The sequence below is a fragment of the Zea mays genome, chromosome 1 (assembly GCF_902167145.1).
Source record: "Zea mays cultivar B73 chromosome 1, Zm-B73-REFERENCE-NAM-5.0, whole genome shotgun sequence".
Lineage (NCBI taxonomy): Eukaryota > Viridiplantae > Streptophyta > Magnoliopsida > Poales > Poaceae > Zea > Zea mays.
Window position 1 is genome coordinate 62,331,962 of NC_050096.1, and position 72,089 is coordinate 62,404,050.

At 44.0% G+C, this 72,089-nt stretch overlaps 2 protein-coding genes and 1 pseudogene across 4 annotated transcripts; all 3 read right to left on the bottom strand.

Moving 5' to 3' along the window:
- Positions 1–3,664: 3,664 nt before the first annotated feature.
- On the bottom strand, positions 3,665–26,505 carry LOC103644660 (uncharacterized; annotated as a pseudogene).
- Positions 26,506–28,886: 2,381 nt separating this feature from the next.
- LOC100303791 (AAA ATPase containing von Willebrand factor type A) lies at positions 28,887–29,942 on the bottom strand. Its single transcript, NM_001165425.1, has one exon. The coding sequence runs from the start codon at positions 29,914–29,916 to the stop codon at positions 29,152–29,154; it is 765 nt and encodes a 254-aa protein (NP_001158897.1). The 5' UTR covers positions 29,917–29,942; the 3' UTR covers positions 28,887–29,151.
- Positions 29,943–30,746: 804 nt separating this feature from the next.
- LOC103644661 (protein HUA2-LIKE 2) lies at positions 30,747–47,546 on the bottom strand. Of its 3 annotated transcripts, XM_020546383.2 has the most exons (13): positions 46,961–47,503; positions 42,815–42,891; positions 39,627–40,180; positions 38,105–39,503; positions 35,788–36,232; positions 35,045–35,153; positions 34,856–34,968; positions 34,586–34,767; positions 33,231–33,702; positions 32,529–33,147; positions 32,177–32,356; positions 31,471–31,516; positions 30,747–31,399 (listed from the first exon to the last, which is right to left on the bottom strand). In XM_020546383.2, the coding sequence occupies exons 1-12, from the start codon at positions 47,084–47,086 to the stop codon at positions 31,491–31,493; spliced, it is 4,302 nt and encodes a 1,433-aa protein (XP_020401972.1). In that variant the 5' UTR covers positions 47,087–47,503; the 3' UTR covers positions 30,747–31,399; positions 31,471–31,490. The 3 variants fall into 3 exon arrangements, 2 of the variants coding, with proteins under 2 accessions (XP_020401972.1, XP_020401971.1); XR_004854642.1 differs by having other exon boundaries at positions 32,177–32,366; positions 38,105–40,180; positions 46,961–47,499; XM_020546382.1 differs by having other exon boundaries at positions 38,105–40,180; positions 46,961–47,546.
- Between the last annotated feature and the right edge of the window lie 24,543 nt (positions 47,547–72,089).

A 72,089-nucleotide genomic window follows, 5' to 3' on the forward strand; every position in this document is an offset into this window, starting at 1 on the left:
AGGTGTTAAGTACCGCCAGACGGTTCATTATAGTGTTTGGTGACAAATGGTCATCATAGAGGTGACTCATCAGTGCTTTAAAGATCTTCAACTTTATTCGACACTACATCATCTAAAGGTGTTAAGTACCGCCAGACGGTTCATTATAGTGTTTGGTGACAAAAATACATCAACGACAAGCGTGTCATGCTTAATAATGTCATATGAAAACATGAAGACAAGCGTGTCATGCTTAATAAAGAGATAGATTGCTATTGTGAAACTGACTTTTTTAGAAGAATCTTCATTATTGGGATCAATAATATCTACAGCCATACTGTTAGCGCACAGTGATAGATATTATTGGAATGTATATGGTGCAGACTTATTAGCCCGTCATGGTTGATCGGATTACAACGGGCTCGCTCCGGCGCGCTCGCGCTCAAGTCACATCAATAAATTAAATGCACGCGCTGCAAACGAGCCTGCATCCGTACCAGGTATAGATGGGCGTGCATGTATAGATAGAGATGACAATTGGGTATTTAAAATCGGATATCCCATTGCTAAAAACTCTATTAGGATATAACGAATTTTAATATATATCTATGCCGGTGAAGCCAGCCAATAACATTGCCGGTGTCATCACTATTACATGATAGAATCATCTACACTATAAATCATTACATTTTATTGTTTCTTTATTGGTTTTCTAAGATCCATCAATGTCAGTTGACACCTACAAATGGCTCTAGCTCTGGTCCTGATCTATGGATATTTTTATTGGATTATTTGTTATACCCATCGGATATGGTGGGCACGGGTACGCTCTCTCTTGCCACATACTCGATATGCGATGGAAAACCCGCTAGCATGTAACATGTGGGTTTGGATTAAGGGGCTTCTTCTCTCTCATGCACGGGCTTCTATGATGTTGTCATTTAATGTTGAATATTGTTGACCATGTGATAATTTTATGTTGGGTTCAATAAATATGTCATGCTGGCACAAAGACAACATGTTATTTTAACATCTTTCAATATTGATAAGGTATGGGTTCCAACATTTTGTATTTGCTACTTACTCTTTTGCGATTCAAATGATCATGTCTATTGTAACGTTAGTGGGTATGGGTACCCGATGGGTACCGGCTACATCTGGTGGTATAGGTATGACGTAATTTTGTACCATAAAAGTTATTGAGTATAGATATGAGATATTTTTTCTCTAGTAGGTATAGGTATGGATTTATGTACCAATTAGATATCTTACCCACCATCCCTAGATATAGATGGATGTGGATCCTTATCATGCTATCGGCCAACCGGCTTTTATTCGGCATTGGTGTAAACGCCTCGTATATCTATCTAATATAACGCTCGTAATTAACGTCGCGGCTAAAGTGCTGATGATTAGTGATCGGTTGCCGGTCATATAAGATCGATGTGGGCTGAGATAAAGAGAGTCAGAGTAATAATCTCCTACATACGTACTCCCTCCGTTTCTTTTTATTAGTCGTTGGATAGTTCAATTTTGTACTATCTAACGACTAATAAAAAGAAACGGAGGGAGTAAGTACGAAGCAAGATAAGACTCGTGAGACTTCTGACGGATTTGGGTGCTGAGCCGCTTCTCCGCCGCCGTTGAAAACCAGAAAATCGGCTCAAGATCTACTCCAAGTGTTTGGACACCAAAAGCCGCTTATAGCGGCCAGAATCAGGTGAAAAGTCGAACCAAACACGGCATGATTTCTGAATAGGGTTGTGGCGGCCAGATTCTTATTGGCTTTATGTCTCAACAAGCCTATATTATGCTGGGTCGGGCCACTTATTCATAAGCAATTTTATTCTATCAAATAGTACTTTGATCTTTTTCTCATTATTTTTATTATTTTTCTTTTTTTTCTTATCTGTTTGGACCATACTACCCTTGCTTTCGTCTCGCCTCCTCCAGCCAAGTCCATCTGTCGTTTCACCTCTGCGGCTATAAAGTTGCTGCGGCTGCCATGCTCCGTACATACACACGATGAAGCGAACAGGCAGGAGCAAAGCAGTAACCATCGATATGGATTAGCATCCGCCCCATTACTAGCTCCAGAATGGAGCATGCACACGTCATGAAAATGGGGGAGGTAAGACGACAGATGGACTCGGCTGGAGGAGGCGAGACGGCAGATGCAAGAGCAAGGGCAGTATGCTCCGGTAAACAGATAAGGAAAAAAAGAAAAATAATAGAAGCACTATTTGGAAGAATAAAATTTCTTATGAATACTATTACAGAGAAGATAATGTTGTAAGTACTAGAAGAGAGAAGCCCAGCAAAACGAATAGCAGTAATGTAAATAAAAGTACTAGTCTCGTTCGTATACTTAGGCTGTCCGCACTCAGCGCCTGTATGCTCTACGCTATCATGGAGTAGCGTTGAAATCTGGTGCAGCGGCGGACTGGATACCTCACGCTATTGTCCAGTAGAGCAGCTGAAACGCTGAACCAAGCGTTGTACGATCTCAACCCTATCTGCTATCGCACGTCCTTACATGCTCAAATAAAAGAACAACACACGGTAGTTGAAGACGGTTGATAAAAATAAATAATAGAATATGTGGTAGTTGGTATAGAGTAGAGATTTAAGGTGAATATGAGTGCGGAAGATTGTAGGATAGAGTAGAGAATCTCGCTGACCAGGATGAAATATTCTTTTTAGGGTAAAAATTTAGAGTTGCATGAGTGCGGATAGCCTTATTCTCTCTATTCCTATAATCTATTCTATTTGTCTCTACGTTACACCAATATACCATAAGAGAAGCTACTAAGCAAGTGGGAATGGCCATTCAAGGTCGTTGCTGCATCACCCCCACGGAGTCGCCATGCTGCAAAGCGACGAAGACATATTAGAATTTCTTGAAATTATTTAAATTTTCACAACCTACTTAAATTTTCCTCCTAAAATTCATGTTTGCGTATTTTTTGGGCTATAAAAAAACCTCCTTAGAGCATCTCCAAGAGCACGTGTAGTTTCGTTCGGCTCAGTAAAAAGAAAAAAAGAAATGGCCGGAAAAATTCGCATCCAACAGAGAACAGACTCGCTAATTTCTTTGTCTCTGCTATATCTCGCTCGGCATCTGCTCCGCTTCGCTAGGCATCTTGCTGCAATATGCTTTTTCTCTGCCTTTATCCATACCTTTGTTCTCACTGAGTTACTATGATGATTAACCAAATTCTCAACAAGATTGTGTGCGGCACCAAAAAGTATATCATTCTTATCATCCAAAGAGAAGAGATCAATCACTTCGTTCATTACGAATTGATTGGATTCTTCATTTGACTCCAAACCGTCGCGGGTGGCACCGTACAAGTGATGTCTATGTGGTGTCCTTCACCTTCCGGGCTTTAAATCTCGACAACACTGTTCTGCGCCGAGAAATTTAGAATTTTGTCATTATGAAAACTGGACTTCACTAGATTACCATTAAATTTGTGGGTTTAGTTCAAGTGTCATTATCAACCAAGACACATACGCTGAAATACCTTTTGGCTATTTAACAAAAAGAAAAACCAATTTAATTGGGTTAGAGAGGGCGCACGGACTCATTTGTCCTTTTCTTCTCCGCTTCGCCGCTCCGCTCAGCCATCCGGTACTTGGCCGGCGTGGAGGGGCGCAGGAGTGCCATAGCGCGGTGCCGGATCTAGGCGAGCTTATTGAGGAGCGCGGTGGCCATAGTGGAGAGCTGGTCGAACTCGCGGTTGGCGGCGGCAATCCGGTACTTGGCCGGCGCGGAGCCCGTGAGCGTGGCATCGCACCTGATCCCGGCCTGACCCGTGAACGGCAGCAGCGCGCGCCGCCGCGTAGCCGCGCATGAGGCGCAGCGCGAGCACGGACGTCGCGCCGTACAGGATGCTGCACGCCTCCAGCGCGTCCCGCGCGACCGGGTCCCCGCCCTCGCCGTTGCGTCGCGCCATCCCCGCCGCGGCGTCATGCGCCGAGGCCCTGCTCGCGGCCGCCAGGTCCGTCGCCATCAGAAGGTGGCCATGCTGGTCCACGGAGGCGGCGCCCGGCACGGACCCCAGTCACGACGCACAGAAGGCCACATTCACGAAGTCGCGGATCGCGTCGCATGAGCCGGGCAAGTACCGGATGACTGAGCGGAGCGGCGAAACGGAGAAGAGAAGGGCAAATGAGTCTGTGCGCCCTCTCTGACCCAATTAAATTGGTTTTTCTTTTTATTAAATAGCCAAAAGGCATTTCAACGTATGTGTCTTGGTTGATAATGGCACTTGAACAAAACCTACAAATTTAATGGCAATCCAGCGAAGTCCAGTTTTCATAATGACAAAATTCCAAATTTCTCGTCCTACGCCTGGCTGACGAGCACGTGATTGCCGAAGACGACGTTGCGACAGCCTTCAATACTTGCGGACGCACCCAAGTCAGGCGCGGTACCGTACGCCACCTGCTGCTCGGCTCGTGGTCATACGTATTGGTTTCCTGCCACAATCAATGGCGACATGGGGAGCCTGTAATAGCAGCGTCCAGAGGTCAACGATGCGTAAAATTTGGTGAGTCCGTTGGTCTACCCCACACTCCAATCAGCCGCTATTTTAAAAGTATTTTACAAAACTCTATATTTAGCTAAGATTTTATATAAGCTCTTGGAGATGCTCTAAGCCTTAGAGAACCCATGGAGACTTGTATCAGTCGAGGTCCAGTCTAGGGCACACATGGGCCATCGCCTGACCTATTAGGTCGATGCCCCCTATTGCAAACATGCGCAATCTCTCGTCACTATTATATCTCGTCCCCTGTTGTTCTCAACCCGAGAAGCCTTGAAATTTTTGGCGGCCAATATTTTCTAACAAAGGGTTTTTTCCTTCATTGAAACCCTATCATCCTCCCTTCTTCTCCACTAAACCTTCAACCTCACCTCTAGACCCAAAAAACACTACATGCATCAAGGGCAACGACTCTAACCAGCCCACCCAATATCACTAGGTCTTTCTCCTTGCTAGAGCCATCATTAACAAAACAAAAGGGATCACCCCACTGGATGTCACACCTCTGGCATTCGCCCTGCTACAGAGGAACTCAAGAGGGAGAAACCTGGAATCGCCCGATGCCAGTGGCCATCAGCTAGTGGTAGTGAAAAGCCCCCTCGACACCTGTTCGGCTAGCTAGTCCCCCTTACAAAGGGATTTTCTAGGTGTTGAGCACCATTTGTGACACTTAGGGATGGCCAGGTTGTCCGCCCATGTGGCCCCAATGGTCCGTGCCCTGGATGGTCTGTGGGTATAGCTCGGATGGTCCCCAAACAGATTAACATATATATATATATATATATATATATATATATATATATATATATATATATATATATATATATATATATATATATATATATATATATATATATATATATATATATATATATATATATAGAGAGAGAGAGAGAGAGGCTATTGGAAGCCCTGGGCTTACATAGGGTACAGGAAGCCTCAGTCACCCCCTGCACCACCGAACCAGCCTAGCCACTAGTCCACTCTCGCTGCGTCCCGTTTCTTATGTGCGCGCATTTTTTTCCATTTGCATGAGCGAGAAATTAGAAAGCTTATCTGTTAACTGTTGCATGCATGGATGGAAACAAAAAAAATCTGATTTGAATGATTTATTCCTTTCATAAATATAGGATCTCTATAGCAGCCATGCAGATAGCCTCGTTAGAAACATTTTATGATATATATATATGCTACATGGTGTAGGTATTTATGCAATACGGTACGGTGCGCAAAAAATCAGTTTTCTGCTGCATGTGCACAAATTTAGGATGCCAAGAATGTGCGTTGAGAGGAAAAGGATTGACATGCATGGAAACAAAAAAATCTGATTTAAATGCTTTATTTCCTCCGTAAATATAAGATCCTCCAATAGCAATGCAGTTAGACTCGTTGGAACCAGTTTATGACATATACTAGTACTAAGTATGCTACTCGGTGTAGATATTTATGCATTGTGCTACACCGCGTAAAAAATTGTTTCCTACTACATGCACACAAATTTAGGATGACAAGAATGTGCATTGAAAGAAAATGGATTGGCATGCATGGAAACAAAAAATCTGATTTAAATGCTTTATTTCGTCCATAAAAGTAGGATCTCTACAACAACCATGTAGCTCGGATTGTTGGAATCAATTTACGACATATACTGATACTAATTATGTTACACGACACATATATTTATGCAATGTGGCACATCGTCTAGAAAATCAGTTTCCTACTGCGTGCGTACAAATTTTGGATGGCAAGAATGTGCGTTGAAAGGAAGTGGATAGGCATACATGGAAACAAAAAATCTGATTAAAATGCTTAACTTGCTCCATAAATATAGGATCTCTTCAACAACCATACATCTAAGCTTGTTAGTGAAAGGGAAATAGGGTTATCCTATTCCCACAATTAATTTTGCTGGTTGAATGTCCAACACAAATATATGGACTAACTAGTTTGCTCTAGAATACATGTTCTACATGTACATAAAGGTTCAACACAGACCAATAAATATTCAAGTTAGGGATCCAATTTGAAGGAGCAAAAGAAACTTGAGTGTGCTGAGGAACGACGCACCGAACTATCCGGTGCACCAAGACCGTACAGCTCAAATCAGCCACTCTCGGGTTTCCGCAGACGCGCTCCTCTATAATTCACCGGACTATCTGGTGAGTCAGCGGCCAACGACTATCTGCGCGCAACGGTTGACTGCAAAAGTACCTGACGCGTGAACAGTGCAGCGGCAGAGTCAGAGCGCAGAGTCAGAGGCGCACCGGACAGTGTCCAGTGTGGCACCGGACTGTCCGGTGCCACAAAAAGACAACGACGCCAACGATCGACTGCTCCAGAACCCTAACGGGTGGGTGACGTGGCGGCGCACCGAACAGTGAATAGCACCTGTCCGGTGCGCCCATCGACAGCAGCCTTCCCCAACGGCCATTTGGTGGTTGAGGGCTATAAATACCCCCCCAACCACCACAACTCCAAGTATCCAAGTTTTTTGAAGTTCTCATTTAATACAAGAGCTAGTGCATTCAATCCTAGACATAATTCAAAAGATCAAAGTCTCTCCAAGTCCCAAATTCATTCCAACCACCTAGTGACTTGAGAGAGAGTGTGTTCGTGTTCATTTGCGCTCTTGTTGCTTGGATCGCTTTCTTCCTTCCTCATTCTTGTTTCAAAGTGACTTGTAATCAAAGCAAGAGACACCTAAGTGTGTGGTGGTCCTTACGGGGTCTAAGTGACCCGTTTGATTACGGAGAAAGCTCACTCGGTCTAAGTGACCGTTTGAGAGACGGAAAGGGTTGAAAGAGACCCGGTCTTTGTGACCACCTCAACGGGGATTAGGTTCTTTGGAACCGAACCTCGGTAAAACAAATCACCGTGTTCATTCGCTTGATTTCCATTTGATTTGTTTTCCCCTCTCTCCCGGACTCGATTTAAGTTCTAACGCTAACCTTGGCTTGTAGTGTGTGTTTAAAGTTGTAAATTTCAGATTACGCCTATTCACCCCCCCTCTAGGCGACTTTCAATTGGTATTAGAGCCCGGTGCTTCATTAGAGTCTAACAACTCGAAGTGATGTCGGGAGATCACGCCAAAAGGGAGATCAAAACCGGCGACAAGCCCACAAGCCTTGGGAAGGCTCCATCAAGGGAGTCCGGCAATAAAGCCAAGGAGGGATCCCCTCCCTCCATCAAGTCGCATCAGTGTGGCAACAAGAAAAAGAAGATGAAGAAGGTGGTCTACTACGAGACTGACTCATCGTCGCCCTCCACATCAAGCTCTGAGGCATCCGTCGCTTCTAAGCGCCATGAGCGCAAGAAGTATAGTAAGATGCCCCTTCGCTATCCCCGTATTTCTAAGCGCGCTCCTTTACTTTCTGTTCCCTTAGGCAAACCACCATATTTTGATGGTGAGGATTATTGTATGTGGAGTGATAAAATGAGGCATCACCTAACCTCACTCCACGCAAGCATTTGGGACATTGTTGAGTTTGGAGCACATGTACCTAAGGTGGGGGACGAAGGCTACGACTCGGATGAGGTCGCCCAAATTAGGCACTTTAACTCCCAAGCCACAACTATACTCCTCGCCTCCTTGTGTCTAGAGGAGTATAATAAGGTGCAAGGGTTAAAGAGTGCCAAAGAGATTTGGGATGTTCTCAAGACGGCGCACGAAGGGGACGAGGTGACCAAGATCACCAAGCGCGAAACGATCGAGGGAGAACTCGATCGATTCGTCCACAACAAGGGAGAGGAGCCACAAGCAATGTACAACCGGCTCAAGACCTTGGTGAACCAAGTGCGCAACATCGGGAGCACAAAATGGGATGAGCATGAAATGGTCAAGGTTATTCTACGATCCCTTGTATTTCGTAATCCCACTCAAGTTCAATTAATACGTGGGGATCCTAGATATAGGCTAATGTCTCCCGAGGAGGTAATTGGCAAGTTTGTGAGCTTTGAACTTATGATCAAAGACTCCAAACATATTGTCAACTTGGAGCAAGGCGCCACCTCAACACCCGAGGTGCAACCCGTCGCATTCAAGGCGACGGAAGAAGAGAAAAGGGAGTCTACACCAAGTAGGCTTCCAATCGACGCATCCAAGCTCGACAACGAGGAAATGGCGCTCATCATCAAGAGTTTTCGCCAAATCCTCAAACAACGGAGGGGGAAAGACTACAAGCCCCGCTCCAAGAGGGTGTGCTACAAATGTGGTAAGCCCAACCATTTTATTGCTAAATGTCCAAATTCAAGTGATAGTGATAGGGGCGACGATAAGAAGGGAAAGAAGAAGGAAAAGAAGAGGTATTACAAGAAGGGTGGCGATGCCGACGTGTGTCGGGAATGGGACTCCGACGAGAGCTCCACCGACTCCTCCTCTGACGAGGATGCCGCCAACATCACCGTCAACAAGGGACTCCTCTTCCCCAACGTCGGCCACAAGTGTTTCATGGCTAAGGACGGCAAAAAGAAGAAGGTACAATCTAGAACCACCCCCAAGTATACTACATCTAGTGATGAGAGTAGTTCTAGTGATAGTGAAGATGATTTAATGTCCATTTTTGCCAACCTTAACATGGAACAAAAAAAATTAAATGAACTAATTGAGACCATTAATGAGAGGGATGATCTGTTGTAAAGCCAAGAGGACTTCCTTATTAAATAAAACAAGAAACATGTTAAAGTAAAGAATGCTTATGCTTAGGAAGTAGAAAAGTGTGAAAACTTTACTAAGGAGCTTAGCATTTGCAATGATTCAATTATCAGTCTTAGAAATGAAAATGCTAGTCTAAATGCTAAGATTGATAAATTAAATGTTTGCAATGATACAATTTCTAGTCTTAGAACTGAAAATGATAATTTGATTTCTAAGATTAAAGAATTGAGTGTTTGCAATGATTCTATTTCCTGTCTTAGAAATGAGAATGCCATTTTACATGCTAAGATAGAAAAAATAAATGCTTGCAAACCCTCTACATCTATTGTCGAGCATGTTTCCATTTGCACTAGATGTAGAGATATTAATGTTGAGGCTATTGATGATCACCTTGCCATAATTAAACAACAAAATGATCACATAGCTAAATTAACTGCTAAAATTAATGAGCATGAACTTGAAAATGAAAAGTTTAAATTTGCTAGAAGCATGCTCTATAATGGGAGACACCCTGGTATTAAGAATGGCATTGGTTTTCAACAGGGAAGCAATGTCAAGCTTAATGCCCCTAAAAGATTGTCTAATTTTGTTAAGCGCAAAGCTCCCATGGTTCAGGATAATGAGGGCTATATTTTATATCCTGCTAATTATCCTGAGCACAAGATTAGGAGAATTCATGCTAGGAAACCTCATAATGTTTCTCACCATGCTTTTATGTATAAAAGTGAGGCATCTAGCTCTAGGCATTCTACTGGTGTTAAAATGCCTAAAAAAACTCCTGCTGCATTAAATGAGCCTAACATTTCATTTAAGACTTTTGATGCATCATATATGCTTACTAACAAATCAGGCAAAGTAGTTGCCAAATATGTTGGGGTGAAAGTCGCCTAGAGGGGGTGAATAGGCAAATCTGAAATTTATAAACTTTAAGCACAACTACAAGCCGGGGTTAGCGTTAGAAATATAACCGAGTCCGAAGGAGAGGGCGAACACAAATCAACCAAAGAAATAGAGCGGATGACACGGTGATTTGTTTTACCGAGGTTCGGTTCTTGCAAACCTACTCCCCGTTGAGGTGGTCACAAAGACCGGGTCTCTTTCAACCCTTTATCTCTCTCAAACAGTCACCTAGACCGAGTGAGCTTTTCTCCTTAATCAAATGGGTCACTTAGACCCCGCATAGACCACCACACAATTGGTGTCTCTTGTTTTGATTACAAGTTGCTTGAGAACAAGCATGGGAAGAAGAAAAACGATCCAAGCGACAAGAACTCAAATGAACACGAAAATCTCTCTCTCACAAGTCACTAAGTGTTTGGAGTGGTTTTGGACTTTGGAGAGGATTTTGATCTCTTGTTTGTGTCTTGGAGTGAAGCCTAGAGCTCTTGTATTGAATGCACTAGCTGAAAACTTGGATGCCTTGAATGGTGTGGTTGGAGGGTATTTATAGCCCCAACCACCAAAACAGTCGTTGGGGAGGGTTGCTGTCGATGGGCGCACCGGACACTGTCCGGTGCGTCAGCCACGTCACCCAACTGTTAGGGTTCTGATGGTTTTGACCGTTGGAGCTCTGACATCTTGGGGCACCGGACAGTCCGGTGCCGCACCGGACAGTCACTGTTCACTGTCCGGTGCGTCTTCTGGCGCTGCTCTGACTCTGCGCGAACTGTCCGCGCACTGTTCACGTTGCAGACGACCGTTGGAGTCGACTGTTGCGCTTCTTAGTCGTTGCTCCGCTGGCCCACCGGACACTCCGGTGAATTATAGCGGAGCGGCTGTCCAGAAACCCGAAGGTGAAGAGTTGGAGTCGATCGACCCTGGTGCACCGGACACTGTCCGGTGCGCCAGACCAGGGTTCTCTTTGGTTTCTTTTGCTCCTTTCTTTTGAACCCTAACTTTAATCTTTTTATTGGTTTGTGCTGAACCTTTGGCACCTGTAGAACATATAATCTAGAGCAAACTAGTTAGTCCAATTATTTGTGTTGGGCATTTCAACCACCAAAATCATTTAGGAAAAGGTTTGAACCTATTTCCCTTTCAATCTCCCCCTTTTTGGTGATTGATGCCAACACAAACCAAAGCAAATATATAAGTGCAGAATTGAACTAGTTTGCATAAGGTAAGTGCAAAGGTTGCTTGGAGTTAAACCAATTTATACTTTAATTAGATATGCATGGATTGCTTTCTTCCTTTTAACATTTTGGACCACGCTTGCACCACTTGTTTTGTTTTTGCAAAATCTTTTGGAAAATCTTTTCAAAGTACTTTTGCAAATAGTCAAAGGTGTATGAATAAGATTGCAAGAAGCATTTTCTAGATTTAAAATTTTCTCCCCCGATTTCAAATGCTTTTCCTTTGACTTAAACAAAACTCCCCCTGAATGAAATTCTCCTCTTAGTGCTTAAGAGGGTTTTACCAATTGAAAGAAGATTTTATACCAATTTGAAAAATGCTAACCACTTGAAAAATCCTCCTTTAAATATTTCATCATAAGATACCAATTGAAAACTTCATTTTAAACTTTGAAATTGGTGGTGGTGCGGTCCTTTTGCTTTGGGCTATATTCTCTCCCCCTTTGGCATTAATCGCCAAAAACGGAGTCGTTTGAGAGACCTTTTTACTTTCTCCCCAATGGTACAAGTAAATATGAGTGAAGATTATACCAAAGTGGAGAGCGGTGCTGAGTGACGGCGAAGGGTAAATAATACTGATAGAGTGGAGTGGAAGCCTTGTCTGCGCCGAAGACTCCATTTCCCTTTCAATCTACGACTTAGCATAGGAATACACTTGAAAATACATTTGTCGTAGTGAAAGGGAAATAGGCTTACACCTTTTCCTAATTGATTTTGGTGGATGAATTGCCCAACACAAATAATTGGACTAACTAGTTTACTCTAGATTATAAGTTTTACAGGTGCCAAAGGTTCACAACAAACTAATAAAAAGACCAAGAAAGGGTTCAAATAAAAAGAGCAAAAGACAACCGAAGTGTGCCCTGGTCTGGCGCACCGGACTGTCCAGTGTGCCACCGGACAGTGTCCGGTGCACCATGGAATTCCAGTCTGAACTTGCCACCTTCGGGAGTTCTGGGAGCCGCTCCGCTATAATTCATCGGACTGTCCGGTGTAGCACCGGACTGTCCGGTGAGTCAGCAGAGCAATGGCTACTTCGCGCCAACGGTCGTCTGCAGAGAGCAGTTAATGCGCTACAGTGCACGCAGAAGTCAGAGCAGAGCCAGAAGGCGCACCAGACAGGGAACAGTGATTGTCCGGTGCTCCACCGGACTGTCCGGTGGCCCATATGTCAGAAGCTCCAACGGTCAGAACCCAACGGCCGGGTGACGTGGCTAGCGCACCGGACAGTGTCCGGTGGCGCACCGGACTGTCCGGTGCGCCATGCGACAGCAGCCTCCACCAACGGCTCCTTTGGTGGTTGGGGCTATAAATACCCCTAACCACCCACCATTCATGGCATCCAAGTTTTCAGCCTTCACACCTCATACAAGAGCTATAGCATTCAATACAAGGCACAAACAAGAGATCAAATCCTCTCCCAAGTCCAAAGACAATTCCAATCAAATAGTGACTAGTGAGAGAGAGATACTTGTGTTCATTTGAGCTCTTGCGCTTGGATTGCTTTTCTTCTTCCTTCTTTCTTGTGTTCAACTCAATTGTAACCAAGGCAAGAGACATCAATTGTGTGGTGGTCCTTGTGGGGACTTAGTGTCCCGTTTGATTGAGAAGAGAAGCGCACTCGGTCTAAGTGACCGTTTGAGAGAGGGAAAGGGTTGAAAGAGACCCGGTCTTTGTGACCACCTCAACGGGGAGTAGGTTTGCAAGAACCGAACCTCGGTAAAACAAATCACCGTGTCATCCTCCTTATTTGCTTGTGATTTGTTTTCGCCCTCTCTTTCGGACTCGTTATATTTCTAACGCTAACCCCAGCTTGTAGTTGTGCTTAAAGTTTGTAAATTTCAGATTCGCCCTATTCACCCCCCCCCTCTAGGCGACTTTCACGTAGTCATAAAAGAGATGTGATCAAAGGTATATGAATGAGCTATGTGTGCAAAGTATCAATCAAAGTTCCGAGAATCAAGAATGTTTAGCTCATTCCTAAGTTTGGTAAAGGTTTTCTCATCTAGTGGTTTGGTAAAGATATCGACTAATTGTTCTTTGGTGCTAACATAAGCAATCTCGATATCCCCCTTTGTTGGTGATCCCTCAAAAAGTGATACCGAATGTCTATGTGCTTAGTGCGGATGTGTTCAATGGGATTATCCGCCATACGGATTGCACTCTCATTGTCACATAGGAGAGGAACTTTGCTCAATTTGTAGCCATAGTCCCTAAGGGTTTGCCTCATCCAAAGTAATTGCGCGCAACAATGGCCTGCGGCAATTTACTCGGCTTCGGCGGTAGAAAGAGCTACTGGATTTTGTTTCTTTGAAGCCCAAGACACGAGGGATCTTCCCAAGAACTGACAAGTCCCTGATGTGCTCTTTCTATCAATTTTACACCCTGCCCAATCAGCATCTGAATAACCTATTAAATCAAAGGTGGATCCCTTGGGGTACCAAAGACCAAACTTAGGAGTATGAACTAAATATCTCAAGATTATTTTCACGACCCTAAGGTGAACTTCCTTAGGATGGGCTTGGAATCTTGCACACATGCATACGGAAAGCATAATATCCTGTCGAGATGCACATAAATAGAGTAAAGATCCTATCATCGACCGGTATACCTTTTGATCTATGGATTTACCTCTCGTGTCGAGGTCGAGATGCCCATTTGTTACCATGGGTGTCTTCATGGGCTTGGCATCCTTCATCCCAAACTTGGTAAGTATATCTTGAATGTACTTGGTTTGGCTGATGAAGGTGCCCTCTTGGAGTTGCTTCACTTGAAATCCTAGGAAATACTTCAACTCCCCCATTATTGACATCTCATATTTTTGAATCATTATCCTACTAAACTCTTCACAAGTAGATTTGTTAGTATACCCAAATATGATATCATCAACATAAATTTGGCATACAAACAAATCATTTGCAATGGTTTTAGTAAAGAGTGTAAGATCGGCTTTACCGACTTTGAAGCCATTAGTGATAAGGAAATATCTTAGGCATTCATACCATGCTCTTGGGGCTTGCTTGAGCCCATAAAGCGCCTTTGAGATTTTATACACATGGTTAGGGTACTCACTATCTTCAAAGTCGGGAGGTTGCTCAACATAGACCTCTTCCTTGATTGGTCCATTGAGGAAGGCACTTTTCACGTCCATTTGGTAAAGCTTAAAGCCATGGTAAGTAGCATAGGCAAGTAATATACAAATTGATTCAAGCCTAGCTACGGGTGCATAGGTTTCACCGAAATCCAAACCTTCGACTTGTGAATATCCCTTGGCCACAAGTCGGGCTTTGTTCCTTGTCATCACACCGTGCTCATCTTGCTTGTTGCGAAAAACTCACTTGGTTCCTACAACATTTTGGTTAGGACGTGGAACTAAATGCCATACCTCATTCCTTGTGAAGTTGTTGAGTTCTTCTTGCATTGCCAACACACAATCCGAATATTTTTATGCATCTTCCACCTTGTATGGTTCAATAGAAGACACAAAAGAGTAATGTTCACAAAAATGAGTGGCACGAGATCGAGTTGTTACCCCCTTATGAATATCGCCGAGGATAGAGTTCATGGGGTGATCTCTTTGAATCGCTTGGTGGACTCTTGGGTGTGGCGGTCTTTGACCCTGTTCTTCTTGATCATCTTCCTTGTCTTTGTCATGGTCATCTCCCCCTTGATCAATGCCCTCCTCTTGAGGTGGCTCACCTTCTTGATCATCTTCTTCATTGTCTTGATCATGATCCTCATCTTGAGTTGGTGGAGATGCTTGATTTGAAGATGATGGTTGATCTTGTACTTGTGGAGGCTCTTCGGATTCCTTTGGACACACATCCCCAATGGACATGTTCCTTAGCGCGACGCATGGAGCCTCTTCATCATCTAGCTCATCAAGATCAACTTGCTCTACTTGAGAGCCGTTAGTCTCATCAAACACAATGTCACAAGAAACTTCAACTAATCAAGTGGATTTGTTGAAGACTCTATATGCCCTTGTGTTTGAGTCATAACCAAGTAAAAAACCTTCTACAGCCTTAGGAGCAAATTTAGATTTTCTACCTCTTTTAACAAGAATAAAACATTTGCTACCAAAGACTCTAAAATATAAAACATTGGGCTTTTTACTGGTTAGGAGTTCATATGATGTCTTCTTGAGGATTCGGTGAAGGTAGAGCCGGTTGATGGAGTAGCAAGCAGCGTTGATTGCTTCCACCCAAAACCGGTCCGAAGTCTTGTACTCATCAAGCATGGTCGTTGCCATGTCAAGTAGAGTTCTATTCTTCCTCTCTACTACACCATTTTGTTGAGGTGTGTAGGGAGAAGAGAACTCATGCTTGATGCCCTCGTCCTCAAGAAAGCCTTCTATTTGTGAGTTCTTGAACTCCGTCCCGTTATCGCTTCTTATCTTCTTGATTCTCAATCCGAACTCATTTTGAGCCCGTCTCAAGAATCCCTTTAAGGTCTCTTGGGTTTGTGATTTTTCCTGCAAAAAGAACATCCAAGTGAAGCGAGAATAATCATCCACAATTATAAGACAATACTTACTCTCGCCAATGCTTATGTAAGCTATCGGGCCGAATAGATCCATGTGGAGTAGCTCAAGCGGCCTGTCGGTCGTCATGATGTTCTTGTGTGGGTGGTGGGCACCAACTTGCTTCCCTATTTGACATGCGCTACAAACCCTGTCTTTCTCAAAATGAATATTGGTTAGTCCCAAAATGTGTTCTCCCTTTAGAAGCTTGTGAAGATTCTTCATCCCAACATGGGCTAGTCGGTGATGCCAGAGCCAACCCGTATTAGTCTTAGCAATTAAGCAAGTATCAAGTTCAGCTCTATTAAAATCAACTAAGTATAGCTGACCCTCTAATACCCCCTTAAATGCTACTGAATCATCACTTCTTCTAAAGACAGTAACACCTATAATTGTAAAAAGACAGTTGTAACCCATTTTGCATAATTGAGAAACTGAAAGCAAGTTATAGTCTAAAGAATCTACAAGAAAACATTGGAAATGGAGTGGTCAGGAGATATAGCAATTTTACCAAGTCCTTTGGCCAAACCTTGATTTCCATCCCCGAATGTGATAGCTCTTTGGGGATCTTCGTTTTTCTCGTAGGAGGAGAACATCCTTTTCTCCCCTGTCATGTGGTTTGTGCACCCGCTATCAATGATCCAACTTGAGCCCTCGGATGCATAAACCTACAAAACAAGTTTAGGCCTTGTTCTTAGGTACCCAAACGGTCTTGGGTCCTTTCACATTAGAAACAAGCACCTTGGGTACACAAACATAAGTTTTGGAGCCCTTGTGTTTGTCCCCAACATATTTGGCAACTACTTTGCCTGATTTGCTAGTAAGCACAAAGATGCATCAAAAGTCTTAAATGAAACATTGGGTTCATTTGATGCAATAGGAGATTTCTTTTTAGGCAATTTAACATGGGTTGATTGCCTAGAGCTAGAAACCTCATTTTTATACATAAAAGCATGGTGTGAAATATTATGAGGTTTCCTAGCATGAATTCTTCTAATCTTGTGCTCGGGATAACCAACAGGATATAAAATATAGCCCTCGTTATCCTGAGCCATGGGAGCCTTACCCTTAACAAAATTAGACAATTTTTTGGGGGCATTAAGCTTGACATTGTCTCTCTGTTGGAAGCCAATGCCATCCTTAATGCCAGGGTGTCTCCCATTATAAAGCATGCTACGAGCAAATTTAAACTTTTCATTTTCTAATTCATGCTCGGCAATTTTAGCATCTAGTTTAGCTATATGATCATTTTGTTGTTTAATCATAGCAATGTGATCATGGATAGCATCAACATTAATGTCTCTACATCTAGTACAAATAGTAACATGATCAACACTAGATGTAGAGGGTTTGCAAGCATTTAAATCATCAATCTTAGCATGCAACATTGCATTTTCATTTCTAAGATTGGAAATAGAAACATTGCAAACATTTAAATCTTTAGCCTTAGAAATTAATTTATCATTCTCAATCTTAAGGCAAGAAAGTGATTCATTCAACTTGTCAATCTTAGCAATCAAACTAGCATTATCATTTTTAAGGTTGACAAGAGAATCATCACAAACATTTAATTTCTCAACCTTAGCAATTAATTTGGCATTTTCAATTCTAAGGTTAGAGATGGTGTCATGGCAAATGCTAAGCTCACTAGTTAATTTTTCACACTTCTCTAATTCCTGAGCATAAGCATTTTTTTACTTTAACATGCTTTTTGTTTTCCTTAATAAGGAAGTCCTCTTGGCTATCCAAGAGTTCATCCTTCCCATTAATAGCACCTATCAATTCATTTAATTTTTCCTTTTGTTGCATGTTTAGATTGGCAAAAAGAGCAAGCAAATTATCTTCATCATCGCTAGAGCTATCCTCATCACTAGATGTTGCATATTTAGTGGAGGCTCTAGATTTAACCTTCTTCTTTTTGTCGTCCTTTGCCATGAGGCACTTGTGGTCGACGTTGGGGAAGAGGAGGCCTTTGTTGACGGCGATATTGGCGGCGTCCTCGTCGGAGGAGGAGTCGGTGGTGCTTTCGTCGGAATCCCATTCCCGACACACGTGGGCATCGCCGCCATTCTTCTTGTAGTACTTCTTCTTTTCCTTCCTCTTTCCCTTCTTGTTGTCGCCCCTTTCACTATCACTTGATAATGGACATTTAGCAATGAAATGACCGGGCTTACCACACTTGTAGCAAACTTTCTTGGAGCGAGTCTTGTAATCCTTCCCCCTCCTTTGCTTGAGGATTTGGCGGAAGCTCTTGATGACGAGCGCCATTTCCTTGTTGTCGAGCTTGGAGGCGTCGATGGGGAGCCTACTTGACGTAGACTCTTCTTTCTTCTCCTCCATCGCTTTGAACGCGACGGGTTGCACCTCGGGTGTGGAGGTGGCGCCTAGCTCGATGATTTGTTTGGAGCCTTTGATCATAAATTCAAAGCTCACAAACTTTCCTATAACCTCCTCGGGAGACATTAGCTTGTATCTAGGATCACCACAAATTAATTGAACTTGTGTAGGATTAAGAAAAACAAGTGATCTTAGAATAACCTTAATCATTTCATGGTCATCCCATTTTGTGCTCCGGAGGTTGCGCACTTGATTCACCAAGGTCTTGAGCCGATTTTACATGGCTTGTGGCTCCTCCCCTTGGTTGAGGACGAACCGACCGAGCTCCCCCTCGATCGTCTCCGGCTTGGTGATCTTTGTCACCTCATCCCCTTCGTGCGCGGTCTTGAGCACGTCCTAGATCTCTTTGGCACTCTTCAACCTTTGCAACTTATTATACTCCTCTCGACTTAGAGAGGCGAGGAGTATAGTAGTGGCTTGGGAGTTGAAGTGCCGGATTTGGGCAACTTCGTTCGAATCATATCCTTTATCCCCTACGGATGGTACCTGTGCTCCAAACTCAATAACGTCCCAAATGCTAGAGTGGAGTGAGGTTAGATGATGCCTCATTTTATCACTCCACATACAATAATCTTCACCGTCAAAAACCGGTGGTTTGCCTAATGGGACGGAAAGTAAAGGAGTGTGTTTGGAAATGTGAGGATAGCGTAAGGGGATCTTACTAAACTTCTTGTGCTCATGGCGCTTAGAAGTGACGGACGGAGTGTCGGAGCCGGAGGTGGATGGCGACGAGGAATCGGTCTCGTAGTAGACCACCTTCTTCATCTTCTTTTTCTTGTCGCCACTCCGATGCGACTTGGTATGTGAAAGGGCTCCCTTCATTTTGTTGCCGAACTCCCCTGATGGAGCCTTCACGTGGCTTGTAGACTTGTCACCGCCGGTCACGATCTCCTTCTTTGCGTGTTCTCCCGACATCACTTCGAGTGGTTAAACTCTAATGAAGTACCGGGCACCGATACTAATTGAAAGTCGCCTAGAGGGGGGTGAATAGGCAAATCTGAAATTTATAAATTTAAGCACAACTACAAGCCGGGGTTAGCGTTAGAAATATAACCGAGTCCGAAGGAGAGGGCAAAAACAAATCAACCACAGAAATAGAGCGGATGACACGGTGATTTGTTTTACCGAGGTTCAGTTCTTGCAAACCTACTCCCTGTTGAGGTGTTCACAAAGACCGGGTCTCTTTCAACCCTTTCCCTCTCTCAAACGGACACCTAGACCGAGTGAGCTTTTCTCCTTAATCAAATGGGTCACTTAGACCCCGCAAGGACCACCACACAATTGGTGTCTCTTGCTTTGATTACAAGTTGCTTGAGAACAAGAATGGGAAGAAGAAAAGCGATCCAAGCGACAAGAACTCAAATGAACACGAAAATCTCTCTCTCACAAGTCACTAAGTGTTTGGAGTGGTTTTGGACTTTGGAGAGGATTTTGATCTCTTGTTTGTGTCTTGGAGTGAAGCCTAGAGCTCCTGTATTGAATGCACTAGCTGAAAACTTGGATGCCTTGAATGGTGGTGGTTGGGGGGGTATTTATAGCCCCAACCACCAAAACAGCCGTTGGGGAGGGCTGCTGTCGATGGGCGCACCAGACAGTCTGGTGCGCCACCGGACACTGTCCGGTGCGCCAGCCATGTCACCCAACCGTTAGGGTTCTGACGGTTTTGACCGTTGGAGCACTAACATCTTAGGGCACCGGACAGCCCGGTGCCGCACCGGACAGTCACTGTTCACTGTCCGGTGCGCCTTCTGGCGCTGCTCTGACTCTGCGCGAACTGTCTGCGCACTGTTCACGTTGCAGGCGACCGTTGGAGTCGACCGTTGCGCTTCTTAGCCGTTGCTCTACTGGCACACCGGACAGTCCGGTGAATTATAGCGGAGCGGCTGTCTAGAAACCCGAAGGTGAAGAGTTGGAGTCGATCGACCCTGGGGCACCGGACAGTCCGGTGCGCTAGACCAGGGTTCTCTTCGGTTTCTTTTTCTCCTTTCTTTTGAACCCTAACTTTAATCTTTTTATTGGTTTGTGTTGAACCTTTGGCACCTGTAGAACATATAATCTAGAGCGAACTAGTTAGTCCAATTATTTGTGTTGGGCATTTCAACCACCAAAATCATTTAGGAAAAGGTTTGACCCTATTTCCCTTTTAGGGGGCAAACACAAGGGTTCAAAGACTTGTGTTTGGGTACCCATGGTGCTTGTTTCTAACGTGAAATGACCCAAGACTGTTTGGGTACCTAAGAACAAGGTGTAAATTTGTTTTGTAGGTTTATGCATCTGATGGTTCTAGTTGGATAATCGATAGCGGGTGCACAAACCACATGACAGGGGAGAAGAGGATGTTCTCCTCCTATGAGAAAAACGAAGATCCCCAACGAGCTATCACATTCGGAGATGGAAATCAAGGTTTGGTCAAAGGTTTGGGTAAAATTGCTATATCCCCTGACCATTCTATTTCCAATGTTTTTCTTGTAGATTCTTTAGATTACAATTTGCTTTCCGTTTCTCAATTATGCAAAATGGGCTACAACTGTCTATTTACAGATGTAGGTGTTCCTATCTTTAGAAGAAGTGACGATTCAATAGCATTTAAAGGAGTGTTAGAGGGTCAGCTATATTTAGTTGATTTTAATGAAAACACAGGTGAACTCAACACTTGTCTAATTGCTAAGACTAATATGGGTTGGCTCTGGCATCGCCGACTAGCCCATGTTGGAATGAAGAATCTTCACAAGCTTATAAAGGGAGAACACATTTTGGGACTAACGAATGTTCATTTTGAGAAAGACAGGGTTTGTAGCGCATGCCAAGCAGGAAAGCAAGTTGGCGCCCATCATCCACACAAGAACATCATGACGACTGATAGGCCACTCGAGCTACTTCAATAGATTTATTCGGCCCGATAGCTTACATAAGCAATGGCGGGAGTAAGTACTGTCTAGTTATTATGGATTATTATTCTCGCTTCACTTGGGTGTTCTTTTTGCAGGAAAAATCACAGACCCAAGATACCTTAAAAGGATTTTTGAGATGGGCTCAAAATGAGTTTGGATTAAGGATCAAAAAGATAAGAAGCGATAATGGGACGAAGTTCAAGAATTCTCAAATTGAAGGTTTTCTTGAGGACGAGGGCATCAAGCATGAGTTCTCTTCTCCCTACACACCTCAACAAAATGGTGTAGTGGAGAGGAAGAATATAAATCTACTAGACATGGCAAGGACCATGCTTGATGAGTACAAGACACCGGACCGGTTTTGGGCTGAGGCCATTAACACCGCCTGCTACTCCATCAACAGACTATATCTTCACCGAATCCTCAAGAAGACATCATACGAACTCCTTACCGGTAAAAAGCCCAATGTTTCATATTTTAGTCTTTGGGAGTAAATGTTTTATTCTTATTAAAAGAGGTAGAAAATCTAAATTTTCTCCTAAGGTTGTAGAAGTCTTCAACAAATCCACTGGATTAGTTGAGGTTTCTTGTGACATTGTGTTTGATGAGACTAATGGCTCCCAAGTGGAGCAGGATGATCTTGATGAATTAGATGATGAAGAGGCTCCATGTGTCACGCTAAGGAACATGTCCATTGGTGATGTGTGTCCTAAGGAATCCGAAGAGCCTCCACAAGCACAAGATCAACCGTCATCTTCCAACCAAGCATCTCCACCTACCCAAGATGAGGAACAGGCTCAAGATGATGAGGTTGAAAATCAAGAAGATGAGCCACCTCAAGAGGAGGACAATGATCAAGGGGGAGATGAAGTTGATAAAGACAAGGAAGATGATCAAGAAAATCAGGGTCAAAGACCGCCACACCCAAGAGTCCACCAAGCAATTCAATGAGATCACCCTATCAACTCCATCCTTGGTGACATTCATAAGGGGGTAACCACTAGATCTCGAGTTGCTCATTTCTGTGAACATTACTCTTTTGTGTCCTCTATTGAGCCATACAGGGTGGAGGATGCACTAAGAGATCCAGATTGGGTGCTGGCAATGCAAGAGTAACTCAACAACTTCACGAGGAATGAGGTATGGCATTTAGTTCCACGTCCTAACCAAAATGTTGTAGGTACCAAATGGGTATTGCGCAACAAGCAAGATGAGCATGGTGTGGTGACAAGAAACAAAGTCCGACTTGTGGCCAAAGGTTATTAACAAGTCAAAGGTTTGGACTTTGATGAAACTTATGCACCCGTAGCTAAGCTTGAGTCGATTCGTATATTACTTGTCTATGCTACTTACCATGGCTTTAAGCTTTACCAAATGGACGTGAAAAGTGCCTTCCTCAATGGACCAATCAAGGAAGAGGTCTATGTTGAGCAACCTCCCGGCTTTGAAGATAGTGAGTATCCTAACCATGTTTACAAACTCTCAAAGGCGCTTTATGGGCTCAAGCAAGCCCCAAGAGCTTGGTATAAATGCCTATGAGATTTTCTTATCACTAATGGCTTCAAAGTCAGAAAAGTCGATCCCACTCTCTTCACTAAAATTGTTGCAAAAGATTTGTTTGTATGCCAAGTTTATGTTGATGATATTATATTTGGGTCTACTAACAAATCAACTTGTGAAGAGTTTAGTAGGATCATGATACAGAAATTCGAGATGTCTATGATGGGGAAGTTGAAATTTTACCTTGGATTTCAAATCAATCAACTCCAAGAGGGCACCTTCATCAGCCAAACAAAGTACATTCAAGACATTCTTAAGAAGTTTGGAATGAGGGATGGCAAACCCATCAAGACACCCATGGGAACCAATGGGCATCTCGACCTCAACACGAGAGGTAAATCCGTAGATCAAAAGGTATATAGGTCGATGATAGGATCTTTACTCTATTTATGTGCATCTCGACCGGATATTATGCTTTCTGTATGCATGTGTGCAAGGTTCCAGACCGATCCTAAGGAAGTTCACCTTAGGGCCATGAAGAGAATCATGAGGTATTTAGTTTACACTCCTAAGTTTGGGCTTTGGTACCCCAAGGGATCCACTTTTGATTTAATAGGATATTCCGATGCCGATTGGGCAGGATGTAAAATTGATAGGAAGAGCACATCAGGGACTTGTCAGTTTCTGGGGAGATCCCTAGTGTCATGGGCTTCAAAGAAACAAAACTCAGTAGCTCTTTCCACCGCCGAAGCCGAGTATATTGACGCAGGTCATTGTTGTGCGCAATTACTTTGGATGAGGCAAACCCTAAGGGACTATGGCTACAAATTGAGCAAAGTCCCTCTCCTATGTGACAATGAGAGTGCCATCGCATGGCGAATAATCCCGTTGAACACAACCGCACTAAGCACATAGACATTCGGTATCACTTTTTGAGGGATCACCAATAAAGGGGGATATCAAAATAGCTTATGTAAACACCAAGAATCAGTTAGCTGATATCTTTACCAAGCCATTAGATGAGAAAACCTTTAGCAAACTTAGAAATGAGGTAAATATTCTTGATTCTCGAAATTTTGATTGAAACATTGCACACATAGCTCATTTATATGCCTTTGGTCATATCTTTTTCCTTTGGTACAAATGCATATTTCTTATTACTTATGTACCAAGGCTACGACTAATGTGCTTTCAAGTGTATTTCTATACTAAGTCGTAGATTGAAAGAGAAATGGAGTATGTGACGAAAACAAGGCTCCACTCCACTCTAACGGTACCATTTATTCTTCGTCGCTACTCTGCTCATTCCAAATTGGTATAATCCTTCACTCTTATTTACTTGTACCAATGGGGAGAAAATATTGGAGGGCTCTCAACGTCTCCGTTTTTGGCAATTAATGCCAAAGGGGGAGAAAATATTAAGACCAAAGCAAAAGGACCAAACCACCCATTTCAAAATTTTCAAAATGAAGCTTTAATTGATATTTTTCATTGGTATCTACGTCATGACAATATATCAATTGATATCCTTATCTTGAGAAAGCAAAATCTCAATTGGTATTGTTTTAAACTTCAATTGGTATCCTATAATGACGATCTCTTAAATTGGTATATATAAAGGTAGATTTTCAAAATTGTTATCTATTTTAAAACCCTCTTGAAAGCTAAGAGGAGAATTTCATTCAGGGGGAGATTTGCTTAGTCAAAGGAAAAGCATTTGAAACAGGGGGAGAAATTTCAAATCTTGAAAATGCTTTCTGCAATCTTATTCATACACCTTTGACTATTTGCAAAAAGACTTTGAAAAGATTTTTCCAAAAGAATTTGCAAAAACAAAACAAGTGGTGCAAATGTGGTCCGAAATGTTAAATAAAAGAAAGCAATCCATTCATATCTAGTAAGATTATCAATTGGTTTAATTCTAAGTAACCTTTGCACTTTCCTTATGCAAACTAGTTCATTTCTGCACTTTATATATTTGCTTTGGTTTGTGTTGGCATCAATCACCAAAAAGGGGGAGATTGAAAGGGAAATAGGGTTAACCTTTTCCCACAATTAATTTTGGTGGTTGAATGCCCAACACAAATATATGGACTAACTAGTTTGCTCTAGAATACATGTTCTACAAGTGCATAAAGGTTCAACACAGACCAATAAATATTCAAGTTAGGGTTCCAATTTGAAGGAGCAAAAGAAACTTGAGTGTGCTGAGGAACGGCACACCGGACTGTCCGGTGTGCCACCGGACAGTGTCCGGTGCACCAGGACCGTACAGCTCAAACTAGCGACTCTCGGGTTTCCACAGGCACGCTCCGCTATAATTCACCGGATTGTCCGGTGTGCCACCGGATTGTCCGGTGTGCCACCGGATTGTCCGGTGAGTCAGCGGGCAACGGCTATCTGCGCGCAACGATCGACTGCAAAAGTACCTGACGCGTGAACAGTGCAGCGGCAGAGTCAGAGCGCAGAGTCAGAGGCGCACTGGACAGTGTCCGGTGTGGCACCGGACTGTCCGGTGCCACAAAAAGACAACGGCGACAACGGTCGACTGCTCCAGAACCCTAATGGTTGGGTGACGTGGCGGCGCACCGGACAGTGAACACTACCTGTCCGGTGGCGCACCGGACTGTCCGGTGCGCCCATCGACAGCATCCTTCCCCAACGGCCATTTGGTGGTTGAGGGCTATAAATACCCCCCAACCACCACAACTCCAAGTATCCAAGTTTTTTGAAGTTCTCATCCAATACAAGAGCTAGTGCATTCAATCCTAGACACAATTCAAAAGATCAAAGCCTCTCCAAGTCCCAAATTCATTCCAACCACCAAGTGACTTGAGAGAGTGTGTTCGTGTTCATTTGCGCTCTTGTTGCTTGGATCGCTTTCTTCCTTCCTCGTTCTTGTTTCAAAGTGACTTGTAATCAAAGCAAGAGACACCTAAGTGTGTGGTGGTCCTTGCGAGGTCTAAGTGACCCGTTTGATTAAGGAGAAAGCTCACTCGGTCTAAGTGATCGTTTGAGAGAGGGAAAGGGTTGAAAGAGACCCGGTCTTTGTGACCACCTCAACGGGGATTAGGTTCTTTGGAACCAAACCTCGGTAAAACAAATCACTATGTTCATTCGCTTGATTTCCATTTGATTTGTTTTCCCCTCTCTCCCAGACTCGATTTAAGTTCTCTAACCTCGGCTTGTAGTGTGTGTTTAAAGTTGTAAATTTCAGATTACGCCTATTCACCCCCCCTCCCCCCCTCTAGGCGACTTTCAGTTAGAATCAGTTTATGAAATATACTGAGACTAATTAAAGTACACACTGAAGGTATTTATGCACTGCGATACACTGTGTACAAAATATATTTCATGTTGCATGCGCACAAAATCAGGATGACAAGAATGTTAGTTGAAAGGAAATGGATTGGCATGCATGGAAACTTCGTCCACAAATATAGGATCTCTCCAACAGCTATACAGTTAGGCTCGTTAGAACTAGTTTATAATATATACTGATACTAATTATGCTACATGTTGAAGTTATTTATGCATCGCGGTACACTACGTAAAAACAACAAATGAATATATAAAATGTAAATAGAAATATCATAAACATACAAAAGATGGAAGGAGAGCCATGAACTGACAATGTACCATAAAAACCTATTGACGTTGGCATAAATTTGTATATAAAAGCACATAAAAACAGGATCGTCGATCCACCATCGCTCGCGCCTAGGGAAGGCTGCGCGTCGGCGGCGGTCGTGGGACGCCAACGGAGCCACTCCGGGGCACATGCCTTCGAGGAGCCGACGTTGCGCGCGCGCATCTCAGATTTGCCGCTGCTTGCGCACCTCCTAGATCCTCGATCCTGTGGAGCAACGTCGTCGGTCATCGCTCGGTCCTAGGGAAGCGCCACCGTCGTTCGATCCTGGGGGAGCGTCATCGTCACCGTCGCTCGGTCCTAGGGGAGGTCGCCGTCGCTCGATCCTTCGGGTCGCCGTCGCTCGATCCTGGGGGGCGCCGCTGTCAATCGCCCTCCTCGGGACGCCGCTGGCCCCCCGAGATCGTCATCGCTCGCATTCCCAAGGAAACCGCCGCCACCGCTCGCTCGGCCTAGGGAATCGCTGCCCCCGCTAAAACCTAATTCCTGGCGGCCTAGGGTTGTTTTTATAGCCAACCGAACCTGGTGGGACTAAACCGGATGACACCGTTGAGCCAGGGATCCAAATAATATATATATATATATATTGTATATTACGAGCTCTGGGCTTCAAATAACTAGAGAAAGCACAGGTCAGACGGTGCAATCCGGTCGAGCCGGACCAGGTTCGGGCTGCTATAAAAACACCCCCACGCCGCTAGGGATTAGGTTTTAGTGGCGGCGGTGGCGGTTCCCTTGGGCGTGCGAGCGGTGGCGATCCTGGGGGCCAACGATGGTGCCGCCTCGAGGCGGGCGACCGACGGAGGCGCTCCACCAGGAACGAGCAACGACGACGCTCCTGAGGCGGGCGAGCAAGCGGTGACAGTGCTCCCGAAGCGGACGGGCGGCGTCGACGCACCCTAGGCCCGGTGGCAACGGCGGTTGTGCGAGGCGCGGTAGGCGTCGGCAGCGGCGACGGTGACCACGAGTGACGCGGGTCGCTCCGGCGGTCGCGCGAGGCGCGATCGTCTCTCGCAATGGCAGCCACGCGAGGCGTGGGTGGCTCTGGCTTTTCCGAAGACGACCAACTCCTCTGATCCGGTGGCTTCGACGGCGTCCTTTGATCTAGCGGCCTCGGGATCGTCCTCCAGCGACGAACTATCCGATCCATGTTTATGTCATCTATGATTATGTTTTATGCCTGCTACTACACTATTTATGCATTCTAGTGATGATTTTTATGACGATGAATATGATTTTATGTTGCCATAAAATTGTCTCTAATTCCCGCGGGGCTGTTAGTTGAACCGATATTAGGTTTTTTTATCAATTATCCTATACAGTGTATATATTTATGTGACTTTGTATATAAATTTATGCTCTGCGTGAACCATGTCATCATATTTTTGCATGCGTGTAGTGGAAACGAAAATATCATCCAAAATTTTTGCGCATGCAATGGAAACTCCAACGATCTGCCATAATTTTTGGATATGCATAAAAATAGAAACCCCATGGATGTGACTCTCATATTTTTTTGGAACTGCCATAAAAATAGGATCGTGAATACAACCTACCAGATATATCAACCTCTCACATTGGCTCGGTATTTATGCTATAACTGGGAGGTTTTATGCTCAAAACTTAAGATTTTTACGCTCGAACCTAGAGATATGTCCACCAGTGAACCACATGTCAGATTCTTTTACGCAGTGTATAACATTGTATAAATACCTACATCGTATATCATAAATTGGTTCTAACGAGTATAGTTATATGGTTGTTGGAGCGATCCTATATTTATGGAGGAAATAAAGCATTAAATACGATTTTTGTTTCCATACATACCAATCTATTTCCTTTCATCGTATATTTTTGTCATTCTAATTTTGTGCGCATGCAGCAAGTAACAGATTTTTACGCAGTGTACCGAACTGCATAAATATCTACACCGTGTAGTATAATTAGTATCAGTATATATCATAAACTGATCATAGCGAGCCTAACTACATGGATGTTAGAGCGATACTATATTTATAAAGGAAATAAAACATTGAATACGATTTTTTATTTACATACAAGACAATCCATTTCCTTTAAGATTATCCAGGGCCCTAGGGACTTATTCGCTTTGTGCCCTGAGGCCTGAGGTTTTTAAGGTAAGGGTTTTAGGACCTTATCTGCTAGATTATCCAAGGCACAAAGGGGTTCAAAGCTTATCTAACGGATGCTCAAGGCACATGAAGCCTTGGGGGGCTAGGTCAATAATCGACTTGTAGTGTGTACACTACCGGAATTCGGCTCTTTGCCGAGTGTATTCTATCGGACACTCGGCAAATAGGAAGTCTTTGCCGAATGTTGGTTAGGACACTTGATAAAGGCTCTGTCACCATTACTTTGCGCCGTGACGGCGACTTTTCTTTACCGAGTACGAGGTGACACTCGGTAAAGTTTTTGCCGGGACACTTGAGCGTGTCTTGACATTATTCAGTCCAGATGATGACAATGCTTATATAGTATAAAAAAAATTTGATAATATTTACTATCGACTTGTCAAATTTAAAATAAGGATGTACTAGCATTTAGTAAAAATAGGAGTAAATTATTACCAAAGAGACATGTAGAAAATTTTTCAGGGGTTGCGTTATCATTCAAAACTACGGGACGTGGACAACCAACATTGCAACCACATATCTAAATCAAACACCCCATGTCTACCTAACATATATATATTTATATAACATACGTGAACAAAATGACGAGACATCATGCATGTAATCGTAAAGAAAGCACGCGCGCGGCAGCAGTTAATGGAACTCCGGCCATGAGCGGCGGCTACATGGACGTCGTACGGTGGATGTGCGGCCAGCAGCGACATGGAGATGGAGATGGAGCTAGCTAGACGCCGCCGCAGCGGTAGGTGATATTGCACGTCCTGCCGACCCTGACAACGTAAGTGTGCTGCGGCTTGACGAGGAAGGGGGGCAGCCGCAGCAGCGCCTCGCAGACGCATTCCTTCTGCACCTCTTTGAGCCATCGGCAGCAGTCGCGGTACGCGCGGAGCTCCTCGTCGTGGTGTTCGTGATCGTGGTCATCGTCGTCGTCGTCGTCGTCATCATTGTCGTGGTCGTCGTCGTGATCTGGGTCGTCGGTGTCATGGTGGTCGTCGTGGTCATCATCGTCGTCATGGTCATCGTCGTGGTCAGGATCGTCGGCGTCATGGTTGTCGTCGTCATCCCGCAGACGCCCACGTCGGCCACGCCCACGGCCTCGCCCGCGCCCGCGCCCGTGCCCGCCGCGGGTGCGGTTGCCTTGGTGTGGGTGGTGACCAACGGTGCGGTTCCCAGAGACGACGCCGTGGCTGCCGTTATTGCTCGCCAGCAGGCCCGAGATGCTGATGGCCGCCGCGTGGTGGCTGCGGCGGTCGCTGCGGTCATCATGCTCGTCGTCGTCGTCGTCGTCCTCATCGTCGTGGTGGTGGTGCTCGTCGGGTGGACTCGGCGGCAGGATAGAACAGGCCTGGCTAGCGATGGCGAACTGGCTAATGCAGAACGCCTTGGCGCTCTTGGGCGGCTGCGCGACGGCGAGGGGCGCGAGGAGGAACGGGAGGAGGAGGAGGACGGCGGCGGCGCTCACCGCGACGTGAGGCGCCGGGGCCGCCATCGACTTGCGGCCTAGCTGCTAGACAGTGCTCAGCCGCTGTGGACTAGCCTCTCTTCCTAGCTCGCTGGCGGCGTGCGACTTGTTTATATAAAGACGTGGATTAATTCAAGTAGTTGGGTGAGACGCTGCACGGTCAGGATTTTTAGGCGCTTCGTTCCTGCACAACCAGACGAGACGAGACGAGTAGGAGTGAGCCGATCATCGGTGCATGCTCTGAATTAGGTGCTTCATACCGGTGGCGTGCATCGAGCCAGGCCAAACATGCATTGCATCCATACACACACGGGGTACACTGCACTGCTTGCTTGCTGATGAGAGGTTAGTGGCTCTTTGGTCATGCATGCAACACACTGGCATTCTAGAGGACATTTGCATTGACGGCTTCATCTCAGATGTTCGACGAGGACGACTCTTTTAAACGTTGACGCCACCACGCTATTGACAATACAACCAACACCAAAATCTGAAGTATTGAACGACGACACACTCCAACCCGTGTAGTTTTAGCTTTGTTAGAAGCCAAATATTTCAATGTTCTCTATATATGTTATGAGCATATTTCTCATGGATCATCTAAAAACACAAACCTTGTTATGATAAACTATATTAAACTTCTAGGAATTGATGGTTAATAAAGAAAGAAACGTTTGACGACTTCAGACATTTAAAACAAACCACCTTTCAGAGATCATCACAAATACTAATCGGTCACCAGTACAAACGATCTCAATCAAATGAATATAAGCTATAAAGATTACTACTTTTCATGGAACCTACCGTGACACCAGTAGGTAGTGGTGTTGTCAATCTTTGGAACGACACCAGCCATATCACCATTCATAAATTAAACGGAACGAAAGATTTTAGTTTTCTAGGGAAACAATAATGATCAATCGCAAGTCATTAGTTCCACCGTATGAACTCGCTCTCTATATATACATACACACACGAGAATAGGGTTGAAAATAAATGAACAATCAGAGCTGAAACTGTCCAGATGGAACATCAGTTTGTTCTCTGTACCTTGACAAGCAATGCAATGCACGCAGGTCTTAGCAGATGCAGGGGCTTTTTACGAATCGGTCAAGTCACCAGCACAGCAGAGGTGCAAAGGGCAAAATGACTTGTATTTCACTCTTTTTTGGCATATATGTACGGTGTACTCTCAACAGTTTCGGCTGAGGCCAGGAGGAATTCAGGAACGGACATCAGCAATGGAATCGGAGACTGGCACCAACAAATAGTAAGTACAATCTAAGACACCCCTATCCCTACAATTCAGCTCCCCGTGTGGTAGGATGGATACAAGGGCAAATCAGGCAGCGCGACCGCCATAGAATCATTGAGATACATATGTACAAGGAGGCAGGTACCAGCAGCTCCCGCTTTCCTGGAGTGGTCCGTGAGTGCCTTCAATCCGAAGCAGAGACCACCGGACTCTCCCAGGTTAAATCCCCCACAGACTTAAGAAAAGCGTCAGGGCCTGAAACAGACGGGATGTCAGATGAAACAGAAAAGACGACGAAAGCACTGCCAATGTAACAAACAGCCTACCACTTCAATATTCCAAAAGGTTATCTAGGTCTCCATCCACCATGTCCTGCGGTATGAAAGGTACATTTAGCATCCACAACTTTTACTCGCCAAGCAGAGAGAGTGTAAGAAGCTTTCTTTCACAAATACCCAGCACCACTTATTTTAGCATCTCACGACATGCAGATGCAACAAATACAACTTTGTCGTTAATAAGTAACAGGAGTTATAGTTAGTGTACTGAATGAAAAGATACTTTGGGAAGAAAACATAAAACGGAGAACGCGAACAAAATTATGGCACTCTTTTTCATGCCGTTCCCACCTGACTTTTAGCTGAAGCTCGTAAATTAAGCCTAAAAATCCTCTACCTTAGCAACAAAAGTATACTCCATCCCTAAACATAAGAACTTTTTGCTAGTCATAAATCAAACTGTCTTAAGTTTGACCCAGCTTATAGAGAAGAATATTAACATCTACAAGATCAAAGAAATAAACTGTACAAGTATATTATATAGTGGATCTATTCTAAGAATAGCTATCATAACTACTACTTTTCTTTTTTATAAACTTAGTATAGTTTGACTTGGGACCACAAGTCCTTAATATTTTTGGGACTGAGGGAATAGTGATTCCTTGCGAGACAAGATTTCCAGAAACAGATATTAATAGAAAATGGAAACAACTTTCATTAAAAAGCATATATATCAACACAACATGTTACATACCTCCAGCTCCAGCTGCATGGGAAACTGGAGGCTCCACAGAATGTCTTGAGGGAGAATAGTTATTAGATATCCTAGGCGGCCTAGACCAGCCTGCACAATGCCCTGGTGGAGGATCTGATGGTCGCCCATAGTGCATTGGGCCTGGTGGAGCTTCAAAATGGTCAGGAATCGGAGGAGGTCCTGCATATGACTCAACAACAAAGCAAATCAACTCAGTGCTGGATGTTGATCATATGACAAGCAATAGCTCATTCCTTAAAAGGCACTAGCATATCTTATTTTTATTAGTGTGCCTCACAGCAAGATGAACTTGATTAAGAAGAAAGGTCCATAGCCACAGCAAGAAGTGTACCTGGTGGAAAAGGATATCCTGACCTGTCAGCAGCCTCATTGTGCATTGACCCCCTAATAGCTCTCTCATCGAAGTGATGCCCTCTGTCATCAAACTGATGTCTTCTATCATCAAAGTAATGGCCTCTATCATCATAGTGATATCCTCTATCATCATAGCGGTATCCTCTATCATCATAATGGTGTTGTCTGTCGTGCGCATGATGCCTTCGATCATGTCTGTGATGACCTCGATCATGTCCATTGTACCGATATCTCTCAGGACACGGTGGACAGTTATTACCCCAGTGATGCGGCCTATGTTGGTGTTCTGGTGGCACAGAAGGGAATTGATTTGGAGGCGGTGGAGGGGGTGCTGGTTGCAGATTATATCCCTCATTAGGCATTGATGTGGTTGGAGGCCGATGATAGTTATTCCCATGATATGGTGCTGGGAGAGCAGGGAAACTGCCTTGGGGACCAGGAGGATTGAGTGGTGCCGATGGTGGGGGAGGCGGTATCTGATTTGGTTGCCCTCCATATCCTGAGTTATTAAAAGGTGGGGGTGGCAATGGTGCAACGGAAGAATTCATGTTACCTGGGTGGTCTGCAATAGAATGGGGTTGTTGACTTTGAACATTCTGTAAAAAAAAAACAAAAAAACACCTATTAGAAACACGACATAATGATTGCATTGCACAGCAATAAAATATACTATACATACATATGTAGCTCTTGGAGGATGTGGCCCAATGTGATCAGATGTCGTCTGTAATTTAGGCTGCATATGTGCACTCTGATGAACATGGGCAGGTGGAGGTGGCACAGGTGGAGGAGATGATGGCAACGGCGGAGGTGACGGAGGCCGATCCACAGGAAGTGGAGGGCCAACATCTGAAAGGCGTTGATCAGGTCGTGGACAATTGGTGTCTCTTTCCTCTGGTTGGCATTTGGTGGTTGCTTCAATATCAGATGGAGGAGCTACATCCTCCATCTCAAGCTCACCATCAACCTCTTCAAGAATGCGGTGATGCTTCTCCACAGGCATTTGAGATTCTTCATTGTCATCATTATATGGGGCATCCTGTTCAGGTGTAACAGCTTCAAAGCTCAAGCTCTTATCTTCAGAAGAGCTTTCTTCCTCTTCTTCAAGCACTTTTGTGCAAATTAAGTTGGGTAGCTGAAAACCAGCATTGCTGTTGACAACATTGGAACACAGCCATGAGGCAAATAGACAAAAGTAGGAGAAACACTCAGAACAAAAGATGATGTTACATGTTCTATGTGCAATTGTGCATAACTGGTTTGTTAAAATAATGTCAAATTGCAAGGCCCACTAGGACCCAAGATATCACAGATGCAGCTCCACGTTGCATGTATCATGCATGATCCTAAGCATGTCATCACATTTTTTTCTGCCATATGTGTTCCATATTTATCTATAGAAAGGCTGTTTTATGGGCATTGTTCAGTCTGAACTCTTAAGCAAGTTTTCTAAGCACTCTTGTATTTCCAGTGACAGTTCTGTTACATTTTTAGCTGATCTACAAGTTCAATAGTATAGCAAAAGTGAAAAAGCAAAACAATTTAACTGGTGGAGATTTTTTCCCAAATATTTGCTAATTCTGTCGGACTAGTATCAGTTAGACAGTTACCAACAAGCCAAATAGCACATAGCTTAACAAACCAACTTACAAAATTATAAAATAATGCCCTAATGGGTTTGTATGAGCAAAATCATGAACATGAGGATATAGACAAAGATACCCTAATCAAACCTGCCTAGGTGTAGCGCATGTTTTCGTTTTATGGACAGTGAATTCATATATTTCTTATCCTGATTGTGCATTGAGACACAACAAATAAAAATTATTGCATATCGAGAAAATAATTGAAGAAGTTTTCAGTTCCAAAATATGAAAGTAGGCTACACCTCCAATTCCCTTATGTATTTGTAAGCAACAAATAGAAAACCCGTGCTTATTGCATGATAACATGCAAATGACAAACATGTAATGCTCACTCATATAGCTTTAAACATTTTCATTACAGGAACATAATAAAGAGATAGCACCATACCTCCCATACTCATCAACAAGCATTCCTTCATTATCACGCAAAGGGTCATTTAGAGCTCTCTCCGTTCTTGAAGGACGGCGAGAACTTCCAAATGATGCCTCATTGATAGTCTCAATTTCTTTAATATGGTGACGGATAATATATTCTGAAAGTGTTCTCCTTTCAAGCCAAAGTTTCAAAACCTAATAATCAAATGACAAATTGGTAAGCAAAAGAAAAGGCAGTGCAGCATGTGATGTCTACTACATAAAGACCATCAAACGTACTTACCTTTAGGCATTGCTTTCGATTCTCCCATGCTGAGTTCCCAGGAGGTGCAGCAGCATAGAGTATTCGAGGTAGAACTGCCTGAATGAGAGAGGGATATACATCTCCAGCTCCACCTGCATAATTTCTAACATAATCATAAATATCACCATACAAAAAAATCAACCAAAAATGGGAACGTTATACACTTACCTTTCTGGTTGCGAGAGCATTGTGTTATTGAATCTACAAGAAAGAAGAGATCCACCCTCTTATATAAATTTGATTCCTTTTCCAAGTGTTCAACGATAATGTCAATTGCCTTATCAAACAAAAAAAGGCATCAGAAAATTTTGACAGATAGACTTTGTTGACGAAATAAGGGCCACGTGGTTCTCTTCAAAAGCTGGATGCAGGCAACATGCATGTTTATGTAAATTTCACAAAGTAAACTAGAATTTGTAAGTGGCATCTCTGACAGGATTACGATTTATTATTTCCATGTCCTCAAGTTTATGATATGGTTCCTCGTACTATGTCTAACCAAGTAGAAAAATATCAGATATGGCTCTCTTAGGTAACAAGCTACATGCATCAAAATGAAATGCTTGCTCGAGCTAGTGTAAGGGATATAAAATATCATCACCAGAGTAAAAAAAACAAGAAACAAAATATACGCTAATCAATCCACCAACAATCCAGTATATCGAACAAACCAGTTACATTAAAAAAAACAGAAGCAATGTTTTCAAGTCGGACGACTTGCTAGTTGTTCTGCCTGACCGACTAATCACGATTAATCGGACGACTTGAAAACATTGACCAGAAGCAAACAAATCAAGACAATCCTAAAGAAACACTTAGTAACAGAGCATGAACAAAGAACTTGGAGCCTTATGGAAAACAGTTTTTTTACGTGAACAAAAAAACAAAAGAAGGGATATGCAGAGTCTAACCTCACCAGCAATGCCAAACTTAGCACACTCAATAGCAAGACGCGTCGCGCGTGATATACTTTCTTTGGTTCTTGTCAATGTACTGAGGAAATCTTTGAAAGACCTTCGTGCTGCATTGGCTTCAACATGCCCTGCTAATTTCTTCTGTTGGATAATATCAAAAGGACTCCTAGAATGAACATTATCATTTCCAGAGGTGGACCTGAATATCCGATTTGAGGGTGACAACTGCCTGTGTGAGCCTTCCTTGGGAGGTGTATTTGTGGCTCTTTCAGGAATATACTTGGCATTTAGGAAGATATCTGGAAAGGAAGTCAGTCGAGAAAACCTTCTAGCTTGTGCCACAGCTATAAGTTCTTTCATCGGCATTGAATCTGGAGAAGTGCTTCTGTCCTTAATTTTTCTATGGTTCAGTTCTTTCAACGCCAGAGATGAGAATGTATGCCTGCAAGACAATACGCCTTCAGAAGGCTGCTTTGTAAATTTAAGCACCAAGTTCGGAAGGCACAACAGAAGATCCCAACAGCAAGACAACATGTTCAGGAACCTAATCTACAATATCCCTACCTCTGTTTCACTATATTTATCCATAGTAGACCAGGTGCACTAAATAAGTTACAGATTCAAGAAAAAAATGTGAAATGACTGTCTATACTCATATTAAATGTTATGATACAATCATTTCTCTTCTATCAAATCATTAGTTAGGGGGAAGGGAGTGAAAGTATTGCAATAACTACACCCTCTTAAGTCATCCTCCAGACAAACATTACAGAACATTTTCTCCCGAAACCATGTGCAAACATAGCAAACCAAAGGGACGCACCATAGAACTGTAGATCTTGCATTCAGATTTACAAACATAGGAGAATTACTTTAGCGTACGCTTCACAAGTTCACAGCTTGATTGAAATGAACAACAGAATCTACTCTCCATCCATTTTACGATATTTGTTCAAATTCTCAGAAAAGTGTCTCAAAATATTTGTCCACCACAAAAATGTTAGCGTATTTTTAAAGAAGAAATTAAGTGAAATGACTGCAAGTGCTGTGAAGAAAAAAACATGCAGGTTGATAGGGCTAGTCATATCTAATAGGAGAAAGAGAATGTGTAGTCATCTTCTATTGTTTTTCCCTTGCATTTAGTGTTTCCTTGGTTTGTGCACATGTTGGGTACAGACCAAAAAAATACAGAAGTACACCTTTAGGATAATAAAATTTAGATTTTACTATGTGGATGGCAATATAATATGTATGGCAGAAGAATCACGACCTTAGGAAATCTTAAGTGAATATAAAGGTTAATACAGTACTTTCCGTTCTTGAACATCATGCTTAATAACAGCACAACAAGAGCTCCAAAAACATAGGAATTTTTAAGGATTCAGTTCCTACAGGAAAAATTCCTATGCAGCCCTTTGAACAAAGGAATGCTTCGCAACAATTCCTTTGAAATTCCTATGGATTGAGCCATAAGGAACTTTGGAGAAAACAAAATATGAGCTCCAACCTCATTGATTTGTTTCCTATGTTTTTCTACATTGCTTACAAAGGAAGCTTCCTGAACTACCCTTTATTCTGAAACCTTGTAGGATTTAAAGTGTTAAGGCATTTCGGTCCTTTTTTCCTATTCCTGTGTTTTGTAAATCCTTTGTTCCAAATGCAGCCTAAACTAAACAATGGATATTTCCATGCTTCAAGGAAGTCCCAATAATAATAAATTTGTGTTGAACAAATTAATCTCGACTAGCTCAAAAAAAACTATCAATTAGCAGTGTCCGAATAGAGCCATCACATAGAACTAGTTTTGCTTATGCAATTTCAAAAGTAGACATCTTTGGTGAAATAATCATCTCACATCATCCAGAAAAATAAGAAGGCCCGTCATAACACGACTTTGGAAAAGATGCATGTCAAAAATAGAAATGGCACATGTATTAAAATTGCAGAAGAGCAAACATAGATATGTGAGAAATTTGGATTTTTGTGACTCCAAACAATGTTCTTCGTATTGTTGCCATTCATAACATTGACTTCACAGAAATAGGACTCAACATGTCACACTTGATTCCAATGCCGCTTTGGACATTTTTTTCCCTTTTGTGTGTACGTACACACACAAAAGACAGAAGGGCAAAAATGTCCAAAATGGTATTGAAATCAAGTGTGACATGTTTTGAGTTCTTCTTTTGCGGAGCCAATGTTACGAATGAAAAATGTGAAGCACATTATTTGGAGGTACAAAATACATTATGTATTCATGTAAAACAAAACACTAATGGTAACATCAGCATAAAATAAAGATCTTAGATCTTACACTTCAGAAGTCCGGGTGTCTGCATCGGATTGTATACTGGATGATTTAGTAGCCATTGAAGAGTTGCTTGCCGTATCTCCCACATTGTTCACTGAATCCACTACAATAGTCTCACTATGCCGTATAGTGTTGCTAATCACATTGTTGTTTGAATGGTCAATTTGTTCTGCTTCTGCACTTCTGTCAACCTCACAAACAGCTGAGCCAAAAGGTTTTGTCTCTTTGACACTGCTTGTTGCCACATTTTCACTTTCTTTCTCAAAAGACGAAGATAACCGGTCAGGTACAGATGTGGTTTGTGTAACATCAAGTCCGGGTCGATTCAATATCATACAAAGGGCTGAAGTTTTCCCACAGGAACCATTATCTAGTTCACTACAAACCCAGGAACCATTGGTATCATTTTCTTTTAACATGATATCATTTTCTTTTGATGGAACTGAAGCAGAATCAGGGATGGTATTATTTTGTAAAGTTGATTCTGACGTACATTTACCTGATTGGGTATGCTTAAACTGTGTGTCTAGAGAAGGTTCAGAGCATTGAACTATTACAGGTTTATTGGATACTGTGACTACTGCATCAGCAGATTTATTAGAATGGTTGTTTGCTGTCAACAGAGAGCCATTTAGAGCCATTTCATTTGGTCCTGTCACTTCAGGTATATTCTTGACATTCTCAGCGACATTAGCAGACATCGCTTCTAAGGCACGATGAAGGCGTTTTGAAGGAGGCAAAGCAGCTTCCACATCTAATGCTAAAATTTTTGGGTGGTATTCTTTATTCTTCCAAGGAAGATGACCTTCCTTTGACAGGATAGGCATGTCTGATTTGCAGGACGGATTAGAAGCAGAACTTACAACTGTGGACACCTGATCAGCTGAATAATCATTGACAGGACTTGCAGGTTTACCATTCCTATCGCATTGGTCTGAGGTTGTTGTAAGCTCTGGCTTCTTATTAGAAACATCAACTTCATCAACTGGTGAATCCTCCAAATGAGACCTTCCCATTCGGACCCTTGCTCTTTTGACCAATGGCAAGTGCTCATCTCCATCTGACTTGCATACTTCATTCTTTGAATTTGGAGAATCTGAAAGGATTTCACTGTACTCAGCACGTAATTCATCTTTATTTGGTGTTGTACAATCTTCATAATGAGGAACAGGTTTTCTATCTGATTTTCTTATTCTCCTGAAAATTACTTCTGTATTCATGGGTAGATTAGATGTGCCATTTGATTTCAATTCTGTCTCTGAAGTTCCATTTTCAGATGCTTCACTGTTACAAGTACTATCCGCCTTAACAGGAGGATTCAACATTTTGCTGCCGTTACAAGTAGTCCCCAAAGTTACAGGTTGGTTGGAAGTGCCTCTGCCAGAATGCAACCAGACATTATCTAATATAGAAACAGAACCTGAGTTAGCTTTGTCATCCGCATGCCTATGACGACTGGAGCGTTCCTTATTTTCATTAGGAACTGACCCAATAGAAGACAAATTGGTATGATCAAAAAAATTACCAGAACCTTGAGCCTTCCTTGATTCAACACTTATTGAACTCCTTGACTTTCGCAGAGATGGAACCCTACTACGTGTGTAGCAATTTTGTGGCTGTGCATCCCTTTGCTTATTTGAAAATGAGTTAGTACGCAAAGAAATCTCCCTCATTTCATCAAGTACAGATACATTTTCAGTAGGCTCATCAGGAGCAGAATTTATAACACAGCGTTCGTCACTCATTATAGTGACTGAAAGCCTGTCAGACTTGATCATGTCATGACCCTTGGTAGTGACATAATGATCATCTATCTCTTGATGATTTTGTATATAGGAGCTACTGACCATATTTTCAGTATCCATGCAAACATTATTATCAGCAAACTTTTCTACACCTGGCTTTACTTCAGCAGCCAAGTCATCCTTGTTACTACCTTTCTCCTTTAGAGAATCATAAACTTCAATTATCTCATCAACTGCTCTTAAAAAATCAGCCCCTTTACCATGTCGCTTAGCAAGTAGAGATCTTTTTTTCTCTTCGGTGAATGCCTCGAGATCAGCATAATTGCAGAAAGCACTGTGATAGAAGGAACTAAGAGTCACAAATAACTTACAGGTTGAAATGGTTCTAAAACATGATGTTTTTTTAGGAGCTACCAAAAGGTACTAATATAAGGTAATAAAAAATCAGTGTTCACCTAAACGTCCGTTTAGACCTTTTAAACGGCCAGCTAAACAGAAACAGAACCTTACTGTGTTGTTTGGCATCTATTCGGGCTATTAAAGGGTCCTGCTGTTTACACGGTGCAAAACAGCAAAATAACGGTCGAAACAGTTTGCACAGAACAAAATTAGACAGAGATGGACACACTAAATGGGCCAAGCGCAGGAGGAAATTTCTGATCCACTAAAAACAAGCCTAAAGCTCGCACCCAATCTTGGGCTAAATTCGCTGGACCTATATAAACAAGAGGCTCAAATTCTCTGTGTTAGGGTTTTTCCATTTTAGAAAGGCAGGTCTGGTGCAGTGGTGAGAGTTGTGTCACTGGGTCACCAAACCGAAGGTTCGAAGCAGCCTCTCCGCATTTGTGGAGGAAGGCTTTCCTCAGTTTATCCCTTCCAAAAACCCTCCTCATGTGGGAACCTCCGGCATTGGTTCAGTGTTTTTTAAGATTTTTTTCATTTTCCATTTGGCCACCAGCTCTCCCCGCCGCAATAGATATCAGTCTGGTGCCACGCTTCCGTCCAAGTGACACGACCACCACCGCCATCCATTGGTCTCCCACCTCCACTCCATGAGGCTGTGCCTTAAAAACCGGGAACATGGAGCTTGTCCACGTTCCTCGTTCTGGAAATGTTCATTCCGTTCCAAGAACGCGGGAACAATCTCTTCCCTGTAGTGTTAAAATCTTTTTAAGTACTGTACCACGTCCCGTTCCTCGACCCCATCGATCCGGGAACCTGATTACTAAGGTTCTGCCCCTATTCTCCACAAAGATCAAATACTCTAGATTGAGAGCGATTGTCGATTGTGCCATGCACCCTCTAATCGCAGCTGTGTGCAACCTGTGCTGCACTGGCATCAGCTGGAGTGATGCCTTTCCATCCTCTCTAAATCTCCAACCGTGCCAACCCCAGGGTACTACTCCAGTCTCTTCCTCCCACTCCCTCCATCACTGGATGTGAAGCTTTTGGACGGATATGTGTGTGCTTTCATGGAAATTTCCAATGTGTGTGGTTCTCCAATCTTAATGTCCAGTTCTGTCCTCAGTAGCTTCGCTAATGTAAATTATTGTCTATCATGTACATAGTCTTGAAATTAAAAACAACAGCTAGTTGAACTGTGCTACTACAATCTTGTTTGACCAGAAACAGAAAGCTTTTTGCATGTACACTAGCATCGTCAATCTTTTTTTCTAGAATACGCAGGAGAGCTGCACATTTTTTTATTAAGAAGAGAAGAAAAGGTCTTAAGAAGACCATGTACAAGGCGCTATACAAGCAGCCAAGAAAAACGTATACACATCACCACCTCGGAGGCTCGGAAGGCCTCCACACACATCACAAAAACACCCAGCAGGCTCCATAGAAGCCTAAGACCTAAGGCCACAAACTTCTGAGAGCTTTTGCCCCCGCCATACCCCACAAGATAGCATCGTCAATCTCAAACTAACAGCTCGCATACATAGAGTAGGTGTGATCTGTGATCTGTAAATTGTATAAAAACAATTATTCCTGCAGTTTTCGTTTGTGATTTGTATACAAATTCTGATTTGTAATCACTTTCTGAAAATTTGCAATTGTAGGATGTCATCTGTTGCATCAAATCCTTCTCGTTCCGCTAGCAAATCCATGAACCTAAAGAGGAATTCTAGTAATATTGGAGTAAAGAGTACTCAGCTAGTCAGCTACATGCTGGGCTGCTCAAATTTGCATGGCTAGTTAACCTGCATGTCTTATATTGCCTATGACTTTTGAGTTTAATTGCCTTCGTCCTTGATGTGATGACCAGGCATGTGACTGAGTGCTGTGAGAACACATAACTGAGAACTAGGCATCTTGACATCGTTTACCTGCGAGAACAAGTGTTTTTTCTTATGAACTAATGTGATGTTGCGACTTTGGTTTGTAGTCGCATGTTGTGATGACTGATGAACAATGTTAATTGGACATCAGTTGCCAATTATCTTGTATTAACTATTACGTATTCATGCGCTACTATGTTTAGGTATTGGATAAGGTGCAGTTATACTGATCTGAAAACTTGTTTAAGTAGCTATAATTTATAAGTATGTCTTCAAATACTCAATATCATGCTATTGTGTGTCATTCTCTTTCAGTAATCATTTTTTTCAATTTTCATGTGATGATGTGAATGTGATCTGATCTGAGAGCATGTGACTTACTTTGCTAGAAATTAAAATAGTTGTTTTCTTACATAAACAAATATGCATACGTTCTATAATACTCAAAATTTTACATTTATAAACAATTACAAATATACATGTTGATGATATAGTGTGAAACCGTTTAGACCATCTTATTCTGTCTAAACACTGTTTAGACGGTCTAAACGCTAAATGAGGTGTGGCCAACTGTTTACCACTTAGCGTTTAGGATAACACTGCTAAAATTTGGTATTAAGAAGATACAAAAGAAAATCACAAAAGAAAATAAACTGAAAAATGTTTCAGTTAAACATAGCACTTACATCTGTTTAGTACCATAGAAATAGACCAGCGGTTTCTTTTTAGTAGAAGGCATCTTCCACTGTTCTGGTTCACTAATCTGCAAAAGTACAAATATTCACAAAATGGATTAATTTCTCCATATTCCCTCATGAAAAAGATAACTTCTGAAAGTGTGAGATTGAATTTCATACAAGCATACGCTCACATGGATACCAGCCCCCTCTACTAGGGTAGCCAGACCTAAAGTACAGGAAAATAGCAAGAGTAAGCCTCTCATGAGTGCCACCTCTGATAAAAAAAACAAAGATTTTTAGGCTTGTCCCAACTCCAAAGCCAAACTTCTTTTAAATTGACCACCAATATCTGTAGTTTTATACTCTGACAACACAAAAGTGACATTACCAGATTAATTATGGAAAAGTATTCAAGGTATGCCTTCGAATTTAAGGTTATATATTTTATAGATATTACCAGTTGAAATGCCATATTGGAGAACATGTCCATGTCCAAATAGGCTTATATTCATTACAAGAGTAAGTATACCAGTTGAACGTAAAAAATAAAGCCCAAAAGAAAAAATGATTAAAGGAATATACTGGGGACAACACACTTCATTTAGTGTTTAAACCGTCTAAACAGTGTCTACAGGTAGAATGCAAACAAAATAATAACAAGCTATTGAAACAGAAACCAGTATTTAATCTAATAAAACTGTCATATCAATAATGAACAATATATTTGTAAGTGTACATTGTCCAAAATCAGGCATAGCCCCTGTTTGGTTCAGCTTCTGGGGAGATTCTGGCCGCCAGAAGCCGGAAGCTGAACCAAACGCAAAACTTCTGGGGGGCTTCTCCCGCAAGCGCTTCGCCCCGACGCGGCTGTTCCTACGGCCGGCAAGAAGCGGCAAACAAGTCGATTTTCCTCTTCCCAAACCGCTTCTCCCGCTCGGCAAGTTTCTTCTCCCTTTTCTTCCATGTCGTGCTGCCCTCTCCCTCCCCAAATGCCGTCCATGGCGTGCGCCGCTCTCCACTCCCTTGGTCGACGCGAGCCCCGTCGCGCCTAGCCGCTCTCCGGCCAGCCCGTCCTCAGCCCCGGTGAGGCGAGCTGCGACCGAGCCACATTCTGTGCTACCGTGCATGTGCGCGCAGCACAGCCCTGCCGAGCCGCAGCACCGTCGACGAGCCCTGCTCGGCACCACCTGAATTCGCCCCGACGTGCTGTACCCCCACACTCCCGCACGCACCGCAGCAGCTACCGGTTACGACGAGCGTCGCATCGACGAGCTCGACCTCCCACGGCACGAGGTGGTGCGGCGCCTCCGCGTGTTGCGCGAGCCCGTCACGCTGTTCGGGGAGGACGACGACGCCCGCCTCACGCGCTTCAAGCTCGTGCTCAAGTCCGGCGCTTCAAGCTCGTGTTGATGGTGGAGACGGGGGTGCTGCCGAAGGCAGTGCAGATGACGGAGATGCCAAGGGGAGCGGCGATGATGCTGACGCAGACAAGGACTCCAAGAGGATGACGACCAAGTTTGAGGAGCTTTGCAATGAAGACAAGATCTTGGTGTTCTTTAAGAAGCTGCTTAATGAGTGGAACCAGGAATTGGATGAGATGACTGAGCTAGAGAAGCGGACAGTAAAGGAGAAGTCCATGGTTGCAACATTCAAGCAGTGTGCACGATATCTCAGCCGGCTGTTTGAGTTCTGCAGAAAGAAGGTATTGATTCTTATGCAATTTCCATCAGTTGGTTGCTTAAATTGTGCTATTAATATGTTAATTTAACCCTGATTATGTTGTAATGAACTCTACTAATTAGCATTTGATGACCTTTTGTTGGTTCGGTGTTTATGTGTATCGTTTGTTCAAACAGAATCTGTAATATGAGAATCTGCGTATCCAAACACCTAGATTCTAACCAACAACTTTTCTCCACAGCAGGCGAACCAAACACCTAAATTCTAACCACCAGCTTTTCCTCACAGCCAGCTTTTCTCCACAGCCAGCTTTTCAGAAAAGCTATTCAGAAAAAAGCCGAACCAAACAGACCCATAGCATGATATCCAACATAAGACAGGCCAGGCCAACCGCCAACATATAGCAAGTAGTTATGTTCAACCAAGCTTCTTCAGTCCATCCTATTTGTTCAGGTAAGGAATTTTGGGATGCTGCATTTGGCATCACGGGACAGGACAGAAGATGGTGCACTTGGTTCCATCCTAAATACTGGTCATTTCAACAAACACAGGCTTAAATACACCCCCTGATATTCCTGCAGCAGTCAATAGCAAGTTGGCAATGGCCCCAAAAACATCATGTACGGCGACTCAGAAGTCAGAACTACCAATGTGCTCTCAAGTTCAGACCTTCCAAGTTCCAACCTCTCTGCCCAAACATCTCTAAGTCTCTAACCAAACCCGCACACTTAAGTCATGGCATTATAGCCCCTACATTTTATTTTACTCCCTCCGTCCTAGTATATAAGGTGTAACCATTTTTTATTGTAGTCCCATAATATAAGGTGTGCTCTCTATAGACATGCGTACATCGATGAAGTGGTACTAGTGTTGATACAGAGAATTAAATACATTTCTTGGTCTTTGAACAAGAGATGGTTCCGCCTACATACTGTGACAGGGGGAGTACTCTACAAGCATAGTACACAATAATACATGCAGGACAAGCTTTTGTTGTCTTTTAAATCCCTGATGTGCAATATTTTGACATGTGCAGTGCAGTAAGCACCGCTAATTTAAACAAAACAAATGAAATATCCATATTTTTTGTTCAAACTAACTTCAAAAAATTAATTTCCCTAATGGAATGTAGTTGGCATATTTATTCTCATGAAATGAAACAGAATATAGGAATGCCACATTACCAAAACACTCCATCCCAGCAACCAAACAGAAGGCTTACTGAAATAAATCAACAATTATGTGTTCGAATGTTCAATTAGTGTTAAGAATACACGCAAAGTGGTTCAACAAATGCGATGAGAATGATAAGTGTTTTTCAGTGGAGGAGAAATTATAAAAAAAGGAATCGCGGCAAAAACTAGAACAACATACATGGAGGGCTAGAAAATTGAATTAGATCTTTTGTATCTCCAAACATGCAGTTGATAAACATATGACACCTCTGGTGTGACTACCAATACCAAAACAAATGGAGGACATCTTTTAGCTTATTTAACCCTTGATTCCAATTTAAAACAAAACATGAGAGAACATTTAACGCAGACTTAGTTCGTCATAATATGAACACCATAGACAATAAGGTGTCGTTTGGTTCACATATTGATAACGTAATGGGTAACCGATAACATTAAATAATGTTTGTTTAAGTCCATCTATAATCGATACCACACTATAAATGGATACCGCCTTATTCAAATTTGTTATCGCCGGTATTCAAGTGTGAATCATTACCATTACCATTTACGTTACATTTCGTGAACCAAACGGCACCTAAGACAAAGGCAAAAAATGTTGCGCAATAAAACTACCAAAAGCCATGAAAATTTCTCAAAAAATATAGAACAATTACTCTACCAATATATCAAATTTCAAGTTCTAATTCATCCTACCCTAAAGAAGATGGGTCTAGTTTGGTCGAAATCTAACTGCGCATTCAAACGCAAAGAAGATGGCCCCTAATCAGTAATCACCCAAATCCTACCCAGCCACCGTGCCATAAATCTCAAGTAACACCAGATCACTACAAGAACCCAACATCTAAACAAACAAATCGCCAAGAAATGAACCAAGTTAGGCCAACAAATGCAGTAGGAATCAGCACCTACTCCCTAAAGATCAGCATAAAGTAATGGAAAGGGAATTCTTTTACTAAATATCCTATCTTTAGTAAGGATGTGGTAACCAAACCCCTGCTCGCACAAATTTCAAGCGCTATGCAGCAGCAGAAGGGCAAATTAGCACAGATTAATAGCTAAAATGGCCAAATCAGGGTAGGAGACCATGTGAAAACCTAAGATTTAACCAAACCGGCCGCTGGGCAGCCCCAAGACACCTGCCTTCCACGGCCCCCACCGAACCATAAGCAAGAAACCCCCCGCCCAGACCCAGAATCCCCGGACCCCAGGCTACCCAGACCACAGGAAGCCACAGATCAGCAAGCAGAAGAAGCTGTTGAGACGACGCACTCACCATAGCCGGCCAGGCCGGGAAGCCCTTCATCTTAGCGAGCACGAGGTCCCCTACCTTCCACTTGGCCGCGGCAGCCGCCGCCGCGGCCGCCGCAGCCGCTGCGCGCTTCCTCTTCGCCGGCGCCATCGCCCGCCACCGCCCGTCTACCAGACCGCCGCCGAACCCCCCAGCACCGACCAGGGCTCACAGAGCGACCCCGCGACGGCTAGCGCCTGCGCCCGTGGAGCGGCGGCGAGTCCGCAGGATGCCAGTGCTCCACCCGCCCGTGGTCCTAGTTCTCTCAACGGCGGCGGCGGCGGCGGCAGCGAGGGGAGGAGGCATGAGAGGGGAGGAGCGGCAGGAGAGGTAGCTTTGGGGATTCTTATTTTTTGGTTCGCCAGCGGTTTTATTTTGTGCGCATTTTTTTAGTAGTTTATTGTTTACTCGAGCCGTCGAGCGTGCGACTGCGCTAGTCAAGAGAGAGCGGGGCAGTTCGGTGGAAGAGTCCAGAGTTCCAGACCCCAGAGTCGAGGGGAGGGGGAGGAGGAGGACGGAGGAGGGCGTGGGAAAGATGGTGGAGGGCTGGAGGCGTGAAAGCGGTGGCATTGGGGGTAAGGGTTGTCCGCGATGAGAACATATCTCTACTAACTATTAAGTTATTAGTGTAGACTGTCCCCGCCCTCACCCGCCCGCCCGCTCCAACCGCCTCCGTAAACCACAACGCGAACGCCGCTAACCCCGCCGCAATCGGTCCGCCTCCGCGGCCACAACGCGAGATATGCTTGACGAGCGACGCGGCGAACTGGCGGAGCAAGAAGGAGAGGATAAGGGAGGCAGCGAAGAGGCCGCAGTAAGCGAGGCGCGCTGAGCGGCGGGACACGGCCGATGCCGCCGACGTGCAGAGGTTGCAGGTGCAGCCCGCGCAGGCGGACGCCAAGCACGATGCGCACCACATCCTGCGCCGGCGATCCTCTCGCTCCCGCGTGCGGAGCCGGGCTCCACTTGTTCCTCGTCGGCTTTGGAGCTCCCGCGTGCGGAGCCGGGCTCCACTTGTTCCTCGTCGGCTTTGGAGCCCGCTGAGTCCTCCTCTCAAAGTCCCAGCTCTGTGGTGCTAAAAAAAGTCCAAGCTCCGTGCCACTTTCTCCTGTGCTTCAACAAGATAATTTGGTGACCGTATTTGTTTGTTGATGCCATCTAAAACAAGTGTTGTTTCAGTTAATGTCAGATGGTGAAATTATTCGTTATGCACTTTATCAAGATTTATTAGCATATTATCAAGAATCTCAGAACCTTGTAAATGTCCATAAGGACACTATCGGTGTTTCAGATCTTAACATAGTCAGATCCCAAAACAAATGAAAACAAGGGTTCGAGAGTAAGGCTTCTTGAATGCCTCTTTGGGTATTCTTTGCCATTTGATATTCATATGTGGCCAGTTACTACAAAATTCATGGATGGCTGCTAATGATCCATGTCCATTAGTCACAGTTGCTGCCTTTTTTATAAAGGTGCTTTGACATTTTGAAGCCGGGTCTCGCATTGGCACCAATCTGCATGCAAAGTGGATTGGCGAAGATCTTCGCAATGATGTGCATGAGACTGATTGGCCGAAATACCGTTAACTCACGAGACGTCTACTTTCTTTGGGAGTAGGATAATATTTGCCGAGTTTAGCAGCTCGAAACCTTTGGGAGTTTAGCATGAACAGGTTGTTGATCACATCTGTGACAGCCTCCTTAATGATGTCACAGCAAGTCTGAAGAAGGCACCCGTGAATCCATCTAGACCTAGCGTTTTATCATACAGAATGGAGTTTGTCACGTCTTTGATATCATCCTGCATGAACGATGCCTGCAAACAATTAAGATACAGTGAGATGAGTCGAATTAATAAAATATATCACTACACGTAGTGTTTGGTCTTAATCCGGGTGCATTTAATTTTCGACATCTAAATGGTACCATGGAGTTGTATTTCACCCAACAAACTGTCGTAGAGCCATACGCTGTCCCAGTTCAAATGCCGCCATTTCCAAGACATATATTCTTGAACCTTGATGATATTGCCGAGTTGCCAAACATGATTTTAGTTGGTAAGAATATATCGATCTACTAACCCTATTAAAAATTCCTTTACACAAAATTCAATATTAATATATATTTCATTGTGATTTTGTAGACATTATAGCTATTGTAGTCCACTTGGATACAATCCATCGCACAATGTGGGGTATATTCAGGAAGATTGTTATAATGGATGTTAGGTATATTCCATTAATATTACCGATATGATATTAAATCTATTATTACTAATCTATTCTTCACAAAATCAATGTCATAAGGTGATCTTTACATACCATTAAAGTTTGGGGCGACTTACTAAACAAAAATGCACTCCGCTGGGCGTTGGCTAATGAGAATTATAGCAGCGTAATTGGGACCATGTTTTGGCGGTTCAGAAAACAAGGTACAATATATGTTTACGCCTTGCAAACACATTATTCACTACTTTTTCCTTTATAATGATTCGTAATGAATATTTAAATATGATATTCTAGAGTGTCTCGAATCAACTGACCATACAGCAATACACTTCAAACCATTCCATCACAACACCCATTATTTTGAACGCAAGTATTTTATAAGATTACCTACATCAAAATTATGTACTTGTTTTCATTATATTGTGAACTGATTATACATGTGATTAAATGTTGCACTCATTGCAGCAATTCAAAAGGCTTTGGTGGCGCGGAACGATCGTCAGTTATATAATATAAATTTGACGTTTTGTTCTCTTATATCTTTGTGTGTAGGATGCAAAGATTCTTCGAAGGAACTTTGTAATAGATCTGTTAAGTTACGAGGACAATTCATGTCGCTATGCCATCCCTGCAAACATACAACAAAGACTTATCAATATCGCTAAAAAAGATTAGATTATGTACGGTTGTTGATATATTTATCTATTATTAAAAATTTTATATTGACTCTTTAAAATAGTTTGTGATAATGTTTGTCACACGGATTCTGTATATTATAGTGAATAGATGGCGAGAGACTATGCACGATGCATGCAAATTAACAAGACTCATACAAGCGCGGAACAATGTGCTGATGGGGCATAAGGGTAACACATGCTCAGGTCTTAACATATTTGGCTTCTGAGCAAACTTTCTTCAGACTCAAAGAAAATATAAGATCTGATCAGATATGTGTTGATGCTCATCCCAGTGTACGCCCGTTGCAACGTACGGGCACACACCTAGTGTATTTAGAAGTTTATATTAGTACACATAATACACATATTAAATCATTACAACTTATTTTACATCTAACGTCTTTAGTTATTTGGTATATTTTGCTAAGAACATCCCCAACGTGATGGGTATAGTGATGGAATGTGTTATTTGTAAATTTCAATAATCAAACATGGATGTTAGATCGAAGATGAATAGTGATGATTTAATATGTGCACCATATGCACTAAACTTTTATGTGCGTCAAATATGTTCTCTGTCTGCAATAGTGCTGGAAAAAAATCGAAGCTCGCGAACCACTTCGACCTTGGGACAGCTCCTCCGCTCGCGAGCCTCGAGCGAATTAAGCTGAGCCTCGTTTTCGAGCTCGCTGGTCTATCGAGCAAGCCGAGTCAGTTCGTTCTAACTCGCGAGTCGGCTTGCGAACTATGTCAAATTAATCAAACTATACAATAATAATAGATAATTTCACTTATAATATTGAATGATGATTATATTTTTCATATTTATATACTATTAAATCACTACATAATGCAATATTATTTATCAAGGTCAGCTCACGGACCGAGTCGACTCGTGAGCCAACTTTGAGTCGAGCCAAGCCTTCTCTTTCAGCTTAGCCAAGCCTTCTCTTTCAGCTTGTTGATTGAACGAGCTAAAGTCGGTCTGTCACCGAGCCGAGTCGGCTGGTGTCCAGCCCTAGTCCGCAACATGTGTAAAATAGGATTCATACGGACTAGCCATTGCACACGTGGGGATTGTCTGTGCAACTGCTTTGATTAGGACTTCGTTTCCTTCTTTTGACGGTAACTTTTTATTCCATCCTTGGATTATTTGCCAAACTATTTCCTTCAAAAATTGGAAACCCTTGGTTTTGTCTGTGCCCACGTAAACAAGTAGGCCCAAATACCGTTCACTCATTGTTTCTTTCTCGATTTGCAAAGCCGTCATCACCTCCTCCTTTTCAATGGTTCATGTGTTTAGGCTAAACATGATTGATGACTTGTCCTTATTGATCATCTGACTTGTCCTTATCAGGGAAGTCGAGGCTAGGCCCTGCCCGTGGTTTCTTTGTTGCCAAGGGCGTTGAAAGGATCACGATGTTTAACAGGGGTGAATTAGGTTTTCTAAAATTCTAACAAAGTTAAATCCTAAGCATGAGTCCAACTTCACCCAAACTACTAGCAATAAGTAAATAGTACTAGATAGACAACAACCCTAATTCATTACTATAAAAACTAAATAAGCAATTTCACAAAGTAAAATGCTCAAAGTAAATGTGGAATGTAAAGTAAGGTCAAGAAGACTCCTCCAATTTTTTGTCGAGATATCGAAGAGTCGGCACTCTTCCCTAGTCCTCGTTGGAGCACTCACGCAAGTGTATCGCTCTCCCTTGGTCCTCGCAAGAACCAAGTGCTCTCTATGAGATGATCATTTGCCACTCCGGCGCGGTGGATCCCTCACGATCGCGTACAATCTTGAGTCGGGTCACCAACAAGTCCTTCGGGGTGATCACCGAACTCCAATCGCCACTGTCGGGGACCATAATTAGGGGTACCCCAAAGACTCCTAATCTCAACTGGTAACCCGCATCAGTACAAAGCTGCAAAGGCCTGATGGGCGCGATTAAGGTCAAGGCTCAGTCCACTCAAGGGACACGATCTCGCCTCGCCCGAGCCCAGCCTCGAGCAAAGGCAGCCGACCCGGAGGATTCTCGTCTCGCCCGAGGGCCCCCTCAAGCGACGGACACACCTTCGGCTCGTCCGAGGCCCAGTCTTCGCGGAGAAGCAGCCTTGGCCAGATCGCCACGCCAACCGACCGTATCGCAGGAGCATTTAATGCAAGGATCGACTGACACCTTATCCTGACGCGCGCTCCTCAGTCGACAGAGCCGAAGTGACCGCAGTCACTTTGCCGCTCCACTGAGTGACCTGACAGGAAAACAGCGCCGCCTGCCCCGCTCCGACTGTTGTGCCACTCGACAGAGTGAGGCTGATAGCAGCTAAGTCCAGCCTCGGGCGCCATGGGAAGCTCCGCCTCGTCCGACCCAGGGCTCGGACTCAGCCTCGACCCCGGAAGACGGACTCCGCCTCGCCCGACCCCAGGGCTCGGACTCAGCCTCGGCCTCGGAAGATGGTCTCCGCCTCGCCCGACCAGGGCTCGGACTCAGCCTCGGCCTCGGAAGACGGTCTCCGCCTCGCCCGACCCAGGGCCCAGACTCGACCTCGACCTCGGAGGAGCCTCCGCCTCGCCCGACCTCGGGCCCGGACCCGCCACGTCACAGGGAAGGCCATCATTACCCTACCCCTAGCTAGCTCAGGCTGCGGGGAACAAGACCGGCGTCCCATCTGGCTCGCCCCGGTAAACAAGTAATGATGGCACCCCGCGTGCTCCATGACGACGGCGGCTCTCAGCCCCTTACGGAAGCAAGGAGACGTCAGCAAGGATCCGATAGCCCCGACAGTTGTACTTCCACAAGGCTCAAGCACTCCTCCGACGGCCACGACATCACATGAACAGGGCGCCAAAACCTCTCTGGCTGCCACGACGGCATGTACTTAGGGCTCTAGCTCCTCTCTGCTAGACACGTTAGCACACTGCTATACCCCCCATTGTACACCTGGGCCCTCTCCTTACGCCTATAAAAGGAAGGTCCAGGGCTCTCGTACGAAAAGGTTGGTCGCGCGGGAGAATGGGCCGACGCATAGGGCTCCCTCTCTCTCTCTCTCTCCCACGCGGACGCTTGTAACCCCCTGAAAGGGAATTAGGCTTACACCTAGTTCCTAAATAATTTTGGTGGTTGAATTGCCCAACACAAATAATTGGACTAACTAGTTTTGCTCTAGTGTACAAGCTATACAGGTGCCAAAGGTTGACACTTAGCCAATAAAAAGACCAAGTATTGGGTTCAACAAAAGAGCAAAGGGACAACCGAAGGCACCTCTGGTCTGGCGCACCGGACTGTCCGGTGTGCCACCGGACAGTGTCCGGTGCACCACCGGACATGTCCGGTGCACCAGAGGACTCCAACTCAAACTCATCACCTTCGGGAATTTCCAGAGGCGACTCCGCTATAATTCACCGGACTGTCCGGTGTACACCGGACAGTGTCCGGTGCTCCAAGGAAGAGCGGCCTCAGGAACTCGCCAGCTTCGGGAAACTGCAGCGGTTGTTCCGCTATAATTCACCGGACATGTCCGGTGTACACCGGACATGTCCGGTGTAACTACGCGACAACGGCTACTTCAGGCGCCAACGGCTACCTGCGACGTAATAAATGCGCGCCAGCACGCGCAGAGGTCAGGCACGCCCATGCTGGCGCATCGGACAATCTACAGTGCATGTCCGGTGCGCCACCAAACATCAAGGCGGGCCCAGAAGACAGAGCTCCAACGGTCGAACCCAACGGCCTTTGGTGACGTGGCTGTCGCACCGGTCATGTCCGGTGTGCACCGGACTGTCCGGTGCGCCATCGAACAGACAGCCTCTCCAAACGGCTAGTTTGGTGGTTGGGGCTATAAATACCCCAACCACCCCACCATTCATTGCATCCAAGTTTTCCACTTCTCAACTACTTACAAGAGCTCTAGCATTCAATTCTAGACACACCAAAGAGATCAAATCCTCTCCAAATTCCACACAACACCCTAGTGATTAGTGAGAGAGATTTGCTTGTGTTCTTTCGAGCTCTTGCGCTTGGATTGCTTTCTTCTTTCTTTGATTCTTCATTGCGATCAAACACTCACTTGTAATTGAGGCAAGAGACACCAAGTGTGTGGTGGTCCTTGCGGGAAGTTTTGGTTCCCAAGTGATTTGAGAAGAAAAGCTCACTCGGTCCGAGGGACCGTTTGAGAGAGGGAAGGGTTGAAAGAGACCCGGCCTTTGTGGCCTCCTCAACGGGGAGTAGGTTTGAAAGAACCGAACCTCGGTAAAACAAATCCGCGTGTCACACTCTTCATTTGCTTGCGATTTGTTTTGCACCCTCTCTCGCGGACTCTATTATTTCTCTAACGCTAACCCGGCTTGTAGTTGTGATTATTTTTTTGAGAATTTCAGTTTCGCCCTATTCACCCCCCCCTCTAGGCGACTTTCAATTGGTATCAAAGCCCGGTGCTTCATTAGAGCCTAACCGCTCGAAGTGATGTCGGGAGATCACACCAAGAGGGAGATGGAGACCGGCGACAATCCCACTACAAGCCAAGGGAGCACTTCATCGGAAGAGTCCCGCACCAAGAGGAAGGAGAAGAAAAAGGACTCCTTCAAGCGGAAGGAGAAAAGATCTTCTTCTCACCACAAAGAGAAGAAGGAAAAATCTTCTTCCCACAAGTCGCATCGGAAAGGCGACAAGCACAAGAGGATGAGGAAAGTGGTCTACTACGAGACCGACACTTCATCAACATCTACCTCCGACTCCGATGCGCCGTCCGTAACTTCTAAGCGCCAAGAGCGCAAAAAGTTTAGTAAGATCCCCTTACACTATCCTCGTACATCTAAACATACTCCATTACTTTCTGTTCCATTAGGCAAACCGCCAACCTTTAATGGCGAAGATTATGCTATGTGGAGTGATTTAATGAAATTTCATCTAACCTCACTCCACAAAAGTATATGGAATGTTGTTGAGTTTGGAGCACACGTACCATCCATAGGGGATGAAGACTATGATACGGACGAAGTAGCCCAAATCGAGCACTTCAACTCCCAAGCTACAACTATACTCCTCGCCTCTCTAAGCAAGGAGGAATACAACAAAGTGCAAGGATTGAAGAATGCAAAGGAGATTTGGGACCTACTCAAGACCGCGCACGAGGGTGATGAACTCACCAAGATTACAAAGCGGGAAACGATCGAGGGGGAGCTCGGTCGGTTTCGTCTTCGTCAAGGAGAGGAGCCACAAGATATGTACAACCGGCTCAAAACCTTGGTGAACCAAGTGCGCAACCTCGGGAGCAAGAAATGGGATGACCACGAAGTGGTTAAGGTTATTTTGAGATCACTTATTTTCCTTAACCCAACTCAAGTTCAATTAATTCGTGGTAATCCTAGATATACACTAATGACCCCCGAGGAAGTAATCGGGAATTTTGTGAGCTTTGAATGCATGATTAAAGGATCAAAGAAGATCAACGAGCTCGACGAACCTTCCACGTCCGAAGCACAACCGGTGGCTTTTAAGGCAACGGAGGAGAAGAAGGAGGAGTCTGCACCAAGTAGACAACCAATTGACGCCTCCAAGCTCGACAATGAGGAGATGGCTTTAATCATCAAAAGCTTTCGCTAAAACCTCAAGCAACGGAGGGGGAAGGACTACAAACCCCGCTCCAAGAAGTGTGCTACAAATGTGGTAAGCCCGGTCATTTCATTGCAAAATGTCCTATATCTAGTGACAGTGATAGGGGCGATGACAAGAAGGGAAAGAGGAGAGAAAAGAAGAAGTACTACAAGAAGAAGGGTGGCGATGCCCATGTTTGCCGGGAGTGGGACTCCGACGAGAGCTCCACCGAGTCCTCTTCTGACGAGGACGCCGCCAACATCGCCGTCACCAAGGGACTCCTCTTCCCCAACGTCGGCCACAAGTGCCTCATGGCAAAGGACGGCAAAAGGAAGAAGGTTAAATCTAAATCCTCCACTAAATATGAATCCTCCAGTGATGATAATGATAGTGATGAGGAAAATAATTTGCGTACTCTTTTTGCCGACCTAAACATGCAACAAAAAGAAAAATTAAATGAATTAATCAGTGCCATCCATGAGAAGGATGATCTCTTGGACTCCCAAGAGGACTTCCTAATCAAGGAAAATAAAAAACATGTTAAGGTTAAAAATGCTTATGCTCTAGAGGTAGAAAAATGTGAAAAATTATCTAGTGAGCTAAGCACTTGCCATGAGACCATTAACAACCTTAGAAATGAAAATGCTAGATTAATTGCTAAGGTTGATTCTCATGTATGTAATGCTTCAATTCCCAATCTTAGAAATGATAATGATGTTTTGCTTGCTAAGATTAAGGAATTGAATGATTCTCTTGCTAGCCTTAAAATAGAAAATGAAAATTTGATTGCTAAGGCTAAGGATTTTGATGTTTGCAATGTTACTATTTCCAACCTTAGAAGTGAGAATGATATATTACATGCTAAGGTTGTTGAATTAAAATCTTGCAAACCCTCTACATCTAATGTTGAGCATGTTTCTATTTGTACTAGATGTAGAGATATTGATGTTAATGCTATTCATGATCACATGGTCTTAATTAAACAACAAAATGATCATATAGCATTATTAGATGCTAAAATTGTCGAGCATAACTTAGAAAATGAAAAATTTAAATTTGCTAGAAGTATGCTCTATAATGGGAGACGCCCTGACATCAAGGATGGCATTGGCTTCCAAAGGGGAGACAATGTCAAACTTAATGCCCCTCCTAAGAACTTGTCTAACTTTGTTAAGGGCAAGGCTCCCATGCCTCAGGATAACGAGGGTTACATTTTGTACCCTGCCGGTTATCCCGAGAGCAAAATTAGGAGAACTCATTCTAGGAAGTCTCACTCTGGCCCTAACCATGCTTTTATGTATAAGGGTGAGACATCTAGCTCTAGGCAACCAACCCGTGCCAAATTGCCTAGAAAGAAAACTCCTATTGCATCAAATGATCATAGCATTTCATTTAAAACTTTTAATGCATCTTATGTTTTGACTAACAAATCCGGCAAAGTAGTTGCCAAGTTTGTTGGGGGCAAACACAAGGGCTCCAAGACTTGTGTTTGGGTACCCAAAGTTCTTGTTTCTAATGCCAAAGGACCCAAAACCGTTTGGGTACCTAAAGTCAAGAACTAAAATTGTTTTGTAGGTTTATGCATCCGGGGGCTCAAGTTGGATACTCGACAGCGGGTGCACAAACCACATGACAGGGGAGAAGAAGATGTTCTCCTCATATGAGAAAAACCAAGATCCCCAACGAGCTATCACATTCGGGGATGGAAATCAAGGTTTGGTCAAAGGATTGGGTAAAATTGCTATATCACCTGACCATACTATTTCCAATGTTTTTCTTGTAGATTCTTTAGATTACAATTTGCTTTCTGTATCTCAATTATGTCAAATGGGCTACAACTGTCTCTTTACTGATGTAGGTGTCACTGTCTTTAGAAGAAGTGATGATTCAATAGCATTTAAGGGTGTGTTAGAGGGTCAGCTATACTTGGTAGATTTTGATAAAGCTGAACTCGACACATGCTTAATTGCTAAGACTAACTTGGGTTGGCTCTGGCATCGCCGACTAGCCCACGTTGGGATGAAGAATCTTCATAAGCTTCTAAAGGGAGAGCACATTTTAGGACTAACAAATGTTCATTTTGAGAAAGACAGGATTTGTAGCGCATGCCAAGCAGGAAAGCAAGTTGGCACTCATCATCCACACAAGAACATCATGACTAGTGACAGGCCACTGGAGCTCCTACACATGGACCTATTCGGCCCGATCGCTTACATAAGCATCGGTGGGAGTAAGTACTGTCTAGTTATTGTGGATGATTATTCTCGCTTCACTTGGGTGTTCTTTTTGCAGGATAAATCCCATACCCAAGAGACTTTAAAAGGATTCTTGAGACGGGCTCAAAATGAGTTCGGCTTAAGGATCAAGAAAATTAGAAGCGACAATGGGACGGAGTTCAAGAACTCTCAAATTGAAGGCTTCCTTGAGGAGGAGGGCATCAAGCATGAGTTCTCTTCTCCCTACACTCCACAACAAAATGGTGTAGTGGAGAGGAAGAATCGAACTCTATTGGACATGGCAAGAACCATGCTTGATGAGTACAAGACACCGGATCGGTTTTGGGCTGAGGCGGTCAACACCGCTTGCTACGCCATCAACCGGTTATATCTACACCGAATCCTCAAGAAGACATCTTATGAACTCCTAACCGGTAAAAAGCCCAATATTTCATATTTTAGAGTTTTTGGTAGCAAATGCTTTATTCTTGTTAAAAGAGGTAGAAAATCTAAATTTGCTCCTAAAACTGTAGAAGGCTTTTTACTAGGATATGACTCAAACACAAGGACATATAGAGTCTTTAACAAGTCCTCAGGACTTGTTGAAGCTTCTTGTGACGTTGTGTTTGATGAGACTAACGGCTCTCAAGTAGAGCAAGTTGATCTTGATGAGATAGGTGAAGAACAGGCTCCATGCATAGCGCTAAGGAACATGTCCATTGGGGATGTATGTCCTAAGGAATCCGAAGAGCCTCCAAATGCACAAGATCAACCATCCTCCTCCACGCAAGCATCTCCACCAACCCAAAAGGAGGGCGAGGCTCAAGTTGATGAAGGAGAAGATCAAATAGATGAGCCCCCTCAAGATGACGGCAATAATCAAGGGGGAGATGCAAATGATGAAGACAAGGAGGATGAACAACCAAGGCCGCCGCACCCAAGAGTCCACCAAGCAATACAACAAGATCACCCCGTCGACACCATCCTCGGCGACATTCATAAGGGGGTAACCACTCGATCTCGGGTTGCACATTTTTGTGAGCATTACTCTTTTGTTTCCTCTATTGAGCCACACAGGGTAGAGGAAGCACTCCAAGATTCGGATTGGGTGATGGCGATGCAAGAGGAGCTCAACAACTTCACGAGGAACGAGGTATGGCATTTAGTTCCACGCCCTAACCAAAATGTTGTAGGAACCAAGTGGGTCTTCCGCAACAAACAAGACGAGCATGGTGTGGTGACAAGGAACAAAGCTCGACTCGTGGCCAAGGGGTATTCACAAGTCGAAGGTTTGGATTTTGGTGAAACCTATGCACCCGTAGCTAGGCTTGAGTCAATTCGCATATTGTTGGCCTATGCTACTTACCATGGCTTCAAGCTTTATCAAATGGACGTGAAGAGTGCCTTCCTCAATGGTCCAATCAAGGAAGAAGTCTATGTTGAGCAACCTCCCGGCTTTGAAGATAGTGAGTACCCTAACCATGTCTATAGGCTCTCTAAGGCGCTTTATGGGCTCAAGCAAGCCCCAAGAGCATGGTATGAATGCCTTAGAGATTTCCTTATTGCTAATGGCTTCAAAGTCGGCAAGGCCGATCCTACTTTGTTCACTAAAACTCTTGATAATGATTTGTTCGTATGCCAAATTTATGTTGATGATATCATATTTGGGTCTACTAACGAATCTACTTGTGAAGAATTTAGTAGGATCATGACACAAAAATTCGAGATGTCAATGATGGGGGAGTTAAAGTATTTTCTAGGATTCCAAGTCAAGCAACTCCAAGAGGGCATCTTCATTTGCCAAACAAAGTACACTCAAGACATTCTAACCAAGTTTGGAATGAAGGATGCCAAGCCCATCAAGACACCCATGGGAACAAATGGGCATCTCGACCTCGACACGGGAGGTAAGTCCGTGGATCAAAAGGTATACCGGTCGATGATTGGTTCATTGCTTTATTTATGTGCATCTCGACCGGACATTATGCTTTCCGTTTGCATGTGTGCAAGATTCCAATCCGACCCTAAGGAATCCCACCTTACGGTCGTAAAACGAATCTTGAGGTATTTGGCTTATACTCCTAAGTTTGGGCTTTGGTACCCTCGGGGATCCACATTTGATTTGATTGGTTATTCGGATGCCGATTGGGCGGGGTGTAAGATTAACAGAAAGAGCACATCGGGGACTTGTCAGTTCTTGGGAAGATCCTTGGTGTCTTGGGCTTCAAAGAAGCAAAATTCGGTCGCTCTTTCTACCGCCGAAGCTGAGTACATTGCCGCAGGCCATTGTTGCACGCAATTACTTTGGATGAGGCAAACCCTGCGGGACTACGGTTACAAATTAACCAAAGTCCCTTTGCTATGTGATAATGAGAGTGCAATCAAAATGGCGGATAATCCCGTCGAGCATAGCCGCACTAAACACATAGCCATTCGGTATCATTTTCTTAGGGATCACCAACAAAAGGGGGATATCGAGATTTCATACATTAACACTAAAGATCAATTAGCCGATATCTTTACCAAGCCTCTTGATGAACAAACTTTTACCAAACTTAGGCATGAGCTCAACATTCTTGATTCGAGAAATTTCTTTTGCTAAAATTGCACACATAGCCCATGAGTATACCTTTGATCATGTCTCTTTTCTATATGCTATGACTAAAGTGTTTTCAAGTGTATTTCAAACCAAGTCATAGGTATATTGAAAGGGAATTGGAGTCTTCGGTGAAGACAAAGGCTTCCACTCCACTCTACTACTCACCCTTCGCCGTCGCTCCGCATCACTCTCCAACTTTGGTATAATCTTCCCTCATTTATTTTATGACCAAAGGAGGAGAAAGTACTTATAGGGCTCTAACGATTCCGTTTTTGGCGATTCATGCCAAAGGGGGAGAAAATATGAGCCCAAAGCAAAAGGACCGCACCACCACCTAATTTTTAAAATTGGAGATTTTCAATTGATCAATTTCAAATTGGTATCTTATTATGTTCAAAAGGGGGAGGAAGTAGTATTTCAAAAATGATACATCAAAACCCTCTTGAATACTAAGAGGAGGATCTCATTTAGGGGGAGTTTTGTTTAGTCAAAGGAAAAGCATTTGAAACAGGGGGAGAAAATTTCAAATCTTGAAAATGCTTTGTAAAATCTTATTCATTTATCTTTGACTATTTGCAAAAGAACTTTGAAAAGGATTCACAAAAGAATTTGCAAAAACAAAACATGTGGTGCAAGCGTGGTCCAAAATGTTAATATAAAGAAACAATCCATGCATATCTAGTAAGTGATATTTATTGGCTCAACTCTAAGCAACCTTTGCACTTACAAACTAGTTCAATTATGCACTTCTACATTTGCTTTGGTTTGTGTTGGCATCAATCACCAAAAAGGGGGAGATTGAAAGGGAATTAGGCTTACACCTAGTTCCTAAATAATTTTGGTGGTTGAATTGCCCAACACAAATAATTGGACTAACTAGTTTTGCTCTAGTGTACAAGCTATACAGGTGCCAAAGGTTGACACTTAGCCAATAAAAAGACCAAGTATTGGGTTCAACAAAAGAGCAAAGGGACAACCGAAGGCACCTCTGGTCTGGCGCACCGGACTGTCCGGTGTGCCACCGGACAATGTCCGGTGCACCAGAGGACTCCAACTCAAACTCATCACCTTCGGGAATTTCCAGAGGCGACTCCGCTATAATTCACCGGACTGTCCGGTGTACACCGGACAGTGTCCGGTGCTCCAAGGAAGAGCGGCCTCAGGAACTCGCCAGCTTCGGGAAACTGCAGCGGTTGTTCCGCTATAATTCACCGGACATGTCCGGTGTACACCGGACTGTCCGGTGTAACTACGCGACAACGGCTACTTCAGGCGCCAACGGCTACCTGCGACGTAATAAATGCGCGCCAGCGCGCGCAGAGGTCAGGCACGCCCATGCTGGCGCACCGGACAATCTACAGTGCATGTCCGGTGCGCCACCGGACATCAAGGCGGGCCCAGAAGACAGAGCTCCAACGGTCAAACCCAACGGCCTTTGGTGACGTGGCTGTCGCACCGGACATGTCCGGTGTGCACCGGACTGTCCGGTGCGCCATCGAACAAACAGCCTCTCCAAACGGCTAGTTTGGTGGTTGGGGCTATAAATACCCCAACCACCCCACCATTCATTGCATCCAAGTTTTCCACTTCTCAACTACTTACAAGAGCTCTAGCATTCAATTCTAGACACACCAAAGAGATCAAATCCTCTCCAAATTCCACACAACACCCTAGTGATTAGTGAGAGAGATTTGCTTGTGTTCTTTCGAGCTCTTGCGCTTGGATTGCTTTCTTCTTTCTTTGATTCTTCATTGCGATCAAACACTCACTTGTAATTGAGGCAAGAGACACCAAGTGTGTGGTGGTCCTTGCGGGAAGTTTTGGTTCCCAAGTGATTTGAGAAGAAAAGCTCACTCGGTCCGAGGGACCGTTTGAGAGAGGGAAGGGTTGAAAGAGACCCGGCCTTTGTGGCCTCCTCAACGGGGAGTAGGTTTGAAAGAACCGAACCTCGGTAAAACAAATCCGCGTGTCACACTCTTCATTTGCTTGCGATTTGTTTTGCACCCTCTCTCGCGGACTCTATTATTTCTCTAACGCTAACCCGGCTTGTAGTTGTGATTATTTTTTTGGGAATTTCAGTTTCGCCCTATTCACCCCCCCTCTAGGCGACTTTCACCCCCTACTGCAAGCGCACCCGACCTAGGCGCAGGACAACACGAAGGCCGCGGGTTTCCCCTTTGCTGTTTCTCCCCCCTTTGTGCTCCGTCTCGCGCAGACCCATCTGGGCTGGGACACGCGGCGACAATTTACTCGTCGGTCCAGGGACCCCCCGGGGTCGAAACGCCGACAGCCACCAAGCCGTTTAGGTAATGCCGATCACCAAGAATAATAAGCTATAGACTTTCACTTGACCAAGAGAAGCCTAATGCATATGGTGTGTGCTCTAGGTGGCTCTCATGCACACTAATGAGGTCCTAACACGGGATTATGATTTTCCTAATCACCTCACTAGGCTTTGTGGACTTGCAATACACTAGCAATTAATACAAGTGTATGTGGGCAGCAAGACACTAAATGTGGCTGGTAGAGGGGGTATAAATACCCCCACCAACCAAAACTAGTTGTTATTGTAGGCTATAGCGCATGGGCGCACCGGACAGTCCGGTGCGCCAACAGTGCGCACCAACGGCTAGTTCTGACAGCTAGCTGTGGCTCTGACAGCGCACCGAACAGTGAACAGTGATTGTCTGGTGTGCACTGAACAGTCCGGTTGAGAGCACCTAGAGGGGGGGGGGGTGAATAGGTGATCCTGTAAAATTCAATCACTAATAGCCACAAAACTTAGTTACGAGTGTTAGTACGGCTAAATAACTTGAAGCGAGTTCTTGTGAACACAAACAATCATAGAGAGATCAACACAAGACACACGATTTTTATCTCGTGGTTCAGCCAAGTAACACTTGCCTACTTCCACGTTGTGGCGTCCCAATGGACGAGGGTTGCACTCAACCCCTTTCAAGTGATCCGATGATCAACTTGAATACCACAGTTTTTCCTTTAGATGATTATTCCCGTTTGCGAGGAATATCCACAAGATTGGAGTCTCTCGCGCTTACAACAAAGATCATCATACGGTCTTGAGTGGTTGTACTTGTCATGAGTACAGGTAGTGAGGGATGACAAGCTGGTCCTTATATGAGGGGACAATCCTTCTGCTCACACCTAACCCGGCTGAGCCAACACCTGAGGCCCTCCCCTAAACCAGGGTGTCCCTGACTATCCCACTCAAAAGGTGATAAGGGTGAATACCCTTCTGAAAAGGGAATATGCTTACACCTTTTCCTAATTGATTTTGGTGGTTGAATTGCCCAACACAAATAATTGGACTAACTAGTTTGCTCTAGATTATAAGTTTTACAGGTGCCAAAGGTTCACAACAAACCAATAAAAAGACCAAGAAAGGGTTCAAACAAAGAGAGCAAAAGACTACCGAAGTGTGCCCTGGTCTGGCGCACCGGACAGTGTCCGGTGCACCAGGGAACCCAACTCCAAACTTGCCACCTTCGGGATTTTTGGGAGCCACTCCGCTATAATTCACCGGACTGTCTGGTGTAGCACCGGACTGTCCGATGTGCCAGCGGAGTAACGACTACACATCTCCAACGGTCGTCTGCAACGGCAGTTAATGCACTACAGTGCGCGCAGAAGTCAGAGCAGAGCCAGAAGGCGCACCGGATAGTGAACAGTGACTGTCCGGTGCACCACCAGACTGTCCGGTGGCCCAGATGTCAGAAGCTCCAACGGTCAGAATCCAACGGTCGGGTGACGTGGCTGGCGCACCGGTGTGCCATGCGACAGAAGCCTCCACCAACGGCTCCTTTGGTGGTTGGGGCTATAAATACCCCCAACCACCCACCATTTATTGCATCCAAGTTTTTCAGCCTTCACACCTCATACAAGAGCTATAGCATTCAATATAAGACACAAACAAGAGATTAAATCCTCTCCCAAGTCCAAAGATCATTGCAGTCAAATAGTGACTAGTGAGAGAGACAATTGTGTTCTTTTGAGCTCTTGCGCTTGGATTGCTTTTCTTCTTCATTCTTTCTTGTGTTCAACTCAATTGTAATCAAGGCAAGAGACACCAATTGTGCGGTGGTCCTTGTGGGGACTTAGTGTCCAGATTGATTGAGAAGAGAAGCTCACTCGGTCTAAGTGACCATTTGAGAGAGGGAAAGGGTTGAAAGAGACCCGGTCTTTGTGACCACCTCAACGGGGAGTAGGTTTGCAAGAACCGAACCTCGGTAAAACAAATCACTGTGTCATCTGTCTTATTTGCTTGTGATTTGTTTTCGCCCTCTCTTTCGGACTCGAATTTAATTCTAACACTAACCCCGGCTTGTAGTTGTGCTTAAAGTTTGTAAATTTCAGATTCGCCCTATTCACCCCCCTCTAGGTGACTTTCAATTGGTATCAGAGATCGGTACTTCATTAGAGCTTAACCACTCGAAGTGATGTCAGGAGATCACGCCAAGAAGGAGATGGTGACCGGCAAGAAGCCCGCCACAAGCCACGGGAAGGCTCCATCGGGGGAGTCCACCAACAAGAAGAAGGAGGGATCCCCTTCACGCATTAGGACGCACAAGAGTGGCGGGAAGAAGAAGAAAATGAAGAAAGTGGTCTACTACGAGACCGACTCTTCATCGCCATCTACATCGAGATCCGACTCCGCGTCCGTCACTTCTAAGCGCCAAGAGCGCAAGAAGTATAGTAAGATCCCCCTACGCTATTCTCGCATTCCTAAACATACTCCATTACTTTCCGTCCCATTAGGCAAACCACCGACATTTGACGGTGAAGATTATTCTAGGTGGAGTGATATGATGAGATATCACCTAACCTCACTCCACAAAAGTATTTGGGAGGTTGTTGAGTTTGGAGTACAGGTACCATCCGCAGGGGATGAAGATTATGATGAGGACGAGGTGGCCCAAATCGAGCACTTCAACTCTCAAGCAACTACTATACTCCTCACCTCTCTAAATCGAGAGGAGCATAATAAAGTGCAAGGGTTGAAGAGCGCCAAAGAGATTTGGGACGTACTCAAGACCACACACGAAGGAGATGAGGTGACCAAGATCACCAAACGGGAGACAATCGAGGGGGAGCTCGGTCGATTTGTGCTCAACCAAGGAGAAGACCCACAAGCCATGTACAACCGGCTAAAGACCATGGTGAATCAAGTGCGCAACCTCGGGAGCACAAAGTGGGATGACCATGAGATGGTCAAGGTTATTCTTGGATCACTCGTATTTCTTAACCCTACTCAAGTTCAATTAATTCGTGGTGATCCAAAATATAAACTAATGTCTCCCGAGGAAGTGATAGGAAAATTTGTGAGCTTTGAATTGATGATCAAAGGCTCCAAGAAAATCATCGAGCAAGGCGCCCCCTCCACACCCGAGGCGCAACCCGTCGCATTCAAGGCGACAGAGGAGAAGAAGGAAGAGTCTACATCAAGTAGACCTCCCATCGACGCCTCCAAGCTCAACAACGAGGAAATGGTGCTCATCATCAAGAGCTTTCGCCAAATCCTCAAGCAAAGGAAGGGGAAAGATTACAAGTCTCGTTCCAAGAAGGTTTGCTACAAGTGTGGTAAGCCCGGTCATTTTATCGCTAAATGCCCTTTGTCTAGTGATAGTGATAGGGATAACGACAAGAAGGGAAAGAGGAGAGAAAAGAAGAGGTACTACAAGAAGAAGGGTGGTGATACCCATGTTTGCCGGGAGTGGGACTCCGACGAGAGCTCCACCGACTCCTCCTCCGACGAGGACGCCGCCAACATCGCCGTCACCAAAGGACTCCTCTTCCCCAACGTCGGCGACAAGTGTCTCATGGCAAAGGACGGCAAGAAGAAGAAGGTAAAATCAAGATCCTCCACTAAGTATGCAACTTCTAGTGATGAGGATAATTCTAGTGACGATGAGGAAAACTTGCTTACTCTTTTTGCCAATCTTAACATGCAACAAAAGGATAAATTGAATGAATTGATTAGTGCTATTCATGAGAAGGATGAACTCTTGGATACCCAAGAAGACTTCCTAATTAAAGAAAACAAAAGGCATGTTAAGGTTAAAAATGCTTATGCTCTAGAGGTAGAAAAATGTGAAAATTTATCTAGTGAGCTAAGCACTTGCCATGATGTTATTTCCAACCTTAGAAATGAAAATGCCAAATTAATTGCTAAGGTTGAGAAATCAAATGTTTGTGATGATTCGATTGTTAATCTTAGAAATGATAATGATAGTTTAATTGCTAAGATTGACATGTTAAATGAATCTCTTGCTAGCCTTAAAATTGAGAATGAACAATTAATTGCTAAGGCTAAAGACCTAAATGTTTGCGATGTTTCTATTTCCAATCTTAGAGATGAAAATGACATTTTACATGCTAAGATTGTTGAACTAAATTCTTGCAAACCCTCTACATCTACCGTTGAGCATGTTACAATTTGCACTAGATGTAGAAATGTTAACATTGATGCTATTCATGATCACATTGCTATGATTAAACAACAAAATGATCATATAGCAAAACTAGATGCTAAAATTGCTGAGCATGAGCTAAAAAATGAAAAAATTAAATTTGCTCGTAGTATGCTTTATAGTTGGAGACGCCCTGGCATCAAGGATGGCATTGGCTTCCAAAAGGGAGACAATGTCAAACTTAATGCCCCTCCCAAAAGATTGTCTAACTTTGTCAAGGGCAAAGCTCCTATGGTTCAGGATAACAAGGGTTACATTTTATACCCTGCCGGTTATCCCGAACACAAAATTAGGAGAATTCACTCTAGGAAGTCTCACTGTGGCTCTCATCATGCTTTTATGTATAAGAGTGAGGCATCTAGTTCTAGGCAATCAACCCGTGCTAAACTGCCTAAGAAGAAAACTCCTATTGCATCAAATGATCATAACATTTCATTTAAGACTTTTGATGCTTCATATGTGCTTACTAACAAATCAGGCAAAATAGTTGCCAAATATGTTGGGGGCAAACACAAGGGGTCAAAGACTTGTGTTTGGGTACCCAAGGTGCTTGTTTCTAATGTCAAAGGACCCAAGACTGTTTGGGTACCTAAGAACAAGGCCTAAACTTGTTTTGTAGGTTTATGCATCCGAGGTCTCAAGTTGGATCATCAATAGCGGGTGCACAAACCACATGACAGGGGAGAAGAAGATGTTCTCCTCCTACGAGAAAAATCAAGATCCCCAAAGAGCTATCACATTCGGGGATGGAAATCAAGGTTTGGTCAAAGGATTGGGTAAAATTGCTATATCACCTGACCATTCTATTTCCAATGTTTTTCTTGTAGATTCTTTAGATTACAATTTGCTTTCAGTTTCACAATTATGTAAAATGGGTTACAACTGTCTTCTCACAGATATAGGTGTTACTGTCTTTAGAAGTGATGATTCAGTAGCATTTAAGTGAGTGTTAGAGGGTCAGCTATACTTAGTAGATTTTGATAGAGCTGAACTCAACACTTGCTTAATTGCTAAGACTAACATGGGTTGGCTCTAGCACCGCCGACTAGCCCATGTTGGGATGAAGAATCTTCATAAGCTTCTAAAGGGAGAGCACATTTTGGGACTAACCAATGTTCATTTTGAGAAAGACAGGGTTTGTAGCGCATGTTAGGCAGGGAAGCAAGTTGGTGTTCATCATCCACACAAGAACATCATGACGACCGACAGGCCGCTTGAGCTACTCCACATGGACCTATTCGGCCCGATCGCTTACATAAGCATCGGTAGGAGTAAGTATTGTCTTGTAATTGTGGATGATTATTCTCGCTTCACTTGGGTGTTCTTTTTGCAGGAAAATTCACAAACCCAAGAGACCTTAAAGGGATTCTTGAGATGGGCTCAAAATGAGTTCGGCTTAAGGATCAAGAAGATTAGAAGCGACAACGGGACAGAGTTCAAGAACTCTCAAATTGAAGGCTTTCTTGAGGAGGAGGGCATCAAGCATGAGTTCTCTTCTCCCTACACGCCATAACAAAATGGTGTAGTGGAGAGGAAGAATAGAACTCTATTGGACCTTGCAAGGACCATGCTTGATGAATACAAGACTTCAGATCGGTTTTGGGCCGAGGCGGTCAACACCGCTTGCTACGCCATCAACCGGTTATATCTTCACCGAATCCTCAAGAAGACATCTTATGAACTCCTAACCGGTAAAAGCCCAATGTTTCATATTTTAGAGTCTTTGGTAGCAAATGCTTTATTCTTGTTAAAAGAGGTAGAAAATCTAAATTTGCTCCTAAGGCTGTAGAAGGCTTTTTACTAGGATATAATTCAAACACAAGGGCATATAGAGTCTTTAACAAGTCCACTAGACTAGTTGAAGTTTCTTGTGACATTGTGTTTGATGATACTAACGGCTCTCAAGTAGAGCAAGTTGATCTTGATGAGCTAGATGATTAAGAGGCTCCATGCGTCGCGCTAAGGAACATGTCCATTGGGGATGTGTGTCCTAAGGAATCCGAAGAGCCTCCACATGCACAAGATCAACCATCTTCCTCCATGCAAGCATCTCCACCAACCCAAGATGAGGATCAAGCTCAAGATGATGAAGATGAGGATCAAGAAGATGAGCCACCTCAAGAGGAGGACACTGATCAAGGGGGAGATGTCCATGATCAAGACAAGGAAGATGACGAGGGTCCAAGACCGCCACACCCAAGAGTCCACCAAGCAATCCAACGAGATCACCCCGTGAACACCATCCTCGGCGATATTCATAAGGGGGTAACCACTCGATCTCGTGTTGCTCATTTTTGTGAACATTACTCTTTTGTTTCCTCTATTGAGCCACATAGGGTAGAGGAAGCACTTCAAGATTCAGAATGGGTGCTGGCGATGCAAGAGGAGCTCAACAATTTCACGAGGAATAAGGTATGTCATTTAGTTCCACGTCCTGACCAAAATGTTGTAGGAACCAAGTGGGTCTTTCGCAACAAACAAGATGAACATGGTGTGGTGACAAGGAACAAAGCCCGACTTGTGGCCAAGGGATACTCACAAGTCAAAGGTTTGGATTTCGGTGAAACCTATGCATCCGTAGCTAGGCTTGAATCAATTTGTATATTACTTGCCTATGCTACTTACCATGGCTTCAAGCTTTATCAAATGGACGTGAAGAGTGCCTTCCTCAATGGACCAATCAAGGAGGAGGTCTACGTTGAGCAACCTCCCGGCTTTGAAGATAGTGAGTACCCTAACCATGTTTATAAACTCTCTAAGGCGCTTCATGGGCTCAAGCAAGCCCCAAGAGCATGGTATGAATGCCTAAGAGACTTTCTTATCACTAATGGCTTCAAAGTCGGAAAAGTCGATCCTACTCTCTTTACTAAAACACTTGCAAATGATTTGTTTGTATGCCAAATTTATGTTGATGATATCATATTTGGGTCTACTAACGAATCTACATGTGAAGAGTTTAGTAGGATCATGACACAAAAATTCGAGATGTCTATGATGGGGGAGTTGAAGTATTTCTTAGGATTTCAAGTGAAGCAACTCCAAGAGGGCACCTTCATTAGCCAAACGAAGTACATTCAAGACATACTCACAAAGTTTGGGATGAAGGATGCCAAGCCCATCAAGACACCCATGGGAACTAATGGGCATCTCGACCTCGACACGGGAGGTAAATCCGTAGATCAAAAGGTATACCGGTCGATGATAGGCTCTTTACTCTACTTATGTGCATCTCGACCGGATATTATGCTTTCTGTATGCATATGTGCAAGATTCCAAGCCGATCCTAAGGAAGTTCACCTTAGGGCCATAAAAAGAATCTTGAGATATTTAGTTTATACTCCTAAGTTTGGCCTTTGGTACCCCAGGGGATCCACTTTTGATTTAATTGGTTATTCCGATGCTGATTGGACATGGTGTAAAATTAATAGAAAGAGCACATTAGGGACTTGCCAGTTCTTGGGAAGATCTCTGGTGTCTTGGGCCTCAAAGAAGCAAAATTCTATCGCTCTTTCTATCGCCGAAGCCGAGTACATTGCCGCAGGCCATTGTTGCGCGCAATTGCTTTGGATGAGGCAAACCCTTAGGGACTATGGTTACAAATTAACCAAAGTTCCTCTTCTATGTGATAATGAGAGTGCAATCTGAGAGCACCTAGAGGGGGGGGGTGAATAGGTGATCCTGTAGAACTTCAAAAACTTAAGCCACAAAACTTGGTTAATTGTTAGCACAGTAATTTGCCAAGTGGCTAGAGAAGGATCTCAACACAACACAATAACAAAGAGATATCAATCACAGAGATGGCACAGTGGTTATCCCGTGGTTCGGCCAAGACCAACGCTTGCCTACTCCACGTTGTGGCGTCCCAACGGACGAGGGTTGCAATCAACCCCTCTCAAGCAGTCCAAAGACCAACTTGAATACCACGGTGTTGCTTTGCTTTTCTTAATCCCGCTTGCGAGGAATCTCCACAGCTTGGAGCCTCTCGCCCTTACAAAAGATGTTCACAAAGAATCACGGAGCAAGGGAGGAATTAACAACTCACACACGACACAAAGATCACAGCGAATACGCACACACAAAACCCAGACTTGAGCTCAAGAGACTAGCACTCTAGAATGGAGCTCAAATCACTAGAATGTCGAACAAGTGCGCAAGAATGAAGTGTGAGTGATCAATAATGCTCAAAGGATGCTTAGTATTCTCCTCCATGCGCCTAGGGGTCCCTTTTATAGCCCCAAGGCAGCTAGGAGCCGTTGAGCGCAAATCTGGAAGGCCATTCTTGCCTTCTGTCGTCGGGGGCACCGGACAGTCCGGTGCACACCGGACACTGTCCGGTGCCCGATTTCCTTCCTTAAATAGCGAAGCCGACCGTTGGCGGCCTAAGAGCCGTTGGCGCACCGGACATGTCCGGTGCACACCGGACAGTCCGGTGCCATCTTCTAGCCGTTGGCTCGGCCACGTGTCCCGCGCAGATTGCGCGATCGACCGTTGGCCCGGCCGACCGTTGGCTCACCGGACAGTCCGGTGCACACCGGACAGTCCGGTGAATTTTAGCCGTACGTCGACAATGAATTCCCGAGAGCGATGAGTTCGCCTGTGAACGGCCCACCGGATAGTCCGGTGCATCACCGGACAGTCTGGTGAATTATAGCCGTACACCGCCGTCGAAGTCCCGAGAGCAGCCACTTTGCTCGAGCCAGCCTGGCTCACCGGACACTGTCCGGTGCACCACCGGACAGTCCGGTGCACCCAGACTGAGCAGTCTTTGGCTGCTCGAGCCATCTCTTCTCCAACTCGATTTTTTCTGTTTCCAGCACTTAGACACAATAAATTAGTCCATAAAACAATGTACTAAGTCTGAGAAACATACCTTTATCCTTGATTTTTACTTTGTCCACCTTTTACACTTAGGCACTTGTGTTGGACACTAAACCACCAAAATACTTAGAAATGGCCCAAGGGCACATTTCCCTTTCAATCTCCCCCTTTTTGGTGATTTATGCCAACACAACATAAAGCAAGTGGAACAAGTACAAAATCACTCCAAATAAGAACTCGAATTATTTTGATTCAAATTTGACATATATGGATCACTCTTTGCCACCACTTGGTTTGTTTTTGCAAATAAAATTCAAATTTCTATCTCTAAGTCAAACACACATGTTAAGACATAAAGAGAGTCATTCCAAGTGAAATTGATTCAAGATTTCAAAAACTCCCCTTTTTCCCATAATCAATACTTCTCCCCACAAGAAGCCAACTTTTGACAAACCAAAAGCTCTATTCTACTATTTTCAAAATCTCTCAAGTGGTAGCTGA

Bases quoted from the DNA above. Each gene is read 5' to 3' on its own strand.
- LOC100303791 (NM_001165425.1), bottom strand. From the start codon at position 29,916: ATGGCGGCCCCGGCGCCTCACGTCGCGGTGAGCGCCGCCGCCGTCCTC.
- LOC103644661 (XM_020546382.1), bottom strand. From the start codon at position 47,086: ATGGCGCCGGCGAAGAGGAAGCGCGCAGCGGCTGCGGCGGCCGCGGCG. The intron at 42,892-46,960 runs GTGAGTGCGTCG...GTACTTTTGCAG, and splicing joins TCCCGGCCTGGCCGGCTATG to ATTAGTGAACCAGAACAGTG. The intron at 32,357-32,528 runs GTACACTTCTTG...AGTCATATGCAG, and splicing joins AGGATATCCTTTTCCACCAG to GACCTCCTCCGATTCCTGAC.